The sequence below is a fragment of the Canis lupus genome, chromosome 37, assembly GCF_048164855.1.
Source record: "Canis lupus baileyi chromosome 37, mCanLup2.hap1, whole genome shotgun sequence".
Taxonomy (NCBI): domain Eukaryota; kingdom Metazoa; phylum Chordata; class Mammalia; order Carnivora; family Canidae; genus Canis; species Canis lupus.
In genome coordinates this window covers 12,382-84,470 of record NC_132874.1, presented here as the reverse complement: position 1 = coordinate 84,470, position 72,089 = coordinate 12,382, and the positions used below count along the sequence as shown (strand labels likewise).

Here is a 72,089-nt window from a genome sequence, read left to right as displayed (position 1 = left end):
GCATAGTAATTCTCACAGGCTGTAGAATGACCTTTCCATAAAAACTAATCTCATATTCTCATCAAACAAATCACAAAATGAATGGTGAATGATGTATCGATGGGAACAGGATGATAATTTAACCCAAAGGACCTAAACTTTCACTTTTACTTTCTTTCTATCAAATAATCCTGCACATTTGTACTATGGATATGATTAGTTATAAATAAATCAATGACTAAAGGATTTTAATGGCCTTGGGAAGCTAACTTGCACAATAAAAACAGAATTTAAATCTTTTGTTCTATCCAACTCTGTGCTATTGTCATCAACTAATTGACCCTCCCTGACAACTCCCACATGAAAATTACTTGAGTCAATTACACAAGAACAGAAAACTAATATTATACAAATGGAATATATGTGATCTCTTCTCTCAGTAACCGCCTCTTACGATAGCAAGACCATTAGGTATAACTCAATAAGGACTATTTAATATAACCAGAATAAAGTAGGAATGCTAATAGAATGATCCTTGGTTGAGGTGCCTTGTTTAACATCTAGTATATTCAGGCTTAATCTAATCGCTGAATAAAATTTGGAAAAGCAGAATACAATGATATAATGAAAATCATTAATAACCTCAAGCTCACAGATATCCTAATTTTCATTTTTGTAGTGTGTCTTTCAATGTTTTTGTATGCATGTAGTGACATATACTTTGGCAATATTTGGGAAATATTCCGTATTTTATATTATGCCTTGCTCATATACTAAGATATTATAACTTCACTAATGGATATTGCATGTTTAAAATTAATGTTATTCACCATGTAATAATCTAATCAACAGATAAATGCTATTCCACATTTCTCTATTCTGAGAAATAGAATTCTATTCATTTCTCTATTGAATTTCTCATTTCTCTAATGAAAATTCTCTATTCATTTCTCTATACATTAAGGTTATTTTTTCTAATTTAAGTATAATGCAGATATACCAATGATGCCTATCCTAGCATGTAAATATTTATATACATCTAATTATGCATATAAAATGTTTCAAGGAGAAATTGCTATATAAGTGATATTATCATTTAAAAACAGAATTCTATCATTCTTTTAAATTCTTGTAGATGTATCAAAATTTTTAATAAGAAAATATTACATTTTTATTTCTGTAGTAATCTTTTGAAATTGTGCTTTATTTAGTAACTTTTCACATTGTGGACTTGATTTTAACAGGATTTTTAAATAATTGGATCTCAAGATAGCAATTATGTGTAAATTATGTCAAAATGGTTTATTTTTCCTAGTATTTTAACTTCTTTTTAAAAATATTCTTTAAATTCAATTTAGTTAACATATACTGTATTATTAGTTACTGGAGTAGAATTTAGTGATTCAGCAGCTACATATAACACCCAGCTGTCCTCCTTAATGCCTGTCACCCAGTGACCCCATATGACACCCCCCCCCCCACCTACCTTCTAGCAGCCCTCAGCTTGTTTCCTAACATTCAGTGTCTCTTACAGTTTGGTTCTTTTAAGATTTTTTTTGAGAGAGAAATCAGTGAGAAAGTGCAAGCATGAGTGGAGTGAAGGGCAAAGGGAGAAGCAGACTTCCCACTGAGCAGGGAGCCTGATGTGGAATTTGATTCCAGAAACTTGGGATCATTCTTAAATTCCACATGTGAGTGAAATAATATGGTATTTGTCTTTCTTTAGCATAATATCCTCTAGTTCTATCTATGTCATTGCAAATGGCGAGATTTCATTCTTTTTCATGGCTGAGTAATTGTCCATTGTCTATATATACCACATCATCTTTGTCCATTCATCTACTGATTATATTTTGACTCTTTCTACAGTTTGGCTATTGTGGGCATTGCTGCTATGAACACTGGGGGGAGGCGAATGTATCCTATGGATCGCTATGCTTGTATCCTCTCTATTTTCAACTTTTGAGGAACCTCCACAGTTTTCCAGAGTGGCTGCACCAGCTTGCATTCCCACCAACAGTGCTTGAAGGTTCCCTTTTCTTCACATCTTCACCAATCTATCTTTTCCTGAATTGTTATTTTTGAATTGTTATTTTTACTTCTTAATTTTATTATTTCTTTGTGCTAGCTAGAAAACCAATTCACTGTTCTTTCCAGAGCACAATCCTGTTTTACCTAATATGCGTTACCATCTTTTTTTTTATTCATTTATGGTAGTCAGAGAGAGAGAGAGAGGCAGAGACACAGGCAGAGGGAGAAGCAGGCTCCATACACCGGGAGCCCGATGTGGCACTCGATCCTGGGTCTTCAGGATCGCGCCCTGGGCCAAATGCAGGCGCCAAACCGCTGGGCCACCCAGGGATCCCTATGCCTTACCATCTTTAAGTTCAGACAAAAGTGTGATTTTGAAGTCAAACATGTGGACATTGGAGATGATAGATTTTGTACCTTTACTACCTAATATCTAATGTCATAAAATATGTTAGTAAGTGAATGTTTAACTATTATTCTTTGTGCTATATACAATAGTGTTAAGCTCAGGGTTTTCTCTGAAGCAGAAACCAGGCATATGATGCCTGCACTGCTGTTTACTACCTATGTAATCACAAGCAAGTGATTTGGCTTCTTGGATACCTACTGTAAAGCACTTGTGAAAACCCTATGCTCATGCAATCATTTAATGAATGACTATTATTATTATTTTTATTGGTCTTTTCAAAGTACAGTTTCTTTTTTTAATAATAAATTTATTTTTTATTGGTGTTCAATTTGCCAACATACAGAATAACATCCAGTGCTCATCCCGTCAAGTGCCCACCTCAGTACCCGCCACCTAGTCACCCCCACCCCCTGCCCTCCTCCCCTTCCACCACCCCCAGTTCGTTTCCCAGAGTTAGGAGTTTCTCATGTTCTGTCTCCCTTTCTGAGATTTCCCACTCATTTTTTCTCCTTTCCCCTTTATTCCCTTTCACTATTTTTTATATTCCCCAAATGAATGAGACCATATGTTTGTCCTTCTCCGATTGACTTATTTCACTCAGCATAATACCCTCCAGTGCTATCCTCAAAGCAAATGGAGGGTATTTGTCATTTCTAATGGCTGAGTAATATTCCATTGTATATATAAACCACATCTTCTTTATCCTTTCATCTCGATGGACATCGAGGTTCCTTCCACAGTTTGGCTATTGTGGACATTGCTGCTATAAACATCGGGGTGCAGGTGTCCTGGCGTTTCATTGCATCTGTATCTTATAAAAACATTTGTATTGCCTTCATATTGGTTGTGATCTCTCCTCTTTCATCCATGATTTTATTAATTTGAGTCTTTTCTCTTTTGTTTTTAATAAGGCTGTCTAATGGTTTATCTATCTTATTAATTCTTTCAAAGAACCAACTCCTGGTTTTGTTGATCTGGTCTCTATTTCATTGAGTTCTGCTTGAATCTTTATTAACTCTCTTCTTCTGTTTGGTGTAGGTTTTACTTGCTGTTCTTTCTCCAGTTCCTTTAGCTGCAAGGTTAGCTTGTGTATTTGAGTTTTTTCCAATTTTCTGAGGAAGGGTTGTATTGCAGTGTATTTCCCTCTTAAGGACTGCTTTTGCCATATCCCAAAGATTTCAAACAGTTGTATCTTCATTTTCATCATTTTCCATGAATCTTTTTAATTCTTCTCTAATTTCATGGTTGCACCATTCATCTTTTAGTAGGATGCTCTTTCACCTCCACATGTTTGAGTTTCTTCCAAATTTCTTCTTGTTATTGAGTTCAAGTTTCAAAGAATTATGGTATGAAAATATGCAGGGAAAAACCCCTATTTTGGTACTGGTTGAGATCTGATTTATGACACAGTACGTGGTCTATTGTGGAGAAAGTTCCATGTGTACTTGGAAGAATGTGTATTCAGTTGCGTTCAGATGTAAAGTTCTGTATATGTCTGTGAAATTCATCTGGTACAGTGTATCATTTAAAGACCTTGTTTCTTTGGTGATGTTGTACTTAGAATATCTGTCATTTTCAGAAAGTGACATGTTGTAGTCTACTACTATTAGTGTATTATTATCTAAGTATGTCTTTGCTTATTAATTGATATGCTTGGCAGCTCTCACATTAGGGGCGTAAATATTCATGACTGTTAGGTCCTCTTTTTGGATAGAGCATTTAAGTATGATATAGTGTTTCTCTTCATCTACAACTACAGTTGTTGGGATAAACTCTAATTTATCTGATATGAAGTTTGCTACCCCAGCTTTCTTTTGAGGATCGTTTGAATGGTAAATGCTTCTCCAACCTTTCATTTTCAGACTGAAGGTGTCCTTAGGTCTCAAATAAGTCTCTTGTAGACAGCAAATAGATGAGTCTTGCTTTTTTATCCAGTCTGAAACCCTGCATGTATTGATGGGATCATTTGGCCCAATCACTTTCAGAGTAACTATGGAAAGATATGAATTTAGTGTCATCATATTACCTCTTCAGTACCTGTTTTTGTGGATTATTTCTTTGGGCTTCCTCTTTCTTTTACAAGGTCCTCCTTAATATTTCTGCACAACCAGTTTGGTTGTCACATATTCTTTCACTTTCTGCCTGTCTTGGGAGCTCTTTATCTTTTCTATTCCAAATGAGAGCCTTGCTATAAAGTATTCTTGGCTGCATGTTCTTCTCATTTTGTACCCTGAATATATATCCTGCCAGCCCTTTCTGACCTGCAAGGTCTCTGTGGAGAGGTCTGCCATTAATCTAGTATTTCTCTCCATAGAAGTTAAGAATCTTTTATCTCTTTATCTTTGGAAATTGCAAGTTTCAATATTAAATGTTGAGGTGTTGAACAGTTTTTATTGATTGGGGGGGTGACCTCTCTACCTCCTGGATGTGAATGCCTGTTTGCCTCCCCAAATTAGGGAAGTTCTCAGCTATGATTTGTTAAAATATGCTTTCTGGCCCTCTGGCCCTCTAAGCTTTTTCTGTAACCCCAATTATACATAGATTCTTCACCCTGAGGCTATTTATTTCCCTTAAACTTTCCTCATGGTCTCTTAATTGTTTTTTCTCTTTTTTCCTCAGCTTCCTTCCTTGCCATCAATTTGTCTTCTATGTCACTCACTTGTTCTTCTACCTCATTAGCCCTTGTCATTAAGACCTCCAGTTTGGATTGCATCTCATTTAATTGATTTTTAGTTTTGGCCTGAGTAGATCTCAATTCTGCAGACATGAATCCTTTATGCTTTTTTTCCAGAGCCACCAGTAGCTTTATAATTGTGCTTCTGAATTGGCTTTCTGACATCAAATTGTAATCCATATTCTGCAACTCTGTGACAGAAGGTACTGTTTCTGCTTCTTTCTTTTGTGGTGAATTTTTCCTTCTAGTCATTTTGCTCGGTGCTGAGTGGCTGTATGAGTGGGCTGTGTCAAGAATATCAACCATGACCTAAGTAAATTTCACCCTAGGTGATCCTGACAAGTTCAGAAACCAGGAAATGAAAACAAAGATCAGAAAAAAATAAAACAATGGAATATTACTCAGCCATTAGAAATGACAAACACCCACCATTTACTTCGACGTGGAGGAACCTGAAGGGTATTATGCTGAGTGAAATAAGTCAATTGGAAAAGGACAAACGTTATATGGTCTCATTCATTTGGGGAATATAAAAATTAGTGAAAGCGAATAAAGGGAAAGGAGAAAAAATGAGTGAAAATATCAGTGAGGGTGACAAAACATGAGAGACATGAAACTCTGGGAAATGAACAAGGGCTGATGGAAAGGAAGGTGGGTGGGGGGATGGGGTGACTGGGTGACTGGCACTGAGGGGGGCACTGATGGGATGAGCACTGGGTGTTATGCTATATGTTGGCAAGTGGAACTCCAATAAAAATATACAAAAAATTAATTAGGTAATTAAAAGATAAAAGGAAAAGGATGGAAAAACTCTGGTGGAGGGGAAAATAGTATATAGACCTCAAGTATTTTTCGTATGATTTGTTTATCTTTTGGTTTAAAATTTTCCCATTTCAACTAGTTTATTATTTTAACAACTATTTAAGTATTTTTTTAACTTTTATATTTTAGAATTACATGTTTTATATATGTACTTTTTCATTTTTGGCTTCCTTTCATTGTATTCAATTTTATTTTTGTATATACATAAGTTTTGATTTCTTTATAATTTTGGAATTTAGTATCATCTAACATACAGGCCAAAATACACTCAGGACCAAGTGGATCATCCTGTTTTGTCAACTCTGTGAGATTATATAATCTCTCTCCCTCCAATTTCTCCCCCATTTTTCTTTTTTGTTGTTGTTTTATTTTGTTGTTTTTTTTTTAATTTCTGGGTTCCTGATCTCTTTGGATTTTCCTAGTGTGTATTTTTCTTGGGTCATCTTTGATATTTTTTATTCTGTTCACTCATACAGTCATTCTTCACTGGATAAAATAATTAGAAGGAAGAATTCAACACAAAAGAAAAAAAACAGAGGTAATACTCTCAGCAATAGACCTAATGGATGTGGATTTAAGTTAAATGTCAGAGATGAAATTTAGGGTAAAATTATAAAGTTACTAGTTGGGTTTGATAAAAGCATAAAAGACTCTTGAGAATATCTTAGTGTAGAAATGAGACCTAATCAGGCCTAAATTAAAAATACTCTAATATGCAGTGTAAACTGGATACTCTAACAACTAGGTAAATGAGGCAAAGAAAAGAGTATGTGACATAGAACAAGTTGAAGGAAAGGAAGGAAACTAAGGAAAAGAGAGGAAAACAGCTAATAACCCATGAAAAGAGGCTCTAAGAGATAAGTGATAATAAAGTTTAATAATAAAGTGATAAGAAAGTTTAATCACTTTTTGGTTCTAATTTTCTCTATTTTGTTTTTCTAATTAAAGATGGTGGATGAAAGCAGTAAGATACCTGGGAGACACTACAAATAGCAACATATCTACCTAAATTAATAAAATGGAGCAAGATACTAACCCAAAGAGGGCTCTTATATGTAATAGAATCTATGAACAAGGCCCCTTGGCAAATTCTTTTCAAAATGAATATGTCCCTTTTGGAGATTAAAACTTTTTATTTCGCTTTTTTTAAGGTTGTACATGACTTCATTTAATTAAAAAAATCACATTGTAATTCCTGAAAAATATTTATGACTGTGTAAGAGATGAAACATTCTCCTAATACCCTCATCATCTATGGTATAGAGTGGATATGTTGACCACTCGATAAGCCTTGACACATTGTTAAAAAAATACAAAGCTTTTAATATGAAAGGGAATCTGATGAAACGGTAATATACCAGTTGCCAGGAAGCACATATTTGATGTTAGGTCAAAGAATATAAGTTGAACTTTTAGCTATCAAGTGGCAAGATGATTTATTATCTACAAACTGAATATCCAAGTTGATGGAAAATTTTAATACATATAGTTTGCCTTGCCTAAAAGCAAGAACAACAAAAAAAAATCAAGTTTGGTATAATTCTGTGACTAAGTAAAACTGCTTTTTCTGAAAATTTACAGGTATCAAAATTTAAATAAATGAATAAAATACAGCAACAGCAACAATGAAAAAAAAGAATTTTCCTAATCTGGGGACGGAAACATGCATTCAGATCTAAGAGGTAGGGAGGACCCATAAAAAAATCAATAAAATCAACACCCCCAACATATAATACTGAAGATTGCAATTTCAGAGATAAAGAGAAAATCCTGACAGCATCTGAAGATAAGATATTCCTAACATATATAGGGAGAAATATTAGATTGACAGCAGACTTATCCACAGACACCTGGCAGGCCAGAAAGGGCATGCAAGAGAAACAAAAGCAAAAATGACCTATTGGGACTTCATCAAGATAAGAAGCTTTTGCACAGCAAAAGATACAGTAAACAAAACTCAAAGACAACCTACGGAATGGGAGAAGATATTTGAAAATGACGTATCAGATAAAGGGCTAGTTTCCAAGATCTATTAAAACTTCTTAAACTCAACACCAAAAAAAACAAACAAACAATCCAATCATGAAATGGGCAAAAGGCATGAACAGAAATCTCACAGAGGAAGACATAGACATGGCCAACATGCACATGAGAAAATGCTCTGCATCACTTGCCATCAGGGAAATACAAATCAAAACCACAATGAGATACCGCCTCACACCAGTGAGAATGGGGAAATTAACATGGCCGGAAACCACAAATGTTGGAGAGGATGCGGAGAAAAGGGAACCCTCCTGCACTGTTGGTAGGAATGTGAACTGGTGCAGCCACTCTGGAAAACTGTGTGGAGGTTCCTCAAAGAGTTAAAAATAGACCTGCCCTATGGCCCAGCAATTGCACTGCTGGGGATTTACCCCAAAGATACAGATTCAATGAAACACCGGGACACCTGCACCCCGATGTTTCTAGAAGCAATGTCCACAATAGCCAAACTGTGGAAGGAGCCTCAGTGTCCATCGAAAGATGAATGGATAAAGAAGATGTGGTGTATGTATGAATGGAATATTCCTCAGCCATTAGAAACGACAAATACCACCATTTGCTTCGATGTGGATGATACTGGAGGGTATTATGCTGAGTGAAATAAGTCAATCGGAGAAGGACAAACATTATATGGTCATTCATTTGGGGAATATAAAAAATAGTGAAAGGGAATAAAGGGGAAAGGAGAAAAAATGAGTGGGAAATATCAGAAAGGAAGACAGAACACGAGACTCCTAACTCTGGGAAACGAACTAGGGGTGGTGGAAGGTATGGGGGGTGGGGGTGACTAGGTGATGGGCACTGAGGGGGTACTTGATGGGATGAGCACTCTGTGTTATTCTATATGTTGGCAAATTGAACACCAATAAAAATTAAAATAAATAAATAAATAAATAAATAAATAAATAAACTATAGATAGCTTAAACTTGTAAAAAAAAAATAAAGGACTGAGATGATATCTTCAAGGCAGTAAATGGAGAAACATCCAGCCAAGATTACTTTATCAGGCAAGGCTGTCATTCAGAATGGAAGGAGAGATAAAGAGCTTCCTGGACAGACAGACACAGAAAGAATATGTGACCATCAAAGCAGCCTTGCAAGAAATATTAAGGGGGATCCTGTAAGAGAAGAGAGAGGCAAAGAATAACAGATGAGAAAGAAACAGAGTCAATCTGCAGGAACAAGGACTTTACAGGTAATACAATGACAGTAAATTCATATCTTTCAATACTGACTCTGAATGGGAATGGGGTAAATGCTCTAATCAAAAGACACAGGGTATCAGATTGGATAAAACAAACAAGACCCACCTATATGCCATCTACAAAGACTCATTTTAAACCTAAAGACACTTTCAGATGAAAATGAGGGAGTGAGGAATGGGACGTAAGGATAGTTCAACATTTTCAAATCAATCAACATGATAGATCACATTAATAAGACAAGAACCATAAGATCATCTCAGTTGATGCAGAAAAAGCATCAATTGAGATTAAACTGATTAAAACTTCCTTCATTAAAACTCTTCAGAGTATAGGAATGGGGGAACATAGCTCAATATCATAAAATCCATCTACAAAAAGCCCACAGCAAATATTCTCAATGGGGGAAAACTGAGATTCTTTCCCCTAAGATCAGGATCATGACAGGGATGCCCACTCTCACCACTGTTGTTCAACATAGTCCTAGCCTCAGCAATCAGACTGATATATATTTTATGAGGGAAACCCCAAAGACTCCACCCCAAGATTGCTAGAACTCATACAGCAATTCAACAATGTGGCAGGATACAAAAATCAATGCACAGAAATCAGCAGCATTCTATACACTAATAAGGAGGCTGAAGAAAGAGAAATTAAGGAATCTATTTCAATTACAGTGGAACTAAAAACTATAAGATTCTTAGGAATAAACCTAACGAAAGAGGAAAAGGATATATACTCTAAAAACTACAGAACACTCGTGAAAGAAATTGAGGAAGACACAAAGAGACAGAAAAACATTCTATGCTCATTGATTGGAAGAATAAATATTGTGAAAATATAATGCTACCCTGAGCAATCTACACATTCAACACAATCTCTATCAAAATAGCATTGACACTTTTCACAGAATTGGAACAAGAAAAGATCTTAAGATCTGTATGGAAACAGAAAAGACCCTGAATAGCCAAATAAATGTTGGAAAAGAAAAACAAAGCTGGAAGCAATACAATGTCTGAATTCAAGCCCTATTAGAAATCTGGGATCATCAAGGCAGTATGGCACTGATACAAAAACAGACACACAGATCATGGAACAGAATAGAGAACCCAGAAATGGACCCTCAACTCTTTGATCCACTCATCTTTGACAAAACAGGGAAGAATATCCACTGGAAAAAGTATTCTCTTTTCAACAAATGATGCTGGGAAAATTGGACAGCCACGCACAGAAGAATGAAACTAGACCATTCTCTGACACCAGACACAAAGATAGGCAAGAATCTTTTTGACCTTGGCCACAGGAATTTCTAGCAAGACACCTCTCTAAAAGCACGGGAAACAAGTACAACAATGAATTATTGGGATTTTTTTTCTTAATTTTTTATTGGTGTTCAATTTACCAACATACAGAATAACACCCAGTACTCATCCCGTCAAGTGCCCCCCTCAGTGCCCGTCACCCACTCACCCCCACCCCCCGCCCTCCTCCCCTTCCACCACCCCTAGTTCGTTTCCCAGAGTTAGGAGTCTTTATGTTCTGTCTCCCTTTCTGATATTTCCCACACATTTCTTCTCCCTTCCCTTATATTCCCTTTCACTATTATTTATATTCCCCAAATGAATGAGAACATACACTGTCCTCGGATTGACTTACTTCACTCAGCATAATACCCTCCAGTTCCATCCATGTTGAAGCAAATGGTGGGTATTTGTCGTTTCTAATGGCTGAGTAATATTCCATTGTATACATAAACCACATCTTCTTTATCCATTCATCTTTCGATGGACACCGAGGCTCCTTCCACAGTTTGGCTATTGTGGACATTGCTGCTAGAAACATCGGGGTGCAGGTGTCCCAGCATTTCATTGCATCTGAATCCCCAGATTCGGGTAAATCCCCAACAGTGCAATTGCTGGGTCGTAGGGCAGGTCTATTATTAACTCTTTGAGGAACCTCCACACAGTTTTCCAGAGTGGCCGCACCAGTTCACATTCCCACCAACAGTGTAAAAGGGTTCCCTTTTCTCCGCATCCTCTCCAACATTTGTGGTTTCCTGCCTTGTTAATGTTCCCCATTCTCACTGGTGTGAGGTGGTATCTCATTGTGGTTTTGATTTGTATTTCCCTGATGGCAAGTGATGCAGAGCATTTTCTCATGTGCATGTTGGCCATGTCTATGTCTTCCTCTGTGAGATTTCTCTTCATGTCTTTTGCCCATTTCATGATTGGATTGTTTGTTTCTTTGGTGTTGAGTTTAAGAAGTTCTTTATAGATCTTGGAAACTACCCTTTATCTGATACATCATTTGCAAATATCTTCTCCCATTCTGTAGGTTGTCTTTTAGTTTTGTTGACTGTATCCTTTGCTGTGCAAAGGCTTCTTATCTTGATGAAGTCCCAATAGTTCATTTTTGCTTTTGTTTCTTTTGCCTTCGTGGATGTATCTTGCAAGAAGTTAGTGTGGCCAAGTTCAAAAAGGGTGTTACCTGTGTTCTCCTGTAGGATTTTGATGGAATCTTGTCTCACATTTAGATCTTTCATCCATTTTGAGTTTATCTTTGTGTATAGTGAAAGAGAGTGCTCTAGTTTCATTCTTCTGCATGTGGATGTCCAATTTTCCCAGCACCATTTATTGAAGAGACTGTCTTTCTTCCAAAGGATAGTCTTTCCTCCTTTATCGAATACTAGTTGACCATAAAGTTCAGGATCCACTTCTGGGTTCTCTATTGTGTTCCATTGATCTATGAGTCTGTTTTTGTGCCAGTACCACACTGTCTTGATGACCACAGCTTTGTAGTACAACCTGAAATCTGGCATTGTGATGCCCCCAGCTATAGTTTCCTTATTAAAATTCCCCTGGATAAATATCAGAAAGGGAGATAGAACATAAAGACTCCTAAGTCTGTGCAACGAACTAGGGGTGGTGTAAGGGGAGGAGGGTGCGGGTGGGGGGGAGTGGGTGACGGGCATTGAGGGGGATACTTGATGGGATGAGCACTGGGTGTTATTCTGTATGTTGGTAAATTGAACACCAATAAAAATTTTTTATTAAAAAAAATTCCCCTGGCTATTCGGGGTCTTTTCTGATTCCACACAAATCTTAAAATAATTTGTTCTAACTCTCTGAAGAAAGTCCATGGTATTTTGATGGGGATTGCATTAAACGTGTATATTGCCCTGGGTAACATTGACATTTTCACAATATTAATTCTGCCAATCCATGAGCATGGAATATTTTTCCATCTCTTTGTGTCTTCCTCAATTTCTTTCAGAAGTGTTCTAGACGGGATCCCTGGGTGGCGCAGCGGTTTGGCACCTGCCTTTGGCCCAGGGCGCGATCCTGGAGACCCAGGATCGAATCCCACATCGGGCTCCCAGTGCATGGAGCCTGCTTCTCCCTCTGCCTGTGTCTCTGCCTCTCTCTCTCTCTCTCTGTGACTATCATAAATAAATAAATAAATTAAAAAAAAAAGAAGTGTTCTAGAGTTTTTAGGGTATAGGTCCTTTACCTCTTTGGTTAGGTTTATTCCTAGGTATCTTATGCTTTTGGGTGTGATTGTAAATGGGATTGACTCCTTAATTTCTCTATCTTCAGTCTCATTGTTAGTGTACAGAAATGCCATTGATTTCTGGGCATTGATTTACTATCCTGCCACGCTACCAAATTGCTGTATGAGTTCTAGCAATCTTGGGGTGAAGGCTTTTGGGTTTTCTATGTAGAGTATCATGTCATCGGCGAAGAGGGAGAGTTTGACTTCTTCTTTGCCAATTTGAATGCCTTTAATGTCTTTTTGTTGCCTGATTGCTGAGGCTAGGACTTCCAATACTATGTTGAATAGCAGTGGTGAGAGTGGACATCCCTGTCTTGTTCCTGATCTTAGGGGAAAGGCTCCCAGTGCTTCCCCATTGAGAATGATATTTGCTGTGGGCTTTTCGTAGATGGCTTTTAAGATGTTGAGGAATGTTTCCTCTATCCCTACACTCTGAAGAGTTTTGATCAGGAATGGATGACTTATTTTGTCAAATGCTTTCTCTGCATCTAATGAGAGGATCATATGGTTCTTGGTTTTTCTCTTGCTGATATGGTGAATCACATTGATTGTTTTACGGGTGTTGAACCAGCCTTGTGTCCCAGGGATAAATCCTACTTGGTCATGGTGAATAATTTTCTTAATGTGTTGTTGGATCCTATTGGCTAGTATCTTGTTGAGAATTTTTGCATCCATGTTCATCAGGGATATTGGTCTGTAATTCGCCTTTTTGGTGGGGTCTTTGTCTGGTTTTGGAATTAAGGTGATGCTGGCCTCATAGAACGAATTTGGAAGTACTCCATCTCTTTCTATCTTTCCAAACAGCTTTAGTAGAATAGGAATGATTTCTTCTTTAAACGTTTGATAGAATTCCCCTGGGAAGCCATCTGACCCTGGACTCTTGTGTCTTGGGAGGCTTTTGATGACTGCTTCAATTTCCTCCCTGGTTATTGGCCTGTTCCAGTTTTCTATTTCTTCCTGTTCCAGTTTTGGTAGTTTGTGGCTTTCTGGGAATGCGTCCATTTCTTCTAGATTGCCTGATTTATTGGCGTATAGCTGTTCATAATATGTTTTTAAAATCATTTGTATTTCCTTGGTGTTGGTAGTGATCTCTCCTTTCTCATTCATGATTTTATTAATTTGAGTGTTCTCTCTCTTCTTTTTCTAAGGTTGGCTAATGGTTTATCTGTCTTATTAATTCTTTCAAAGAACCAACTCCTGGTTCTGTTCATCTGTTCCACAGCTCTTCTGGTCTCAATTTTGTTGAGTTCTGCTCGAATTTTAAATAACTCTCTTCTTGTGCTGGGCGTAGGGTCCATCTGCTGCTTTTTCTCCGGCTCCTTTAGGTGCAAGGTTAGCTTTTGTATTTGAGTTCTTTCCAGCTTTTGAATGGATGCTTGTATGGCGATGTATTTCCCCCTTAGGAATGCTTTTGCTGCATCCCAAAGATTTTGAATGGTTTTATCTTCATTCTCATTAGTTTCCATGAATCTTTTTAGTTCTTCCTTAATTTCCTGATTGACCCTTTCATCTTTTAGCAGGATGGTCCTTAACCTCCACGTGTTTGAGGTCCTTCCAAACTTCTTGTTGTGATTTAGTTCTAATTTCAAGGCATTATGGTCTGAGAATATGCAGGGGACGATCCCAATCTTTTGGTATCGGTTCAGACCCGATTTGTGACCCAGTATGTGGTCTGTTCTGGAGAAAGTTCCATGTGCACTTGAGAGGAATGTGTATTCTGTTGAGTTTGGATGTAAAGTTCTGTAGATAACTGTGAAATCCATCTGGTCTAGTGTATCATTTAAAGCTCTCGTTTCTTTGGAGGTGTTGTGCTTAGAAGACCTATCGAGGGTAGAAAGAGCTAGATTGAAGTCACCAAGTATAAGTGTATTATTATCTAAGTATTTCTTCACTTTGGTTATTAATTGGTTTAAATATTTGGCAGCTCCCACATTCGGGGCATATATATTGAGGATTGTTAAGTCCTCTTGTTGGATAGATCCTTTAAGTATGAGATAGTGTCTCTCTTCATCTCTCACTACAGTCTTCGGGGTAAATTTTAGTTTATCTGATATAAGGATGGCTACCCCTGCTTTCTTTTGAGGACCATTGGAATGGTAAACGGTTCTCCAACCTTTTATTTTCAGGTTGTAGGTGTCCTTCTGTCTAAAATGAGTCTCTTGTAGACAGCAAATAGATGGGTCCTGCTTTTTTATCCAGTCTGAAACCCTGCGCCTTTTGATGGGGTCATTAAGTCTGTTCACGTTCAGAGTTACTATGGAGAGTTCTGAGTTTAGTGTCATCATGATATCTATTCAGTCCTTGTTTTTGTGGATTGTTCCACTGGACTTCTTCTTAAAGGGGAATTTTAAGAGTCCCCCTTAAAATTTCTTGCACAGCTGGTTTGGAGGTCACATATTCTTTCAGTTCCTGCCTGTCTTGGAAGCTCTTTATCTCTCCTTCCATTTTGAATGAGAACCTTGCTGGATAAAGTATTCTTGGTTGCATGTTCTTCTCATTTAGGACCCTGAATATATCCTGCCAGCCCTTTCTGGCTTGCCAGGTCTCTGTGGAGAGGTCTGCTGTTACCCTAATATTCCTCCACATAAAAGTCATGGCTTTCTTGTCTCTTGCTGCTTTAAGGATCTTCTCTTTATCTTTGGAATTTGCAAGCTTCACTATTAAATGTCGAGGTGTTGAACGGTTTTTATGATTTTAGGGGGTGGTGTCTCTCTATTTCCTGGATCTGAATGCCTGTTTCCCTTCCCAGATTGGGAAAGTCTTCAGCTAGGATTTGTTCAAATACATATTCTGGCCCTCTGGCCCTTTCAGTGCCCTCGGGGACCCCAATTAAACGTATATTTTTCTTCCTCAGGCTGTCGTTTATTTCCCTTAATCTAACCTCATGGTCTTTTAATTATCTGTGTCTTTTTTCCTCAGTTTCCCTCTTTGGCATCAACTTGTCTTTTATGTCACTCACTCGTTCTTCCACCTCGTTAACCCTCGTCGTTAGGACTTCTAGTTTGGATTGCATCTCATTCAATTGATTTTTAATTTCTGCCTGATTGGATCTAAATTCTGCAGTCATGAAGTCTCTTGAGTCCTTTATGCTTTTTTCTGGAGCCACTAGTAGCTGTATAATAGTGCTTCTGAATTGGCTTTCTGACATTGAATTGTAATCCAGATTTTGTAACTCTGTGGGAGAGAGGACTGTTTCTGATTCTTTTGTGGTGAGGTTTTCCTTCTAGTCATTTTGCTCAGTGCAGAGTGGCCAAAAACAAGTTGTACTGGGAAAAGGATAAAAAGAGAGGAGAGAAAGAAGGAAAGAAAAGAGAAAAAGAAAAAAGGAAGAAAAAAAAGAAGAAAAAGAGAAGATAAAGAGAAAGAAAAAGAAAGGAAGGAAAACAGGGGTGGGGGAAGCAATCAGAAATCAAAAAGAAAATACGGGGGAGTATCTTCTGATTCTGTATACTTTAAGTCCCTTGACTTCCCCTGGAACTGGTCCGTCTCACTGGTCTTCTGGGGGAGGGGCCTGTTGTGCTGATTTTCAGGTGTTAGCACTTGCGGGAGCTGCTCTGCCCCCTGCCTGGTGCAGGGCTCAGTGGGGGTTGTTTACCCCGTGAGGCCCCAGGAGGAACAACCCCAGTGGCTGGGGGGTGGAACCTGGATTCAGCCCCCGCAGTAACTTGGAGCAGTCCATCTGCAGGGCCTGGAGGTTCCGGGGTGGGGCCGCTGATCTGCTCAGCTCTGGGCAGGAGCGCCCTCGCTGTCCTGGGCCCTCCCGGCCTCTGCCTGTCTCGGGGGGAGGCTGGATCCTGGGTTGTGTCCCGGCTCCCTGTGCTCCCGGGCCTGCGCCGTTGGATTCGCACTCCCAGCCGCGCAGCCACCTCCGTGGAGCCCCTGCCGAAGCCCCTCCGAGCTGAAGCCGCGCCGCCCCCTCTGCACGGAGCCTCTTCCTCTACCAGAGCCGCCGCCGCCGAGCTGCTCCCGGATCCGCGCTGCCCCCTCCGGGGAGCCGGCTCCCAAGCCGCCCCCCCCCAGCTGCTCCCGCCCTGCAGCCCCCTCCGAGGAGCCGCCCCCCGAGCCCCTCCAGAGCTGCTCCGGGTCCCGCCGCACTTAGGGAGCTCTGCGAACTCTCCTGGGGTGCAGGTGTCTGTTAGTGTCCCAGGGAGCCTGAGTGCATCCCCGCCCTCCTCGGGTCCTGCTCTAACTCCCTGCGAGGCCTTTCCGCCCGGGAAGGTTGGTGCAGCTCCTGCGTCTCCGGGACGGGGCTCTCCTGTCCTGGGGACACTCGCCCCGGCCTCAGCCCGGCTCCTCGCGGGGCCCCTCCCCCTTGGATGCCTTTTGTTTCTTTATTTCTCCCCCCCCACCTCGTCTTCCTACCTTGATAGAAGCGTGAACTCTTCTCACTGTAGTGTTCCAGCTGGTCTCTCCTTAAATCTCAGGCCGAATTCGTAGATTTTCAGGATGATTTGAAAGTTATCTAGGTAATTTGGTGGGGTCAGGTGATTTGGGGACCCTACTCTTCCACCAGCTTGCCCCTCCTCTTGAACGATTGTGACTTAAGATAAAAAGCTTCTGCACAGCAAGAGAAACAGTCAAAAAATAAAAACTAAAAGAAAACTTATGGAATCGGAGAAGATGTTTGTCAATAACATATCATGTAAAGTATCACCCAAAATCTATAAAGAACTTATCAAACGCAATGCTCAATAACCAAAGAATTCAGTCAAGGAAATTGGCAGAAGACCTGAAGAGACATTTCTCCAAAGAAGAAATACAAATGACCAGCAAACATATAAAAAAATGTTCCACATCCCACTTGCCCTCAAGGAAATATAAATCAAATCCACAATGAAATACTATCTCAGACCAATGAGAATGGCTAAAATTAACAAGGCAGGAAATCTTGGAGAGGATGTGGAGGAAGGGGAAACCTCATACCTCATTGGTGGGAATGGAAGGTGGTACAGCCACTCTGGAAAACAGTGTGGAGGGCCCTCAAGAATATTTAAGTTTTTTATGAGTAATATTTTTATTTATTTTTACATTTTAAAAATTTATTTATTTTTAATTTGTTTTTATACTTCTATTAGCTAACATATGAGCACCCAGTGTTCATCTCATCAAGTGCCCTCCTCATTTCCCATTACCCAGTTACCCCATCCCCCTACCCCCTCCCCTTCTGCAACTCTTTGCTCATTTCCTAGTTAGGAGTCTCTCATGGTTTGTCTCCCTCTCTAATTTTTCCCACCCACTTCCCCTCCTTTCCCTTATCATCCCTTTTACTATTTCTTATATTCCACGTATGAGTGAAACCATATGATGATTGTCATTCTCTGATTGACTTACTTCACTCAGCATGATACCCTCCAGTTCCATCCATGTTGAAGAAAATGGTGGGTATTCATCCTTTCTGGTGGCTGAGTAATATTCCATTGTATAGATAACCACATCTTTATCCATTCATCTGTCGATGGACATCGTGGCTTCTTCCACAGTATGGCTATTGTGGACCTTGGTGCTATGAACATTGAGGTGCAGGTGTCCTGGAGTTTCACTACACCTGTATCTTTGGAGTAAATACCCAATAGTGCAATTGCTGGATCAAAGAGTAGCTGTATTTTTAACTTCTTGAGGAACCTCCACAATGTTTTCTAGAGTGGCTGCACCAGTTTGCATTCCCACCAACAGTGCAAGAGGATTCCCCCTTCTCCACATCCTCTCCAACAGTTGTTGTTTCCTGTCTTGTTAATTTTCCCCATTCTCACTGGTAGGAGGTGGTATCTCATTGTGGTTTTGATTGGTATTTCCCTGAGATAAGTGATGCAGAGCACTTTATCACGTGCCTGTTGGCTATGTGTATGTGTTCTTTGGTGAAATTTCTGTTCATGTCATCTGCCCATTTCATGATTGGATTGTTTGTTTCTTTGCTGTTGAGCTTAATAAGTTTACACGTCTTGGATACTAGACCTTTATCTGATATGTCCTTTGCAAATATCTTCTCTCATTCTGTAGGTTGTCTTTTAGTTTTGTTGACTGTTTCTTTGGCTGTGCAGAAGATTTTTATCTTTATTAAATCCCAATAGTTCACTTAAGCTTTTGTTCCCCTTGCCTTCATAGATGTATCTTGCAAGAAGTTGCTGTGGCCAAGTTCAAAAAGGGTGTTGCTGGTGTTCTCCTCTAGGATTTTGATGGATTCTTGTCTCACATTCAGATCTTTCAACCATTGTGAGTTTATCTTTGTGTATGGCATAAGAGAATGCATTCTTCTGCTTGTGGCTGTCCAATTTTCCTAGCACCATTTGTTGAAGAGTCTGTCATTTTTCCAGTGGATATTCTTTCCTGCCCTGTCAAATATTAGTTGACCATAGAGTTGAGTGCCCATTTCTGGGTTCTCTATTCTGTTCCATTGATCTATGTGTCTGTTTTTGTGCCATGTGTCCTCAAGAATTTAAAAATGGAGCTACCCTTTGATCCAGCAATTGCACTACTGCGTATTTACCCCAAAGATACAGATGTAGTGAAATGAAGGGACACCTGCACCCCAATGTTAATAGCAGCAATGTCCACAATAGCCAAATCATGGAAAGAGCTGAGATCTCCTTCAACAGATGAATGGATTAAGAAGATGTGGTATGGGGATCCCTGGGTGGCGCAGCGGTTTAGTGCCTGCCTTTGGCCCAGGGCGCGATCCTGGAGCCCCGGGATCAAATCCCACATCGGGCTCCCGGTGCATGGAGCCTGCTTCTCCCACTGCCTGTGTCTCTGCCTCTCTCTCTCTCTCTCTCTGTGACTATCATAAATTAAAAAAAATTAAAGAAGATGTGGTATGCTTGGAGGGCTGAGCACTGGGTGTTATGCTGTATGTTGGCAAATTGAACTCCAATTAAAAAATTTTTTTTAAAGACAAAAAAATTTAAAAATTTTAAAAATTAAAAAGAAAGATGTGGTGTGAATATACAATGGAATATTAGCTATCAGAAAGGATGGATACCTACCATTTACATTGACATAGATGGAACTAGAGGGTATTATGCTGATCGAAATAAGTCATTCAGAAAAAGACAATTATATGGTTTTACTCATATGTGGAGTGTAAGAAATAGTGCCAATGACCATAAGGGAAGGAGGAGAATATGAATGGGGAAAAATCAGAGAGGGAGACAAAACAGCAGAACTCCTAACTCCAGGAAAGAAACTAAGGGCTGCTCTAGTGTAGGTGGTGGGGTCATGGGGTAACTGGATGATGGACATTAAGGAGGGCAAGTGAGGTTATGAGCACTGAGTGCTATATATTGGCAAATTGAATTAAAAAATTTAATGTATGAATACACCAAACAGGAATAACAGAAACAATGTAATTACTCATGTGCATTACTTTTTAAAGAATATTATGTTTTTTATTTGAAATGTATATTACTTAACACACTTTAACAACTTGAATGCATTATCAAATTTAATACATGATAGTGACCTCCACTGCCACATAAAGCTCTTACTTGTATTTATCAACGCATATACAAAGGTATTTTAGGGTAACAAGGCCATAAGAGGGCTTCTCACAGCCAGCTGTCTTCATCAGGCTGCACTTTGCCATGTTCTCTTCACAAGCCCCTTCTGCAACTCTGAACTTCAGCCTTGATTTTCTTCTCTCATCCCCCAATTCCAGTCCTGTCTGTTCTAGAAAACTCTGCCTTTTCACTGAACTTGTTACTGACAGTTTTCCTTAGTATTCTTTCAGTGCTAGGGTCAGTCATTTAATGATAATGAAATTAATGTCTTTGGTTTAGAAAGCCCTAACTAACCATGTGCTCCTTAGTGCTAACAATTATGGAGAATAGTTCCTGTTTCCAGGATGGAGGGTGTGCAGAAACCCAGCTGCTTTCCCCAATGCAATGCAACCACCTGCTTGAGAGGCTACTACCGACTCTGCAAGGGTTACGTCCTGGGACATATGATGAGAAACCCCCAAACACCAATGCCCTTTTAGAAAGACAAGTCTATATGTCTCACACAAAAAGTCCAGTTTCTCCAGAATACAGCATCCTTCTAGCCTTCTCTTCCAAAGCCCTTCAACTTTGGTGGTTTTTCATATTGTACAAGCTGTAAACCAGGCAGAAGCAGACATAACACTGAGTTCTTGGGCCATTAGACAGAGAGTGTCAAAGCAACGCATTCTCCTTCCCTTAAGGAAAACTCCTGGGCATACAAACCTACTTCTGTGTGCATCTTGTAGGCCAGAATTAGCTGTGGGACACACCTAGCTGCAAGAGAAGCTGAGAAATGTTCTTCAGCTAAGTGATCTGCTACACTAAATAAATTCAGGACTCTGTTTCTGTGGTAGTGAATGTTGGAGAAGGTAAGTGTCTTGTTCAGTACTCATAAACCTAATAAGTATCCCTTTGGCTCTATGTTTGAATTAGGGAGTAATAACTGTAAGAGAACTATGTTTGCATCATACTCAAGCAGTCAGGTGCTAATTCAGGAGAACTAAAACAAAAAAGTATAAACTAGAATGTATGAGGTTGGAACAATAAGTTCTTTATGTGGGATTCCAAAGACCTTTTTGTTCATATTTCATTTGAGGAGGCAGCAATAAGAATTTTATACCCACATGACATTTTCTTCTCCTCTATTCTCTCTCCTTCAACTTTGTAACATGACAATAATAAGTATATGGCACTTTACCCACTTTTTTGTATCATTTAAATAATAAGTATTCAGTATCTAACAGTTTTTTCCACTACCCTAATATATACCCTAAGGGTATATATGTGATTATATATATTTATATATATATATACATATATATATAAATATATATATATCCTTTGACTTTTCACCATTTTATTATTACATTTGATAGAAAAAAGTAGATATCAAACTCCTATGTAACTAAAGGATTATGATTTATTAATTTGTATTTTATAATAATTAGAATAAATAATAATTGCATCAACATAACATGACATGAAAGTTACTGATATAGTTTTCATAACTGTGTTTCATGACCTTTGTTTTATTAGACAAAATATTAAAATATTAAAATATAAATATTTCATATAAATAGCTTAGAGCCACCAAGATTTGGTTGCAATAGTACATTTCATTGTACTATCATACTCTGACATTTTATTGTCATATTATACTCTATACACAGACTGTGATAACAGTAATATAGGCTACTCATTATATTTTAGTATTGAGTTTTCTGTGCTTACATTGACTTCTCTTGCCCTAAATGTTGGCATCTACCAACAGAGAGAAACAGACCTACTCATGACAATTCCTGAGAGACAGAATCAAACTGCTTCTTGACACTCTCCAGTGAGAAGAACATGTGCCTCCTGGGGCAGGGAGGAAGGGCAAGGATCCAGAACAAGGAAAATTGAAATAGAGTGTGTTCTTATTCCACTGTTTTCCAGGAATGAAGAAGGCTCAACTATATCACCCTGTGATTGGCACAGCCTTGCACGCTTCTGTGTGGGGGAGTGGGGAGCACTGGGGCATGGCTGGAGGGATGCAATGCTCTCCCATGAGACACATAGGCTTAAGACCAGACTCCAACAAAAGCTTCTGGGTGCAAAGTCTTAGAAGACTGGCAGACATACATCCTCCAGGTTGTGAGAGGCTGTAATGTGAGGGTGCAGAGGAAATCAAGGACTGGCTCATCAGAAGCAGTAGCCATCTAGTTTTTCCTCAAACGTTATGATTACAGACAGGTACGTGGAATACAATGTCTTAAGAAAATAGGGTTGTAGAAGATGGTGGACTACCGTGTGAAATGCAGTGCCAAACCTGAAGCACTTTTCAGTGCTGACCACAATTTTAATCAGCTGCTTTCTCCTTCTCCGAAGAGTATAACTTAGTCAGTTTACCAGTATTCCTGTCACAAAATTCCTGTAAGTTGTTCTAAGTCAATTATTACACAGGGAATAGAATATCTTATTGTTGGGAAAGGAAATATTTCAATTATTCTACACACTTTATCCAGTCAAATGATAAAATAGTTTCTTCTGTATCATGTTAAGGCATCACCTTATCATCAGGTTCTTGGTACAGCGACTGCGGGGAAATTGTGGAAAGCAATGGGTAACCATCTCTATAATCTGTAATGAGCCACTTATGTAAATTGTGTCTACTAGTCAGATATTTCAGGAATGAAATTTCATAATAATGAAGATTAGTATTCACTGAGTGTTTCTTGTATACCAGGCCCCGTGCTAAGTGTTTCAGATACAATGTCTAATAACCTGTAACATATTTTCCTTTGGTTGATAGGAAAAGAAAGATTTTGCTATGAAAACAGGCTGAGTCAGCCAAGGAACATTTCTAATTATTGGAGATGACCCAAAAATGAATCACTTGTGCTGGGTTATTTCCAAGGCAGAACAACATAGAGAGTGCTTGTCTTGGCTGTAAAGGCTGGGTAAGGCAGTATGTGAAGCCAAGCCATTAAAATTGCCTTATTGAGACAGAACATGAAAGACTCCTAACTCTGGGAAACGAACTAAGGGTGGTGGAAGGGGAGGTGGGCAGGGGGTGGGGGTGACTGGGTGACGGGCACTGAGGTGGGCACTTGATGGGATGAGCACTGGGTGCTATTCTATATGTTGGCAAATTGAACACCAATAAAAATAAATTTATAAAAAATAAATAAAATTGCCTTATTTCCCTCCTGTTTCTCCCATATATCCAAGAATCACTAAGAGTCTATCTCAATATGTAAATTTTCAGAATCTCACCAGTGTTCAAGGGTTACTTCATCTTTATTACGCTGAATAGGAATCTATAAATAGAATTTCTCATTGGGCATGAAACTTCTTTATCTTAAAATTATAGGACAGTGCCATTTGCTTGGTCATAGACTGTTAATAGCATACTTTTATAGACTGATAATAATATATTTATATATGATAAGATATATATTTATTTTGTGTATAACATAATAATGGAGAGTCAATATAATTCATTACTGTGATGTTTTAAAAGACAAGAAGTTTTGATGCTGATAAGTTGCATCTTAATGGCTATTTCTTCCTTTTTATTCATGGCTTGCCTCTACAGTGTTTGCATTTTTAACTCAAAATAGCACAGCAAGAAAGATAGGAAGGCCTCCATCATCCTTCCTTTACAGAGAAATGATGAATCAGAACTTTAAGTCAAGAAAATGTGTCAGGTGAGAGACAGAAGCAATGTTCAAACACAGTTGTTCTACTGCTTGATGCTCTTTCTGCAGTTGTCTGGCAACTGCTTTGAGTATCTCACTCTTTCCATAGAACTGATTAAAATAAAATGTCTTTGGTATGTACATATAGCTGGTCTCTACTACATGTACCTCAGGTCCCCATACTAAAGTCAGTGGAGAGTAAATTCTAAAAACAATAGGAAGTATAATTTTAAAAATCAGATTTTACCTGTTTCAGTATCAGGCCAAGTAGAGATAGGGAGGGAGAAGAGAATCTGGCCACATTTGTTTGTATGCTCATCTCCTATGAGTTTAGTATTTATTTCTAGGCAGAGTACCACTCTTTGTCAGGTTAAATATTTAGAAGCACTCACAGACCTTCACTGCCTCTGACATCCTATTTTTCAACTGTCCCTGAACTTCATGAGGTTTTAAAATGTACTTATTGTGATGTGACTCTTTGGTTCATCCTGTGAGTACAACTATATCAACTGACACACACATTAGGCTTTGTGACCAGCCCCACTGTGTGCATCCACAGTAGGTTCCCCTGTTTCCCAGGGTTTTCTGATCCCCATCCCCAAAACTGACTTTGGCATTTACCATCTGCAGTATAAATGGGATGGGACATTTGTGAAAGGAGATTTTCACCTATCACTGCTTGAGAAGGACTCAGACATTCTCATTTTCTGGGTGGGATTTCCCCCTTGGCTTCTCTATTGGCATCACCAAAGAAACAGCAATTCCTCCTAAATTCAGGAAGATATAAGGGGGAAGTCTATGTTTATGTATTTAACTGAAAGGTGGATTGAAAACTTCTCCACATCCAGAGTTTCTGTGCAACTACGAGACTTTTATTAAAAAGTCAGGATGCTTAAGAAAATATTTTGAGTCAGAAAAAAAGATAAGTAACTAAGGTCTGTTTTCTTTGCTTCAGCCTTAACTGAATTATGTTACTTTGTGGGAATTATATATATTAAAATTAATTACAATGCAACAAAAATGCTTACAAACGTTTTAATATACACATAAATACTGCTGAGCCACCCAAGCTGCCTGAGGGCTGGATTCTTATATCTGCTTGTACATTCAATCTCCTCTGCTGTTTTGACTGAAATAAATGAAGAAAATTTAGCCTTAGACTTTTATAAGTGTATATGTATCTAAGAACCATTTGAGATAACTGTGGATATTCTTTGTACTACACAAAAACTCAAGTAATCAGCTGTGATGTACACTTTAATATTAATAAACTTTTAATACTCCACTAAAAAAATATATATATACACATAAATACAGTATAATAGACTACCTGATGTGTGACCAAATTTTCCAATAGTCATTGGGAATCTCATTATGCAGAGTTGTTATTTCATATTTCCCAGTTTTTATTTGGTCCACTTGTTTCATCCTTAACTTTGGGCACTTTTGCATAGCTCAGTAGACACCCAAAGCAGTAGATTAAAATGATCCATAACATAACTATTTTTCCCCAGGATGTAATGTTCAGGTGGCATGTTTATGTGTGTATGTATGCATGTATTTTCTGCTGTTCTCTCCATCATGGCAGATACATAGCAAAACATGAAGTGGGGATGAAGATAATGAATCAGAAGGAATGATCCTAATCATTGTGATAAAAAATTCCACAAGAGGATGTATGTGAGGTAAATCTATGGTGACATACACATGACACAGGCAGTACTATGGCCAATACTTATTAAGTATTAAAACACTTTTCTAAGTGATTTTATGAGAATTAACTCACTTAATCCTCATAGCAACCCCAGTAGGAACATACCACTATCACCTACTTTTATACATGGGAAAATTGATGAAACAGTTTAAGTAAATGTTAACTTTGACTCAGCATTAGATGGCTATAATATTTGAACCCAGAGAGAACGTCTGCAAAATTCTCTTAATTCGTATGCTACTCAGTATGGATTTGAATGTGTGTGTTTCTGCGTGAGGGTGTATGTGTATAAGCAAAAATATATATTTTTGTACATATGTTTTTGTGAATGCACTTAATATATTTGTCTATTGATAATAACTTGGAACCTCAGAAAGCATACTTTTGTGTTAAATATACTAGCATAAAATGTTACTGTGGGATAAACAGTGATGTGTTCTAAACAAATGTAGTGTAAACATAGTCTCAAGTTGTGCTAATGAACAGATAGAATCCAGAGCAATAGATTTGCACCCTCCTTGTGCTTCTGCTCTTTTCATGGCAAACATTGTTTTTAATCTTGCTTGATGACATTTCAAAAGAATAATCCAAACTGGGGTACATCCACACAAAGAACCAGGAATATTTTGTCAGGAATTGATAGATATTAGATTGAGAGACAAAAAAACTATCACATTTGGGACATTTGAGGGATCTGAGCTTTATCATGTTAACTTCAGAAAATAGACTGGGCACCCATGGGGAGAATGTACGGGGAGCCAGTGTAAAGCTTAGCATTCCAGCTTTTCCTCATTACAGGAGAACTTATTCACTGGTAAGTGTGTTAGGTATAATGGTAAGCAAAGGTAGAGAAATACCATTCTCTGTGTCTGTGTCGAGCCTATGTTCAGGAAGAAATAAGCAATTGATTGTCCTTGGAGTGGTGTGAGCTCTCATGGTGGTTACTGGTGGTGGGAACACATGTAGGGATGTATTCATGCCTAGTATGGGGGCAAGACAGAGCAGGAGTGGAGAAGAAGTTTCCAGAGAGGAGAAGATGCCTTCCTACAATCTGAGCATACTGGGCAGTTCACTGAGTAGACAGTCAGGGAGGCAGATGTCAAGCCCCTACAAGAAAATGAGCTCAAAGAGAAAGAAATCTATGCAAGCTAGGCACTCATTAAAGGATGCAAGTGTGCAAGCAGTTGGATATACTGTAATGTGTGGTACTTTGGTTAAGTGGTAAGGTAAAAGTTTCTATCAATAGTCAGTGAACCAATCCATAAATTTTCATGAATTACATGAAGATATTTGAATTTTAACTTGAAAACAGTAGTAGTTCTCATTTAGCAAAGAACCTATGATGGGGAATGGATGGCAGATGAGAAGTGTTAAAGACAAAGAAGTTTGTTACCTTGAGCAGTGAACTATGGTGTAGATGTGGTGTGAGTGGTTGTGGCAGGTCTCACTTCTGGGCCCGCTGCTCTGTGCCCAGAGCTGCCTTCCAACACCCAGTCCCCAGGACACATCCTGGCTTTAGTGCTCTGCATTATAGCAATTATTTATTCATTGAATACCCACTTAATTTCTGATTTTTAAAAAAGATTTTAAAAAAGATTTTATGTATTTATTCATGAGAGACACAGAGAGAAAGAAAGACAGAGAGACAGAGAGGCAGAGACACAGGCAGAGGGAGAAGCAGGCTTCCTGTTGGGAGCCCAATGTGGGACTCAATCCCAGGACTCCAGGATCACACCCTGATCCAAAGGCAGATGCTCAATCACTGAACCATCCAGGCATCCCTTTTTTAAAAAAGATATTATTTATTTATTCATCTCACACACACACACACACACACACACACACACACACACACAGGCAGGGACATAGTTAAAGAGAGAAGCAGACTCCCTGCAGGGAGCCCTATGTGGGACTGAATCCCAGAACTCCGGGATCATGCCCTGAGCCGAAGGCAGATGCGCAACTGCTGAGCCACCCAGGCGTCCCATAATTTCTGCTTCCTTTTTTTTAAAGATTTTATTTATTTAATCATGAGAGGCACAAAAAGAGAGAGGCAGAGACACAGGCAGAGGGAGAAGCAGGCTCCACGCAGGGGAGCCCAATGCAGGACTCGATCCTGGGACTCCAGGATCACACCCTGGGCCAAAAGCAGACCCTAAACTGCTGAGCCACTATAATTTCTGTTTCTTTCACTAAATAAGTTCGACTTGGGGAAAAATGGTAGGTTTTTTTTTTTTCATTGTTAAATCTCAGTACCTGTAGCAGTAAGTACAGAACACTGTGTTCAGTGAACACTTGCTAAATGAATGTGTGAAGAATTCAGTGAAAACAGAAATAGAAAGGTGTGAGAGGAGCTTTGTCTGGCAGAGTATTTGATGACTGATTCATGGAAGAAATGAGAGAATTGAGCCGAAGTTAATTTTTTTCAATTTTATACTTGGTGACTAGGTGCATTTTTGAACGGATCAACTGGCATTGTGAACACAATGTGAACAGGATTTGGTTTTTAAAGGCATGAGGGCAAATGCAATTCCCAAAATTTTTAAATTTTAGAATTGCAGGTAAGAAATGTATCTCTCTGAGTTACTAGAGCACATTAGAAGCAATATAGAGATTTGCATTTATAGCTGAATGAAACTTTCCTTGCTGTCCTCTTCCCCAGATCATGAATGCCAGCTGTTCCCTGTGGCAGGACAACAGCCTGTCTGTCAAGCACTTCTCATTCGCCAAGTTCTCTGAGGTCACTGAACAGTGTTTCCTTTTATTCACCCTCATCCTACTCATGTTTTTAGCATCCCTGACGGGCAACGCCCTCATAGCCCTTGCCATCTGGACCAACCCGGTCCTCTACACGCCCATGTACTTCTTCCTGGCCAACCTATCTGTCTTAGAGATTGGCTACACTTGCTCGGTCATACCCAAGATGCTGCAGAGCCTTGTGAGTGAGGCTCGGGGCATCTCCAGGGAGGGCTGTGCTACACAGATGTTTTTCTTCACATTATTTGCTATCAGCGAATGCTGTCTTTTGGCAGCCATGGCTTTTGACCGCTACACTGCCATATGCTCCCCACTCCACTATGCAACTCGAATGAGTCGTGGTGTGTGTTCCCAGTTGGCTGTGGTTTCATGGGGAGTGGGTTGCATTGTAGGTTTGGGCCAGACCAACTATATTTTCTCCTTGAACTTCTGTGGCCCCTGTGAAATAGATCACTTCTTTTGTGACCTCCCACCTATCTTGGCTCTTGCCTGTGGCGATACATCCCATAATGAAGTTGCAGTCTTTGTCGTGGCCATTCTTTGCATTTCCAGCCCGTTTTTACTAATCGTTGCTTCCTATGGCAGAATCCTAGCTGCTGTTCTGATCATGCCCTCTCCCGAAGGCCGCCGTAAAGCTCTTTCCACCTGTTCTTCCCACCTCCTTGTAGTGACACTCTTCTATGGCTCTGGGTCTGTCACCTACTTGAGACCCAAGGCCAGCCATTCACCAGGAACAGATAAACTCCTAGCTCTGTTCTACACAGTGGTGACATCCATGCTCAATCCTATCATCTACAGTTTACGGAACAAGGAGGTCAAGGCAGCTCTCTGGAGAACCCTGGGTAGAAAAAATGTTTTGACTCGTGGGTAGATCCCAAAGGACCATGCAAATCTTCTCTTTAAAAAGATGCACACATGACCTGAGAGTAAAGAAAGAAATAAAAACTAAGCTCTCTGCAACCTATTTTGTAAGAACCCTTTTTTTTTATAATAGTAGATATAATTTGGGAGATACCTCTGTACTCACAGTCAAGTTCTGATTGTCCAAAGTCTGGAAGAAAGTTGGCTACCAAGAATTTTAATAGATTGTCCAATATTAGACAGGTTATCCAAAATATGTTAGCCCCTGTGCTTAGTGTATAAATTCCCAGGTTATATCTCAGAAGTCTGGCAAATTCTCATTCTGTTCTTTTAGGCACTTTTTAGCCTCTGAGGGTTCCATCTGACTCTGCTCTGGTCTCAGGGGGAAGTATTCACATGTATGCCTGTCCCACCTGACTCTCAATCCCCTAATAACTCCACGAAGCACATTATTTCCTTCCATAGAAATGTTTTAAACACTTCAGCCTTAATTATTGTTACACGATATAGAATTAATTCTGTGAGTTGCATGCACTGTAAAATAAACATGCAAAAAAAGTAAACACATTTCAGAGGTATTTGTGGTATAATATTAAAAGAAAAAAATGGAAAACTTTTATCAAGAGTCTCCATGGTGAAATGTTTTTAAAAAGAAAATCATTTAAATTCAAGGATAGAAGGGGAAAAATAAATTAATAATAATTAACATAAATAATTTAAGAGGTTTTGTGTAATTTATAAAATTTGCATATGTGCAAATGAGTTCTGATTCCATATGTTTAGAAATGATCCACACACTTGCTCTGGAGAGAAATAAACATGTCACAACACAGTGGCTGTAGCCATCTGGAGAGACATTGCCTGGTTTTCAGGGAGGTGCTGTGATCTATATGAGGTGTTGGAAACTACTTATGCAGTAGCTGTAATAGCACAGAGCAGAAGTCTCTTAATTACCAGGTATGATGAATAGTCCTGGTATGATGTACAGCATTGTCTAGTTAGCAACACTGTGCTGTACCCTTGACATGTGCTGGGAGAGTAGATCATGCACACAGGATTGCTCTGAGGTGAGGGATGTGTTAATAATAATAACTTGATGGTGCTAATCACTTCACAATGCATATGTGTTTCAAATCATCACCAGTGTAAAGACACAAAGTTTTACCTGATATATAAATCTCAATTAACTGGAAAAGATCAAAGGATGTGATGATTCTATCAGGAAATAATAGTGATATTCACTAATGACCAAGATGTGTGTTTTGCCAGATATTCCTATTTTACCAAAAGCTGTCCATTCAAACATGTAACTTATGTATAATACAAATATTAAAATATGTAATTGTAGGCCCTTTTATTAAAACAAAATAATATATGCTTTTCAGAGTAAATTTATAAAATATATAAAAATACAAAACATAGAATTTAATTCACTTTTATTCCTTCCATGCAGGAGTAACTAATGTAAATATTTCATTTATTTAATTTTACCCTTTTGCTTTCTGCTAACCACACATACACTCAAGTCCCATCTCATGACAGAGTATGTTATCAAAACATATATACTATTTTGAAAGCTGTTGAAAATATTAAAAGTACCAAAAATGCATCTTCTAAAACATTTAATGTTTGTTTTGAATCTCTAGATTGTAATGAATTAACTTACCCTCCATATTTTTTCCATTAAATACTACTGAACATTAATAGTGAGAAATTCTTTGCTAACTTTGATCCTCAAACACTGTGCCATTTTGTTTCCAAGAGACTCTGTAGCACCAGAGCTCTGACAGCAGCACCAACCATTGAGTCACCACCATTTACTGGATTCTGAATATATAAAAGTCAGTTAAAGCTCCTTAAATGTTTCTCTAATGTTTGACCTTAAAAACCACTAGTGTACTACTGTTCTTGTTCTCCACATATGGAGACCAAGGAACAGAGGCTGGAGCCACTCATCCCCAGGAGTCAGCAAGGACAGGCATCTGGTGTAGGATCCCATAGCTCTCATCCATGATTTCAAGTAGGTTTATTCCATTAATTCTGATCCCCTGCATTCTCTGCCCCCAAGATAAATAAGAATGAAAAGACCAGATAATGCCTTTGCTGGGAAGGGACAGCCTTGGTGATGTAGTTTTAGAATATAGGTGTGGTTTGGTGGGATGAATCCAGAGCTGATGACCAAGAAATAATTTTTTTAAAAGATTTTATTTATTCATTCATGAGATATACAGAGAGGGAGGCAGAGACATAGGCAGAGGGAGAAGCAAGCTCTATGCAGGAAGCCCAATGTGGGATTTGATCCCAGGACTCCAGAGTCATGCCCTGAGCTAAAGGGAGATGCTCAACTGCTGAGCCAACCAGGCGTCCCCCAAGAAATAATTCTTGAGACATGTTGCAAAATGGTGATTTTATTAAAGCACAGAGACAGGACCCACCCAGAAGAAAAGCTGCATCCCTGGGACAGTGAAGGGTGGCTGATTTTATTTTATTTTATTTTATTTTATTTTTTTTTTTTTGTGGCTGATTTTATACCTGGGACCTAGGGGGTGAGGAAATGGGAGATTTCCAGGAAAAACCTTCATATGCTGAAGAGGACCTACAGATACTGGAGGCCTTGCCCTTGTCAAGTTAAGGTCGTTTTTTCCCTCTAGACATGCATTTACATGGAGACAGTTGGGAGCTCCCTGGAGGAATGTAACGCCTATCCCAACCAGGAGTTGGGGGGGTGGCACAGGGTGTGAGCTTGTGCTTTCTTCTCAGCTGGCTTTCTGCTCCCTCATCATTTCACTCCTGACAATTTTGACCCTTAAATCTTCAAGGTTGTTGAAGGTAGAAGGTCTCACCATCTTCTGTAACTTATTTCTGCTGGGTTAGGGGGTGAAGATATCCTTCCCTGTGGGTCAATATTGGTCATTGGGGGAATATATAGGGGAGTTACAAAAAGAGGGAAGCCACTGAATCCAATGAGAAAAACAGAGATGAAACTCCTTGAGTAGAAGATAGATCATCTGTGAGCTGGAAGTTATGGCTGTATAGGAGTCTTGGGATGAGGCAGGGAGACACCAGAAATGACAAAAGATAGTATTATAATGAGAAAGTGAAGTCTGAACAAAAGACCTTAAATAATTGATCTTGGATATTTTTCCTCCATTTGAGGAGTTTAAAGCAATCACTAAAGAAAGATCATTAAAGCATCAAACTTGAGTTGTAGGGGCAAGATGGCCAAAGAATAGGATCCCCAAGTCACCTGTCCCCACCAAATTACCTAGATAACCTTCAAACCATCCTGAAAACCTACGAATTCGGGTTGAGAATTAAAGAGAGAACAGCTGGAATGCTACAGTGAAAAGAGTTCACGCATCTATCAAGGTAAGAAGACGGGGGGAAAAAGAAATAAAGAAAGAAAAGGCATGCAAGGGGGAGAGGCCCCATGGGGAGCCTAGCTAAGGCACTGCGGCCAGTGCCCCCAGGGCAGGAAAGCCCCATCCCGGAGAAGCAGGGGCTTCACCAATCTTCCTGGAAGGAAAGACGCTCACAGGGAGATGGAGCAGGATCCCAGGAGGGGCGGGGATGCCCTCAGGCTCTCTGGAACACTAACAGAGCACCTGTGTCCCAGGGAGAGCGCGCCACAACCTGCGGCTGAGCTCCCTAAAGGGCTGCAGCGCCGCGCCCCGCCCCGTGGGGCCAGGAGCAGCAGGGAAGCAGCTGGGGCAGCGGATCCGCGTGGAGGGGGCTGCCCAACCCAAGTAACTGGCACAAAAACAGACACATAGATCAATGGAACACAATAAAGAATCCAGAAGTGGACCCTCAACTTTATGGTCAACTAATATTCGACAAAGGAGGAACGACTATTCACTGGAAAAAAGTCTCTTCAATAAATGGTGCTGGGCATTTGAACGACAAATACCCACCATATCCTTCGGCGTGGATGGACTGGAGGGTATTATGCTGAGTGAAAGAAGTCAATCAGAGAAGGACAAATATTATATGGTCCATTCATTTGGGGAATATAAATAATAGTGAAAGGAAATGAAGGGGAAAGGAGAAAAAAAGTGGGAAATATCAGAAAGAGAGACAGAACATGGAAGACTGTTAACTCTGGGAAACTAACTAGGGGTGATGGAAGGGGAGGAGGGCGGGGGTGGGGGTGACTGGGTGGCGGGCACTGAGGTGGGCACTTGACGGGATGAGCACTGGGTGTTATTCTGTATGTTGGCAAAATGAACACCAATAAAAAATTAATTAATTATTAAAAACAACCAAAAAAAAAAAGAAAAAAGAAATAAATGGTGCTAGGAAAATTGGACATCCACATGCACAAGAATGAAACTAGACCACTCTCTTGCACCATACACAAAGATAAACTCAAAATGGATGAAAGATCTAAATGTGAGACAATCCCCAAGGAGATTCACAGTGGCCTAACAGGATAAACAGGTTAAACAAGTTTAACTGAGCCCTGCACCACGCTGGGGGCTGAGCAGCTCCCTCAAGTGCTAATGGCTGAAAATCAGAACAACAGGCCCCTCCCCCAGAAGACAAGGAAGACAGACAGGGGAAAAACAAATTATTGACCAAGCAGCGTTGGAAAGTTCCAGGGGAAGTCGAGGGATTTACAGTATACAGAGTCAAAGGATACTCACTCTTTTTTTTTTTTTTTTAGGATTTTATTTATTTTTTCATAGACACAGAGAGAGAGGCAGAGACACAGGCAAAGGGAGAAGCAGGCTCCATGCAGGGAGCCTGATGTGGGACTCGATCCCGGGTCTCAGGATCACACCCCAGGCTGCAGGCAGTGCCAAACCGCTGCGCCACCAGGGCTGCCCTGTTTTTTGTTTTTGATTTCTGTTTGCTTCCCCCGCTTTTCTTTTTTTTCATCCATGAAAGCAAGAGAAACAAAAGCAAAAATGAACTATTAGAACTTCAGCAAGATAAGAAGCTTTTGCACAGCAAAAGATACCGTCAACAAAACTAAAAGACAACCTACAGAATGGGAGAAGATATTTGCAAATGACATAACAGATAAAGGGCTGGTTTCCAAGATCTATAAAGAACTTCTTAAACTCAACACCAAAGAAACAAACAATCCAATCATGAAATGGGCAAAAGACATGAACAGAAATCTCTCAGAGGAAGACATAGACATGGCCAACAAGCACATGAGGTAATGCTCCGCATCACTCGCCATCAGGGAAATACAAATCAAAACCACAATAAGATACCACCTCACACCTGTGAGAATGGGGAAAATTAACAAGGCAGGAAACCACAAATGTTGGAGAGGATGTGGAGAAAGGGGAACCCTCCTGCGCTGTTGGTAGGAATGTGAACTGGTGCAGCCACTCTGGAAAACTGTGTGGAAGTTCCTCAAAGAGTTAAAAATAGACCTGCCCTACGACCCAGCAATTGCACTGTTGGGGATTTACCCCAAAGACGTAGATGCAATGAAACGCCAGGACACCTGCACCCCGATGTGTCTAGCAGCAATGTCCATAATAGCCAAATGGTGGAAGGAGCCTCGGTGTCCATCAAAAGATGAATGGATAAAGAAGATGTGGTTTATGTACACAATGGAATATTCCTCAGCCATTAGAAACGACAAATACCCACCATTTGCTTCGATGTGGATGGGACTGGAGGGTATTATGCTGAGTGAAATAAGTCAGTCGGAGAAGGACAAAAATTATATGGTCTTACTCATTTGGGGAATATAAAAAAATAGTGAAATGGAATAAAGGGGAAAGGAGAAAAAATGAGTGGGAAATATCAGGAAGGTAGACAGAACATGAGAGACTCCTAACTCTGGGAAACAAACTAGGGGTGGGGGAAGGGGAGGTGGGCGGGGCTTGGGGGGTGACTGGGTGAGGGGCACTGAGGTGGGCACTTGACAGGATGAGCAGTGGGTGTTATTCTCTATGTTGGCAAATTGAACACCAATAAAAAAGAAATTTATAAAAAAGAAAGGAAAAATCTACGTTTAATTGTGGTTCCCGAGGACGCTGAAAGGGCCAGAGGGCCAGAATATGTATTTGAACAAATCATAACTGAAAACTTTCCTAATCTGGGAAAGGAAACAGGCATTCAGATCCAGGAAATACAGAGATGTCCCCCTACAGTCAATAAATACTGCTCAACACCTCGACATTTAATACTGAAGCTTGCAAATTCCAAAGATAAAGAGAAGATCCTTAAAGCAGCAGGAGACAAGAAATCTCTAACTTTTATGGGGAGAAATATTAGATTAACAGCAGACCTCTCCACAGTGACCTGGCAGGCCAGAAAGGGCTGGCAGGATATATTCAGGGTCCTAAATGAGAAGAACATGCAGCCAAGAACACTTTATACAGCAAGACTCTCATTCACAATAGGAGAAATAAAGAGCTTCGAAGATAGGCAGGAACTGAAAGAATATGTGACCACCAATCCGACCCTGCAAGAAATATTAAGGTGGGCTCTTAAAATTCCTCTGTAAGAGGAAGTTCAATGGAACAATCCACAAAAACAGGGACTGAATAGGTATCATGATGACACTAAACGCATATCTTTCAATAGTAATTCTGAACGTGAATGGGCTTAATGACCCCATCAAAAGGTGCAGGGTTTCAGATTGGATAAAAAAGCAGGACCCATCTATTTGCTGTCTACAAGAGACTCATTGCAGACATAAGGACACCTACAGCCTGAAAATAAAAGGTTGGAGATCCATTTACCATTCAAATGGTCCTCAAGTGACAGCAAAGGTAGCCATCCTTATATTAGATAAATTAAAGTTTATCCCGAAGACTGTAGTGAGAGATGAAGAGGGACAGTATATCATACTTAAAGGATCTATCCAACAAGAGGACTTAACAATCATCAATATATATGCCCCGAATGTGGGAGCTGCCAAATATATCAATTAATAACCAAAGTTAAGACATACTTAGGGAATAAAGGGGAAAGAAGAAAAAATGAGTGGGAAATATCAGGGAGGGAGACAGAACATGGGAGACTCCTAACTCTGGGAGACGGGCGGGGATGGTGGAGGGGGAGGTGAGCCAGGGGTGGCGGTGTCTGGGTGACAGACACTGGGGTAGGGCTTGATGGGATGAGCACTGGGTGTTATTCTATATGTTGGCAAATTGAACACCAATAAAAATAAATTTATATTAAAAAAGAGGAAGAACTGTTATAGGTTAAAATATATTTAAGAGCCACAATGAACCCTTATTGATACTGATTCAAACAAAACTTGCTATAAAAACACATCCTTTAGGGGTTTCAGGGGTTAGCTAAGTCAGTTAAGTGTCTGCCTTTGGCTCAGGTCATGATCCCAGAATCCTGGAATCAATCTCTTCATCGAGTTCCTGCGGAGGGAGCCTGCTTCTCCCTCTGCCCTGGCACCTGCTGGTACTCTCTCCCACTCTCTCAAAGAAATCTGTAAAATCTTTAAAACATAATAATAATAAAAACATATTTTTTAGGTAAAAAAAGACATGTGGGAGAGGAGGGGCAAGATGTCTGAAGAGTAGGGTCCCCAAATCACCTGTCTCCACCAAATTACCTAGATAACCTTCAAATCATCCTGAAAATCTACGAATTCGGTCTGAGATTTAAAGAGAGACCAGCTGGAACGCTACAGTGAGAAGAGTTCGCGCTTCTATCAAGGTAGGAAGACGGGGGAAAAAGAAAAAAAGAAACAAAAGGCATCCAAGGGGGAGGGGCCCCGCGAGGAGCCAGGCTAAGGCCTGGGCGAGTACACCCAGGACAGGAGAGCTCCGTCCGGGAGAAGTAGGAGCTGCACCAACCTTCCCGGGCGGAAAGGCCTCGCAGGGAGTTGGAGCAGGACCCCAGGAGGGCGGGGATGCCCTCGGGCTCCCTGGGACACGAACAGGCACCTGAGCCCCGGGAGAGTGCGCCGAGCTCCCTAAGGGCTGCAGCGTGCACGGCGGGACCTGGAGCAGCTCGGAGGGGCTCGGGGGTGGCTCCGCGGAGGGCGCTGCGGGGCGGGAGCAGCTGGGGGGGCTCGGGGGCGGCTCCGCGGAGGGCGCTGCGGGGCGGGAGCAGCTGGGGGGTGCTCGGGGGCGGCTCCCCGGAGGGGGCTGCGGGGCGGGAGCGCGAATCCAACAGCACAGAACCCGGGAGCACAGGGCGCCGGGACACAGTCCAGGATCCGGCCTTCCCCCGGGACAGGCAGAGGCCGGGAACCCACAGGACCACAAGGATGCTCCTGAGCCGAGCTGAGCAGAGCAGTGGCCCCGCCCGCTGGAGCCTCCAGGCCCTGCAGGCGGAGAGCTCCGGAGTTCCTGTGGGGGCTGAATCCAGGTTTCCAGAGCTGCCGCCGCCACTGGGGTGTTCCTCCTGGGGCCTCACGGGGTAAACAACCCCCACTGAGCCCTGCACCAGGCAGGGCCAGAGCAGCTCCCCCAAGTGCTAACACCTGAAAATCAGCACAACAGGCCCCTCCCCCAGAAGACCAGCTAGAAGGACAAGTTCCAGGGGAAGTCAAGGGACTTCAAGTATACAGAAAAAGAGATACTCCCCCGTGGTTTTTGTTTTTTTTTTGTTTTTTGTTTTTATTTCTGTTGTGCTTCCCCCACCCTTTTTTCCCTTTCATTCTTTTTCTTTCTCTTTCTCTTTTTCTTCTTTTTCTTTTTTCTTCCTTTTTTCTTTTTTCTTTTTCTCTTTTCTTTCCTTCTTTCTCTTTTTCTCCTTTTCGCAATACAACTTGTTTTTGGCCACTCTGCACTGAGCAAAATGACTAGAAGGAAAACCTCACCTCAAAAGAAAGAATCAGAAACAGTCCCCTCTCCCATACAGTTACAAAATCTGGATTACAATTCAATGTCAGAAAGCCAATTCAGAAACACTATCATACAGCTACTGGTGGCTCTGGAAAAAAGCATAAAGGACTCAAGAGACTTCATGACTGCAGAATTTAGATCCACAGAATTTAGATCCAATCAGGAAGATATTAAAAATCAATTGAATGAGATGCAATCCAAACTAGAAGTCCTAACGACGAGGCTTAACGAGGTGGAAGAAAGAGTGAGTGACATAGAAGACAAGTGGATGGCAAAGAGGGAAACTGAGGAAAAAGACAGATAATTAAAAGACAATGAGGTTAGACTAAGGGAAATAATCGACAGCCGGAGGAAGAAAAACCTACGTGTAATTGGGGTTCCCGAGGGCGCCGAAAGGGACAGAGGGCCAGAATATGTATTTGAACAAAACCTAGCTGAAGACTTTCCCAATCTGGGAAGGGAAACAGGCATTCAGATCCAGGAAATAGAGAGATCCCCCCCCCCTAAAATCATAAAAACCGTTCAACACCTCGACATCTAATAGTGAAGCTTGCAAATTCCAAAGATAAAGAGAAGATCCTTAAAGCAGCAAGAGACAAGAAACCCCTGACTTTTATAGGGAGGAGTATTAGGGTAACAGCAGACCTCTCCACAGAGACCTGGCAAGCCAGAAAGGGCTGGCAGGATATATTCAGGGTCCTAAATGAGAAGAACATGCAACCAAGAATACTTTATCCAGCAAGTCTCTCATTCAGAATGGAAGGAGAGATAAAGAGCTTCCAAGACAGGCAGGAACTGAAAGAATATGTGACCTCCAAACCAGCTGTGCAAGAAATTTTAAGGGGGACTCTTAAAATTCCCCTTTAAGAAGAAGTTCAGTGGAACAATCCACAAAAACAAGGACTGAATAGATATGATGACACTAAACTCAGATATCTCCATAGTAACTCTGAACGTGAACAGGCTTAATGACCCCATCAAAAGGCGCATGGTTTCAGACTGGATAAAAAAGCAGGACCCATCTATTTGCTGTCTACAAGAGACTCATTTTAGAAAGAAGAACACCTACAACCTGAAAATAAAAGGTTGGAGAACCGTTTACCATTCCAATGGTCCTCAAAAGAAAGCAGGGGTAGCCATCCTTATATCAGGTAAACTAAAATTTACCCCGAAGACTGTAGTGAGAGATGAAGAGAGACATTATCTCATACTTAAAGGATCTATCCAACAAGAGGACTTAACAATCCTCAATATATATGCCCCGAATGTGGGAGCTGCCAAATATTTAAACCAATTAATAACCAAAGTGAAGAAATACTTAGATAATAATACACTTATACTTGGTGACTTCAATCTAGCTCTTTCTACCCTCGATAGGTCTTCTAAGCATAACATCTCCAAAGAAACGAGAGATTTAAATGATACACTGGACCAGATGGATTTCACAGATATCTACAGAACTTTATATCCAAACTCAACCGAATACACATTCTTCTCAAGTGCACATGGAACTTTCTCCAGAATAGACCACATACTGGGTCACAAATCGGGTCTGAACTGATACCAAAAGATTGGGATTGTCCCCTGCATATTTTCAGACCATAATGCCTTGAAATTAGAACTAAATCACAACAAGAAGTTTGGAAGGACCTCAAACACGTGGAGGTTAAGGACCATCCTGCTAAAAGATGAAAGGGTCAATCAGGAAATTAAGGAAGAATTAAAAAGTTTCATGGAAACTAATGAGAATGAAGATGAAATCATTCAAAATCTTTGGGATGCAGCAAAAGGAGTCCTAAGGGGGAAATACATCGCAATACAAGCATCCATTCAAAAACTGGAAAGAACTCAAATACAAAAGCTAACCTTACGCCTAAAGGAGCTAGAGAAAAAACAGCAGGTGGACCCTACGCCCAGCACAAGAAGAGAAAAAACTGGAAAGCCACAAACTACCAAAACTGGAACAGGAAGAAATAGAAAACCTGAACAGGCCAATAACTAGGGAGGAAATTGAAGCAGTTATCAAAAACTTCCCAAGACACAAGACTCCAGGGCCAGATGGCTTCCCAGGGGAATTCTATCAAACGTTTAAAGAAGAAATCATACCTATTCCACTAAAGCTGTTTTGAAAGATAGAAAGAGATGGAATACTTCCAAATTCATCCTATGAGGCCAGCATCACCTTAATTCCAAAACTAGACAAAGGCCCCACCAAAAAGGAGAATTACAGACCAATATCCCTGATGAACATGGATGCAAAAATTCTCAACAAGATACTAGCCAATAGGATCCAACAGCACATTAAGAAAATTATTCACCATGACCAAGTAGGATTTATCCCCGGGACACAAGCCTGGTTCAACACTCGTAAAACAATAATGTGATTCATCATATCAGCAAGAGAAAAACCAAGAACCATATGATCCTCTCATTAGATGCAGAGAAAGCATTTGACAAAATACAGCATCCATTCCTGATCAAAACTCTTCAGAGCCTAGGGATAGAGGGAACATTCCTCAACATCTTAAAAGCCATCTACGAAAAGCCCACAGCAAATATCATTCTCAATGGGGAAGCACTGGGAGCCTTTCCCCTAAGATCAGGAACAATACAGGGATGTCCACTCTCACCACTGCTATTCAGCATAGTATTGGAAGTCCTAGCCTCAGCAATCAGGCAACAAAAAGACATTAAAGGCATTCAAATTGGCAAAGAAGAAGTCAAACTCTCCCTCTTCGCCGATGACATGATACTCTACATAGTAAACACAAAAGCCTCCACCCCAAGATTGCTAGAACTCATACAGCAATTTGGTAGCGTGGCAGGATACAAAATCAATGCTCAGAAATTAATGGCATTTGTATACACTAACAATGAGACTGAAGAAAGAGAAATTAAGGAGTCAATCCCATTTACAATTGCACTCAAAAGCCTAAGATACCTAGGAATAAACCTAACCAAAGAGGTAAAGGATCTATACCCTAAGAACTATAGAACTCTTCTGAAAGAAATTGAGGAAGACACAAACAGATGGAAAAATATTCCATGCTCATGGATTGGCAGAATTAATATTGTGAAAGTGTCGATGTTACCCAGGGCAATTTACACGTTTAATGCAATCCCTATCAAAATACCATGGACTTTCTTCAGAGAGTTAGAACAAATTATTTTAAGATTTGTGTGGAATCAGAAAAGACCCCGAATAGCCAGGGGAATTTTAAAAAAGAAAACCATATCTGGGGACATCACAATGCCAGATTTCAGGTTGTACTACAAAGCTGTGGTCATCAAGACAGTGTGGTACTGGCACAAAAACAGACTCATAGATCAGTGGAACAGAATAGAGAACCCAGAAGTGGACCCTCAACTTTATGGTCAACTAATATTCGATAAAGGAGGAAAGACTATCCATTGGAAGAAAGACAGTCTCTTCAATAAATGGTGCTGGGAAAATTGGACATCCACATGCAGATGAATGAAACTGGACCACTCTCTTTCACCATACACAAAGTTAAACTCAAAATAGATGAAAGATCTAAATGTGAGACAAGATGCCATAAAAATCCTAGAGGAAAACACAGGCAACACCCTTTTTGAACTTGGCCACAGTAACTTCTTGCAAGATACATCCACGAAGTAAAAGAAACAAAAGCAAAAATGAACTATTGGGACTTCATCAAGATAAGAAGCTTTTGCACAGCAAAGGATACAGTCAACAAAACTAAAAGACAACCTACAGAATGGGAGAAGATATTTGCAAATGACGTATCCGATAAAGGGCTAGTTTCCAAGATCTATAAAGAACTTCTTAAACTGAACACCAAAGAAACAAACAATCCAATCATGAAATGGGCAAAAGACATGAAAAGAAATCTCACAGAGGAAGACATAGACATGGCGAACATGCACATGAGAAAATGCTCTGCATCACTTGCCATCAGGGAAATACAAATCAAAACCACAATGAGATACTGCCTCACACCACTGAGAATGGGGAAAATTAATAAGGCAGGAAACCACAAATGTTGGAGAGGATGTGGACAAAAGGGAACCCTCTTGCGCTGTTGGTGGGAATATGAACTGGTGCAGCCACTCTGGAAAACTGTGTGGAGGTTCCTCAAAGAATTAAAAATAGACCTGCCCTATGACCCAGAAATTGCACTGTTGGGGATTTATCCCAAAGATTCAGATGCAGTGAAACGCCGGGACACCTGCTCCCCCATGTTTCTAGCAGCAATGTCCACAATAGCCAAACTGTGGAAGGAGCCTCGGTGTCCATCGAAAGATGAATGGATAAAGAAGATGTGGTTTATGTATACAATGGAATATTCCTCAGCCATTGGAAACGACAAATACCCACCATTTGCTTCAATGTGGATGGAACTGGAGGGTATTATGCTGAGTGAAGTAAGTCAATCGGAGAAGGACAAACAGTGTATGTTCTCATTCATTTGGGGAATATAAATAATAGTGAAAGGGAATATAAGGGAAGGGAGAAGAAATGTGTCAGAAATATCAGAAAGGGAGACAGAATATAAAGACTCCTAACTCTGGGAAATGAACTAGGGGTAGTGGAAGGGGAGGAGGGCGGGGGGTGTGGTGAGTGGGTGACGGGCACTGAGGGGGACACTTGACGGGATGAGCACTGGGTGTTATTCTGTATGTTGGTAAATTGAACACCAATAAATATTAATTTATTTTAAAAAATGCCTTTATGTGACATGGTGGTGAATAACTGCACTCAAGTTACTCTTGTTTGTCTCGCTTAACTAGGACGCATTTCCATGGCACCTATACCCCTGTGGAGAGAATTTCTACTACCATATGAAAGAGCCTTGTTGAATGCTGCAGTGCCAGAATGCTTGTTGCTCAAGTACAGCACATTTGCATTGCACCTCCTCAACTATACATGTACTAGGCTCTAACCCCCATAGGTGAGAGGCTAGTTGAAATCTGAATTCAATGAATGCTTCTTTCTGAGACTTAAACTCAGGGACTTTTCCAGGGCCTATCCACCTACTCTGGGAAGGGCTTTTATATTCCTCATGTTTAGAGGCTTGTCTGAAGCTACCTGTAAGGAACACTTGTTTATCAACCTCATTTGGCCACATAGCACTCAAGCCTCCACAGGTATTTTTGATATACGTTCTAATGGTGGTTGGGAGGGGGTAGTGGAAAGTTTCTCTCCAGGAAACCTGGTTGCTCACAGTTCACCCTGTAGAATTTCTTTTTTTTTTTATTAAAGATTTTTTATTTATTTATTCATGATAGTCACAGAGAGAGAGAGAGAGAGAGAGGCAGAGACACAGGCAGAGGGAGAAGCAGGCTCCATGCACCGGGGCCCGATGTGGGACTCGATCCCGGGTCTCCAGGATCGCGCCCTGGGCCAAAGGCAGGCGCCAAACCGCTGCGCCACCCAGGGATCCCCACCCTGTAGAATTTCCACGGGCCCTCCATTCCTGAGGAGATTGCTTCAACATGATGTTGGTGGGAGGCTGTTAGAAAGCTACCGAGCCGGGATGTTTGCATTCTTCCCAGAGTTCAGTTTAGGGCCTTTCCATGGCACCTGCTTACCTATTAGGGAGCTAGCTCCTAACTCCTATAGGTGAGAGTCTAGTTAAAACCTGCATTCAAGGAATGCTTCTTTCTGAGGGTCGAGGATACGACCTTTCCATTGTGCCCTCACACTACTACTACTGTGGACATAGTTTCTAACTCCTTTATGTTAGAGTCTGTCTGCAAAGAATGCTTGTTTCTCAGGGTTAAGTGGGTCAAATTGCCCTGAAGGCTCCACAGGTGCTTTGATCTAGGTTCTAATGGTGCTGGGGAAGAGGGTAGTGGAAATCTACTTTCCAGGAATGCTCATTGCTCACAGTTCACTACCTAGCTTCTCCATGGGCTCTCCAGTCCTGTGGAGATAGCTTCTACCTGCCACACGTGAGAGGCTAGTGGAGACCTGCAGGCAGGAAATGCTTATTTCTCAGAGTTCGGTACAGTGCCTTTCCAAGACATCTCCTCACCTAGAGTGGAGCTAGCTTTTAACACCCTTCAGTGGGAAATTATTTGAATGCTGCCTTCAACGAATGTTTCTTTCTGAGTCTTGAGCATAGTGCCTTTCCATCGTGCCTCCACAACTACTGTGGACATAGGTTCTCAATGCCTTCTGTTAGAGATGTGCGAGAATCTGACTGCAAGTAACGATGTTTTCTCACATTCAGTTGACGTAATTCCCTCTTATCCTGCACAAGCTCTTTTGATATTGATTTTAATGCCAGTATGTGAAAGTGTACAGGAAATCTGCATTCAAAGACTCTAGTTGCTCACTTCACTACAAGGCATTTCCATGGCACCTTACTGCTGTCGGGATAGCATACCCTTCCTCGGGGGAGAGGCTACTGGGAGACTGCAGGGTAGGAAGGCTTGTGCCAGAGTTCAGTAGAATGAGTGTCCAGGTCACAATCTCACCTACAGTGGAGCTAGTTGTAACTCTCATATGTGACAGTCTAATTAAAACCTGCTTTCAGGAATGCATCTTTCTGACTCTTTAGTTCAGGGCCTTTCCTTTTGGCCTCCACACCTACTGTGTACATTTCTTGTAACTGCCTTATTTTAGAGGCTTGTCAGAAGCTGCCTGTCAGTAATGCTTCTTTACCAGTGTTCAGTAGGCTTCATTTACTTCCCAATTCAACAGGTTTTTTTTTGGATATATTTTCTGTTGAGAATGTAGTGGATAGCTATTCTCCAGGAATGCTTTTGGTTCACAGTTTAATCCATAGCATTTCTGTGACCTCTCCAAAGGAGATGAGAGTCTAGCTGAGAGTTCCGTTGAAGGAATTCTTTTCACTGAGAGTGAAGCACAGTGTCTTTCCTGTGATTCTCCACACCTAGTGTGCAGAATGGCTCTAACTACATTATGTCAGAAGCTTGTCAGAGGAAGCCTTAAATGAAAGCTTTTTTTCTCATTGTTCAATAAGCCACATTTCCCTCAAGCTGCCAGAAACTCTTTTGATGTAAATTTTAATGCTGGTAGGTCAGAGGGTATGGACATCTGCGCTCAAGAAAAGTGGGTTGCTCACAGCTACCTACAGAGCATTTCCATGGACCCTTCACTACTGTGTGGATAGTTTCTAACTCTCTTATGTGAGAGGCTAGTTGAAAGCTGCAGGGGAGAAATGCTGGCTACTTAGATTTCAGTACAGCACGTTTCCCTGGCATCTCGTTACCTGCAGTGGAGTTAGGTTTGAACTCCATTGACAAGAACCTTACTGAAAGCCACGTTCTGAAGAATGTTGTTTTCAATGCTGTTTTCTGAGAGTTGGTCCCAGGGCCTTTCAACAGGCCTCACACCGACTGTGGACTAGGATCCAACTTCCTTATGAGAGATGATTTTCAGAAGCTGCCTACGGTTAATGCTTGTTTCTCAGAGTTCAGTAGACTGCATTTCCCTGAATCTCCACAGCTTATTTTGATATAGGTTCTAATGCTGTCAGGTGAGAAGGTAGGGCATAGCAGCACTGAAGGTTTTCTGATTGATCGCAGTTCAATCCAGAGCATTCCCATGGCCTCTCCACTCCTGTGTCCAAAGCTTCTACCTCCCTTATATGAGAGAGTAGTCAAAAGTTCTGTTCAAGGAATGTTTCTTTCTGAACGCTGAGCACAGGGCCTTTCCATGGACCGCCACACATACTAGAACATAGCTTCCAGCTCCTTTATGTTAGACACTTTTAAGAAGCTGCCTTCTAGAAACACTTGTTTCTCAGAATTCAGTATAGTGCATGTTGATAAGAGGCTCCACACGTACTTTTGATATACATTCTTTTGCCGCTAGATAGAATCGTAGTGGAGAGCTGCACTCAATGAATGATTGTTTCCCAGAGTTAAATATACACTACTTCCATGGCCCCTCCACTCCTGTGGAGATTGCTTCTACATCCCATTGATCAGAGGCTAGTGGAACGCTGCTATGAAGGAATGCTTGCTTCTCAGATTTCAGTTCAGCTCCTTTCCATGGCACTTCCTCACCGACTTTGGAGCTAGGCTCTAACTCACCATAAGTGAAACACTATTTGAAATTTGCATTCAAGGGATGTTTCTTTCTGAGTGTTCAGGACGGTGCATTTCCATTGGGTCTCCACATCTACTGTTGTTATAGATTCTTGCTCTGTCATGTTGGGAGGTTTCTCAGATGCTGCCTCTAGAGAACGCTTGTTTTTCAGTGTTAGGCATAGCGCATTTCCCTCAAGACTCCACACTTACTTTTGTTATATGTTCTAATGCCTTTATGTGAGACTGTAGTCAATAGCTGCACTCATGGAACCACTGTTTGTCACAGTTCACTATTAGTATTTCCACAGAACTCGAATGATATGTGGAGATAGCTTCCAGCTCCCTTATGTGAGAGGTAGGTGAAAGGTGCAGTGTAGGAATGACAGTTTTGCAAAGTTAAGTACAACTCATTTCTATGGCACCTCATCACCTACTGTTGACTTAGTCCTAGCTCCCATATTTAAGAGGCTTATTGAGAGCTGCAGTGCAGGAATGCTGTTTCTTCTGTGTTAATTCCAGTGAATCTCCATGCCACCTCTTTCCCTATAGTTGAGCTAGGTATAAATCCCATATGGGGAGGCCAGTTTAAACGTTCATTTTAGGAATGCTTGTCTCTGAGAGTTGAGCAGAGTTCGTTTCCTTTGGGCCCCCACCGGTACTGTTGACCTAGGTTATAATGCCCTTATGTGAGAGGCTTGTCCGAAGCTTCCTTTTAGGAATGCTTGTTTTTCAGTGTTATGTATCTCGCATTTCCGTCATGCCTCTACACTACTTTGGATCTATGTTCCAACGGCTTTATGTAGCAGGTAGTAGAAATGTGCACTCATGGAACACTGGTTGCTTAGAGTTTACTACAGAGCATTTCCATGGTTCTCCATTCCTGTATAGATAGCTTCTACCTTCCTTATTTGAGAGTATAGTAGAAAGCTGCAGTGCAGGAATTCTTTTTTTCTAAGATTTTATTTATTTATTCATATGAGAGAGAGAGAGAGGCAGAGACACAGGCAGAGGGAGAAGCAGGCTCCATGCAGGGAGCCCGACGTGAGACTCGATCCCGGGTCTCCAGGATCACGCCCTGGGCTGAAGGCGGCGCTAAACTGCTGAGACACCTGGACTGCCCGCAGGAATTCTTTTTCTTTTTTTAAAAGATTCTTTATTTTAAATTTTTATTTATTTATGATAGTCACACAGAGAGAGAGGCAGAGACACAGGCAGAGGGAGAAGCAGGCTCCATGCACCAGGAGCCCGACGTGGGATTCGATCCCGGGTCTCCAGGATCGCGCCCTGGGCCAAAGGCAGGCGCTAAACTGCTGCGCCACCCAGGGATCCCCAGGAATTCTTTTTTAAGAGTTAAGTACAGCGCATTTCCATGGCACCTCCTCACTTATAGTTGAGCTCAGTTCTAACCTATGTATGTTAGAGGCTAGTTGAAATTTGAATTCAAGGAATCCTTGTTTCTCAGTGTTAAGCGCAGTGCATTTCCATTGTGTCCTCTCATGTGCCTTTCAGGTAGGTTCTTAACCTGTATGTGAGACAATAGTGGAAATCGCACACAAGGAAGTATTGATTCTAAGAGATAAAAAGAAGCCTTCCATTGCACCTCCTGTTGAGATTGTTTCTGTCTTATGTAACAGGCTAGAAGAAAGGTGCATTCAGAGAAGGCTTCTTTTTCAGAGTATCTACAGCTTATTTCTAGTGTTCCTCAGCTTACATAGACTGTTGACATAGAGTTAATCTCCGTTTTCTTACAGGCAAGTTCTAAGCTGCATTCAAGGAATGCTTGTTTCATGGAATTATGTACAATCATTTCCATTGAGCCCCCACACCTACTGTTGGCATAGGTTCTAACTCCCTTGTGTTAGAGGCTTGTCAGATGCTGCCTTCAAGGATGCTTGTTTCTCAGATTTAGGTATATCACATTTCCCCTGAGCCTCCACAATAACTTGATATATTTTCTACCTCCCTTATATTAGACACTAGCTGAAAGCTTTAGTCAAGGACTTTTTGAGTTAGAGGAAGTAGAGGCATTTCCACTGTACCTTTCCCCCAATTCCTAACCCCCTAACCCTAAACCTACAATTACACCTACCCCAGCACCTACACATATGTCTAACCATACCCCTAACCCTAATCCTAACCGTGCAACTACACCTAGCCCAACATTTCCTCCCACCTGTTTGACTACCCCCAACCTCTTCCACTAAATCTATTCCTATGTATCCACCTAACCTTGCTCCTTCTGCTACCCTACTCCTACCACTACTCCTGCCACTAAGGCTATCCTTACCTCTAACCCTACCACTATTCCTACCCCTAACCTTACACTTACACCTTGCACAACTACTACCACATCTATAATGCTACTCAATCCCTACCGCACCCATAAACCTACCCCAACAATGTCTCTAACCCCACCCATACCTATACCCATACCCCTTCTCCTACATCTACAAGGAACCCTAGCCTTATCGCTACACTTTAGCCTATCACTCCCTTACCTCTACCATTAACCCTGCCCCTACCCCATCCCTATCTGCAACCCTACCCCACTCTCCACTGTACATCTATCCATACCTATACCTGTACCTTTACCCCTAATTATACCCCTAACCCTAGCCCTACCCCTACATCTTAACATTTACCTACTCCTACCCCTAATGCTAATCACTACCATACTCCTACCCCTACCATACCATACCACCTGCACTGATGACCATCACCTAACCCCTACTATTACCCCTAACTATACCCTACAACTACACCTACTCATATCCCTACTACAACCCCTACAACTAACCCTTACCCTATCCCTAACTCCTCTACTACTCCTACACAGAACCATAATTCTACACACCCCTTTGCAGCACCTAATACTACTCTTTCATCTAACCCTACCTCTTCCTCTAATCCAACTCCTATCACTAACCCCACACTTCCTCCAATTCCTACCTGTACCTCTATCCCTACCTCTCCCCTTACCCGTAACACTACTCCTAACTCTACCACTACCAATAGCCCTATGTGAACCCCTAACCTTACAATTACTGCTATACCTACACTAATCCTTCCCCTACTCCTACCATACAATTATCCCTTCCACTAACTCTACTGCTACACTTACCCCTAACCCCTACCCCACACCTACACAACTCGGCCTCATAACCCTAGCCTTAAGCTAATACTAAACCTAACCTTACACCTACCTGTTCTCTTACCCATAGCCTCCCCTACATATACCCCTTCCACCACCTCTACTCCTACCCCTAAACCTACTGCAATGACCTACCGTACCCCTACTCCTTTCCTGACTTCTACCCTTACCCTCAATCCTAATCCAACCACTACCCCTACAAATGACACTAAACTATCACTGCTTCTAATCCTATCCCAATTCTACCCTACTCCTATGCTATCCATACCCCTAACTCTAACCGTAGTGCTATCCCTATCCCTACCACTAACTCCACTCCTTGGCTAATCCTAAGAGTGCCCCTAACCCTAATCCTAGATGTCATAAAACATCTCCTAATCCTACCTCTACACTTACCCATAACCATATCCCCAACTCCTACCCCTACTGGAACTGCTACCCCCATCCCTACTCCTATTCATAAGCCTATCACTAACCACATTCTTCTACACATATGGCTACTCCTACCCATTTCCCTTCAGCTAAACCAATCCTTAAACTTTCCCTTATCTCTAACCCTAACCATTTCCCTACAAGTACCCTTACCCTTAACCATACACTGCTCTTTCTTTAGCCCTAACCTACCCTAACCCTAACCCTACACAAGCACTTATCTGTAACCCTAACCCTACCCTAACTATAAAATTACCCCTACCACTACCCATACATATAGTCCTCACCCTATTCCTACTGGTACCCCACATCCTAGCCCTACCTCTACTCCTAATGCTATCCCTAAGTCTATATCTAACCCACCCCAAACCTACGCCAACACTAACACTACAACTTACAATTTCCCTACACCAACCCCTAACCCCACTCTTACTACTAAGCCTAACCTTAACCCTGACCCTCCCCTTAGCCTCCCCTACCCCAACAGCTACTCACAATCCTAGCCCTACCCTAACCTACACATACACTTATCCCTACAGCTATCCTTAAACATACTTTACTCCTAACCAACTTCTACAACTACACCATCATACTCCTACTCCTACCCCATCCCTAACTCTCTCCCTAACATTCCCCTACCACTAGCCATACCTTACACCTCACACTAACAAGAAACCTATTCCTGTGCCTAGCCCTGAACCTACGTTACCCATAAACCTACCCATCCCTACACCTAAACCTACCTCTACTCCTAATCCTACATTACTCCTACACCTAAACCTAACACAATCTCTACCCCTCCCCATACTCCTTAACATAACCATATCCCTACTAATCTTAGCACTACTACCACTACCACGAACCCTACTTCTATGTCTCCCCTTACCCTACCCAAACCCCTAACCCTATCTGTACCCTTACCACAATCCTACCATTTCATCTACTCCTAACTCTACACATATATTACAACTACATGTACCCGTACTGTAACACTATCTGACCCCTACCCCTACTCCTACTCTTACCCTTGCCCTACTCATACCTGTACTACACCATTCCCTCACCCCAACCCCTAAACCTACTCTACCCCTATATGTACCCCTACTCTAACAATACCCCTATCCCTAACACTGCCCCCACCACTAATCCTAATCTTACCCCTATCCCTACCCCCTAACCTTGACCCTACCATTACCCTTAAACTTACACCTATGCTTAAATTTAAAAGTACCCCTAACCGTAGCCCTACCATTACACCTAGACCTACTCCTAGCCATAACCCTATCGCTAACCCGACACTTCCCCTACAACCTAAATCTACCCTTAGCCATAACTCTAACCTTACCACTATCTTTACTCTTCATCCTGCTCCTACCCTTACCACTAAACCTAACCCTACTTCTTCCCCTAATGATACTCTGAACCCTACCCATAACTCTATAGCTAACTCTATACTTAACTTTACTCCTAGTCTTAAACCTACCCTTAACTTAACCCTATGTCTACCCTTACCCATAACCCTAACACTACCACGTCCCACAACCGTAGCTCTAACTCTACAAATACTTCTACCTGTAAACCTCCACTGCCCCATCCCTTACACCAAAACCTAGCCATATCCCTACCTATAAAAATAACTCTACACCTAAACCAGCTCCTACCCCAACTACTAACCATCTCTACTCCTACCTCTACAAGTATCCCTACCACTATCCTTACCCCAACACCTAACCCTAACCCTACTCAGACACCAACCCCTAAACCTAACCCTCTGCCTACCCCTAATGGTACTCCAAACACTACCCCTAACTTTGTATCTAATTTACCCTTAGTCCTACACCTACCCCTATCTCTCCTCCTACCCTTACCCCTTTTCGATTTGAGTCTTTTCGATTTGATTCAATTCGTTTCGATTTGATTCGATTCGATTCGATTCTTTCGATTCAATTCTTTCTATTCGATCGATACGATTCAAATCTTTTCGATTCTATTGATTCTATTCTTTTCTATTTGATTTGATTCGATTCGATTCTTTTTTAATCGATTCGACGCTTTTCGATTCATTTCTTGTCGATTTTATTTGATTCGATTCGATTCTTTACGATTCGATCCGATTCTTTTCGATTCCATTCGATTTGAATCGATTCGATTCTTTTCGTTTCGATTCGATTCTTTTTGATTCAATTCGATTCAATTTTTTCGAATGGATTCGATTCTTTTCGATCGACTCTTTTCTATTCGTTTCAATTCTCTTCGATTCGATTCGATTTGATTCTTTTCGATTCGATTCGTTTCAATTTGATTCGATTCGATTCCTTTCGATTTGATTCTTTTCGACTCGTTTATTTTCGATTCGTCAATTCGATCCTTTTCAATTCGATTCTTTTCAATTTGATTCAATCCTTTTTGATTCGATTCTTTTCGATTCTATTTGATTCTTTTCATTCGATTCAATTCTTTTCGTTCGATTCGATTTAATTAGAATCTATTCGATTCAATTCTTTTCGATTGGATTCTTTTCGATTCGATTCGATTCTTTTTGATTCAATTTCGATTCAATTATTTTCGATTCGATTCTATTCGATTCGATTCGATTTTTTCGATAAGATTGGATTCTTCTTTATTTGATATGTCTATTCTTTTTGATTTGATTCGATTTGATTCTTCTCGATTTGATTCGAGTCTTTTCACTTCAATTCGATTCGATTTTTTCGTTTCGATTCGATAGTTTTTGATTCTCTTCATTTCGATTCTTTTTGATTCGATTCTTTTCTATTCGATTCGATTCGAATCTTTCTGTTAGTCTTTTCGATTTGAATTCCCTTCTTTTCAAAATGATTAGATTCAATTCGATTCTTTCGATTCGATTCGATTCTTTTCACTTCCATTCGATTCGATTCTTTTGATTTGGTGTGATTCGATTCGATTTTTTTCGATTTGAGACTTTTCGATTCGAATTTTTTTCTTTTCGAATCGATTCAATTCGATTATTTTTGATTCGATTCGTTTCGATGCAATTCGATTCGATTATTTTCGATTCGATTCGATTCGATTATTTTTGATTCGATTCGTTTCGATTCGATTCATTTGGATTCTATTAGATTCGATTATTTTCTATTCGATTCGATTCAATTCTTTTCAATTAGATTTGATTCGATTCGATTAATTTCGATTCGAATATTTTCGATTTGATTCATTTCGATTCGATTATTTTCGATTCGATTCGTTTCAATTCAATTATATTCGATTATTTTCTTTTTTTTAAATTTTTATTTATTTATGATAGTCACAGAGAGAGAGAGAGAGAGAGGCAGAGACACAGGCAGAGGGAGAAGCAGGCTCCATGCACCGGGAGCCCGACGTGGGATTCGATCCCGGGTCTCCAGGATCGCGCCCTGGGCCAAAGGCAGGCGCCAAACCGCTGCGCCACCCAGGGATCCCCAGATTCGATTATTTTCGATTAGATTCTTTTCGATTCGATTCGATTCTTTTTTTTTCTATTCAATTCGATTCGATTTGTTTCTTTTTGATTCAATAGTTTTCGATTCGTTTCTTTTCGATTAGATTCTTTTCGATTCGTTTCGATTTGATTCTTTTCGATTCAATTTTTTCGATTTGATTCGATTCTTTTCGATTTGATTCCATTCGATTCCTTTCAATTCGATTTTCGATTCAATTCGATTCTTTTAGATTCGATAATTTTCGATTCGTCAATTCGATCCTTTTCAATTCGATTATTTTCGATTCGATTCGATCCTTTTTGATTCGATTCCTTTCTATTCAATTTGATTCTTTTCGATTCTATTTGAATCCTTTTGATTTGATTTGATTCTTTTCATTCGATTCGATTCAATTCGAATCTATTCGATTCAATTCTTTTCGATTGGATTTTTTTTTATTGGTGTTCAATTTACTAACATACAGAATAACACCCAGTGCCCGTCACCCATTCACTCCCACCCCCCGCCCTCCTCCCCTTCTACCACCCCTAGTTCGTTTCCCAGAGTTAGCAGTCTTTACGTTCTGTCTCCCTTTCTGATATTTCCCACACATTTCTTCTCCCTTCCCTTATTTTCCCTTTCACTATTATTTATATTCCCCAAATGAATGAGAACATATAATGTTTGTCCTTCTCCGACTGACTTACTTCACTCAGCATATTACCCTCCAGTTCCATCCACGTTGAAGCAAATGGTGGGTATTTGTCATTTCTAATAGCTGAGTAATATTCCATTGTATACATAAACCACATCTTCTTTATCCATTCATCTTTCGTTGGACACCGAGGCTCCTTCCACAGTTTGGCTATAGTGGCCATTGCTGCTAGAAACATCGGGGTGCAGGTGTCCCGGCGTTTCATTGCATTTGTATCTTTGGGGTAAATCCCCAACAGTGCAATTGCTGGGTCGTAGGGCAGGTATATTTTTAACTGTTTGAGGAACCTCCACACAGTTTTCCAGAGTGGCTGCACCAGTTCACATTCCCACCAACAGTGTAGGAGGGTTCCCTTTTCTCCGCATCCTCTCCAACATTTGTTGTTTCCTGCCTTGTTAATTTTCCCCATTCTCACTGGTGTGAGGTGGTATCTCATTGTAGTTTTGATTTGTATTTCCCTGATGGCAAGTGATGCAGAGCATTTTCTCATATGCATGTTGGCCATGTCTGTCTTCCTCTGTGAGATTTCTGTTCATGTCTTTTGCCCATTTCATGATTGGATTGTTTGTTTCTTTGGTGTTGAGTTTAATAAGTTCTTTATAGATCTTGGAAACTAGCCCTTTATCTGATATGTCATTTGCAAATATCTTCTCCCATTCTGTAGGTTGTCTTTGAGTTTTGTTGACTGTATCCTTTGCTGTGCAAAAGCTTCTTATCTTGATGAAGTCCCAATAGTTCATTTTTGCTTTTGTTTCTTTTGCCTTTGTGGATGTATCTTGCAAGAAGTTACTATGGCCGAGTTCAAAAAGGGTGTTGCCTGTGTTCTTCTCTAGGATTTTGATGGAATCTTGTCTCACATTTAGATCTTTCATCCATTTTGAGTTTATCTTTGTGTATGGTGAAAGAGAGTGGTCTAGTTTCATTCTTCTGCATGTGGATGTCCAATTTTCCCAGCACCATTTATTGAAGAGACTGTCTTTCTTCCAATGGATAGTCTTTCCTCCTTTATCGAATATTAGTTGCCCATAAAGTTCAGGGTCCACTTCTGGATTCTCTATTCTGTTCCACTGATCTATGTCTCTGTTTTTGTGCCAGTACCACACTGTCTTGATGACCACAGCTTTGTAGTACAACCTGAAATCTGGCATTGTGATGCCCCCAGATATGGTTTTCTTTTTTAAAATTCCCCTGGCTATTCGGGGTCTTTTCTGATTCCACACAAATCTTAAAATAATTTGTTCTAACTCTCTGAAGAAAGTCCATGGTATTTTGATAGGGATTGCATTAAACGTGTATATTGCCCTGGGTAACATTGACATTTTCACAATATTAATTCTGCCAATCCATGAGCATGGAATATTTTTCCATCTCTTTGTGTCTTCCTCAATTTCTTTCAGAAGTGTTCTATAGTTTTGAGGGTATAGATCCTTTACATCTTTGGTGAGGTTTATTCCTAGGTATCTTATGCTTTTGGGTGCAATTGTAAATGGGATTGACTCCTTAATTTCTCTTTCTTCAGTCTCATTGTTAGTGTATAGAAATGCCACTGACTTCTGGGCATTGATTTTGTATCCTGCCACGCTACCGAATTGCTGTATGAGTTCTAGCAATCTTGGGGTGGAGACTTTTGGGTTTTCTATGTAGAGTATCATGTCATCGGCGAAGAGAGAGAGTTTGACTTCTTCTTTGCCAATTTGAATGCCTTTAATGTCTTTTTGTTGTCTGATTGCTGAGGCTAGGACTTCCAGTACTATGTTGAATAGCAGTGGTGAGAGTGGACATCCCTGTCTTGTTCCTGATCTTAGGGGAAAGGCTCCCAGTGCTTCCCCATTGAGAATGATATTTGCTGTGGGCTTTTCATAGATGGCTTTTAAGATGTCGAGGAATGTTCCCTCTATCCCTACACTCTGAAGAGTTTTAATCAGGAATGGATGCTGTATTTTGTCAAATGCTTTCTCTGCATCCAATGAGAGGATCATATGGTTCTTGGTTTTTCTCTTGCTGATATGATGAATCACATTGATTGTTTTTCGGGTGTTGAACCAGCCTTGTGTCCCAGGGATAAATCGTACTTGGTCATGGTGAATAATTTTCTTAATGTACTGTTGGATCCTATTGGCCAGTATCTTGTTGAGAATTTTTGCATCCATGTTCATCAGGGATATTGGTCTGTAATTCTCCTTTTTGGCGGGGTCTTTGTCTGGCTTTGGAATTAAGGTGATGCTGGCTTCATAGAACGAATTTGGAAGTACTCCATCTCTTTCTATCTTTCCAAACAGCTTTAGGAGAATAGGTATGATTTCTTCTTTAAACGTTTGATAAAATTCTCCTGGGAAGCCATCTGGCCCTGGACTCTTGTGTCTTGGGAGGTTTTTGATGACTGCTTCAATTTCCTCCCTGGTTATTGGCCTGTTCAGGTTTTCTATTTCTTCCTGTTCCAGTTTTGGGAGTTTGTGGCTTTCCAGGAATGCGTCCATTTCTTCTAGATTGCCTAATTTATTGGCGTATAGCTGTTCATAATATGTTTTTAAAATCGTTTGTATTTCCTTGGTGTTGGTAGTGATCTCTCCTTTCTCATTCATGATTTTATTAATTTGAGTCTTCTCTCTCTTCTTTTTAATAAGGCTGGCTAATGGTTTATCTATCTTATTAATTCTTTCAAAGAACCAACTCCTGGTTCTGTTGATCTGTTCCACAGTTCTTCTGGTCTCGATTTCGTTGAGTTCTGCTCGAATCTTTATTAACTCCCTTCTTCTCTTGGGTGTAGGATCTATTTGCTGTTTTTTCTCTAGCTCCTTTATGTGTAAGGTTAGCTTTTGTATTTGAGTTCTTTCCAGTTTTTGAATGGATGCTTGTATTGCGATGTATTTCCCCCTTAGGACTGCTTTTGCTGCATCCCAAAGATTTTGAACGGTTGTATCTTCATTCTCATTAGTTTCCATGAATCTTTTTAATTCTTCCTTAATTTCCTGGTTGACCCTTTTATCTTTTAGCAGGATGGTCCTTAACCTCCATGTGTTTGAGGTCCTTCCAAACTTCTTGTTGTGATTTAGTTCTAATTTCAAGGCATTATGGTCCGAGAATATGCAGGGGACAATCCCAATCTTTTGGTATCGGTTCAGACCCGATTTGTGACCCAATATGTGGTCTATTCTGGAGAAAGTTCCATGTGCGCTTGAGAAGAATGTGCATTCAGTTGAGTTTGGATGTAAAGTTCTGTAGATATCTGTGAAATCCATCTGGTCCAGTGTATCATTTAAAGCTCTCGTTTCTTTGGAGATGTTTTGCTTAGAAGACCTATCGAGTATAGAAAGAGCTAGATTGAAGTCACCAAGTATAAGTGTATTATTATCTAAGTATTTCTTCACTTTGGTTATTAATTGATTTATATATTTGGCAGCTCCCACATTCGGAGCATATATATTGAGGATTGTTAAGTCCTCTTGTTGAATAGATCCTTTAAGTATGATATAGTGTCCCTCTTCATCTCTCACTACAGTCTTTGGGGTAAATTTTAGTTTATCTGATATAAGGATGGCTACCCCTGCTTTCTTTTGAGGACCATTCGAATGGTAAATGGTTCTCCAACCTTTTATTTTCAGGCTGTAGGTGTCCTTCTGTCTAAAATGAGTCTCTTGTAGACAGCAAATAGATGGGTCCTGCTTTTTTATCCAGTCTGAAACCCTGCGCCTTTTGATGGGGTCATTAAGCCCGTTCACATTCAGAGTTACTATTGAGAGATATGAGTTTAGTGTCATCATGATATCTATTCAGTCTTTGTTTTTGTGGACTCTTCCACTGAACTTCTTCTTAAAGGGGAATTTTAAGAGGCCCCCTTAAAATTTCTTGCAGAGCTGGTTTGGAGGTCACATATTCTTTTAGTTGCTGCCTGTCTTGGAAGCTCTTTATCTCTCCTTCCATTTTGAATTAGAGCCTTGCTGGATAAAGTATTCTTGGTTGCATGTTCTTCTCATTTAGGACCCTGAATATATCCTGCCAGCCCTTTCTGGCCTGCCAGGTCTCTGTGGAGAGGTCTGCTGTTACCCTAATACTCCTCCCCATAAAAGTCAGGGATTTCTTGTCTCTTGCTGCTTTAAGGATCTTCTCCTTATCTTTGGAATTTGCAAGCTTCACAATTAAATGTCGAGGTGTTGAACGGTTTTTATTGATTTTAGGGGGGGATCTCTCTATTTCCTGGATCTGAATGCCTGTTTCCCTTCCCAGATTAGGAAAGTTTTCAGCTAGAATTTGTTCAAATACATATTCTGGCCCTCTGTCCCTTTCAGCGCCCTCGGGAACCCCAATTAAACGTAGGTTTTTCTTCCTCAGGCTGTCGTTTATTTCCCTTAATCTATCTTCATGGTCTTTTAATTGTTTGTCTCTTTTTTCCTCAGTTTCCCTCTTTGCTATCCACTTGTCTTCTAGGTCACTCACTCGTTCTTCCACCTCGTTAACCCTCGTCGTTAGGACTTCTAGTTTGGATTGCATCTCATTCAATTGATTTTTAATTTCTGCCTGATTAGCTCTAAATTCTGCAGTCATGAAGTCTCTTGAGTCCTTTATACTTTTTTCTAGAGCCACCAGTAGCTGTATAATAGTGCTTCTGAATTGGCTTTCTGACATTGAATTGTAATCCAGATTTTGTAACTCTGTGGGAGAGAGGACTGTTTCTGATTCTTTCTTTTGAGGTGAGGTTTTCCTTCTAGTCATTTTGCTCAGTGCAGAGTGGCCAAAAGCAAGTTGTATTGGGAAAAAGAGAAAAAGAGAGGAGAGAAAGAAGGAAAGAAAAGAGAAAGAGAAAAAAAAAAGGGAAGAAAAAGAAAAAAAAAACGAAAAAAAAAAAAAGAAGAAAAAGAGAAAGAAAAAGAAAGGAGAAAAAAAGGGGGTGGGGGAAGGAAACAAATCAAAAAGCAAAACAAAATAAAAACAAAAACAAAAACAAAAACAAACAAAAAAAGAACCACCGGGGAGTATCTTCTGATTCTGTGTACTTTAAGTCCCTTGGCTTCTCCTGGAAGTTGTCCGTCTAGCTGGTGTTCTGGGGGAGGGGCCTGTTGTGCTGATTTTCAGGTGTTAGCAGTTGGGGGAGCTGCTGTGCCCCTGCCTGGTGCAGGGCTCGGTGGGGGTTGTTTACCCCGTGAGGCCGCAGGAGGAACAGCCCCAGTGGCGGGGCAGCACTGGAGCCCTGGATTCAGCTCCGGCAGGAACTCCGTCTGCAGGGCCTGGAGGCTCCGGGGCGGGGCCGCTGATCTGCTCAGCTGGGGCAGGAGCGTCCTTGGTGTCCTGGGCCCTCCCGGCCTCTGCCTGTCCCGGGGGAGGCGGGATCCTGGGCTGTGTCCCGGCGCCCTGTGCTCCGGAGCCTGCGCTGTTGGATTCGCGCTCCCGGGCCGCGCAGCCCCCTCCGCGGAGCCGCCGCCCGAGCCCCTCCGAGCTGCTCCTGGAACCGCGCAGCCCCCTCCGCACGGAGCCTCTTCCTCTGCCCGAGCCCCTCCGAGCTGCTCCCGGGGCCGCGCAGCCCCCTCCGCGGAGCCGCCGCCCGAGCCCCTTCAGCTGCTCCGGGTCCCGCCGGGTCCCGCCGGGTCCCGCCGTGCGCGCTGCAGCCCTTAGGGAGCTCGGCGCACTCTCCTGGGTGCGCAGTTGCTGTTACTGTCCCCGGGAGCCCGAGGGCACCCCCGCCCTCCTGGGTCCTGCTCCAACTCCCCGCGAGCCCCTTTCCGCCCGGGAAGGTCGGTGCAGCTCCTGCGTCTCCGGGACGGGGCTCTCCTGTCCTGGGGACACTCGCCCCGGCCTCAGCCCGGCTCCTCGCGGGGCCCCTCCCCCTTGGAGGCCTTTGTTTCTTTATTTCTTTTTCCCCGTCTTCCTACCTTGATAGAAGCGCGAACTCTTCTCACTGTAGCATTCCAGCTGGTCTCTCTTTAAATCTCAGGCCGAATTCATAGATTTTCAGGATAATTTGAAGGTTTTCTAGGTAGTTTGGTGGAGACAGGTGATTTGGAGACCCTACTCTTCCGCCATCTTGCTCCTCCCCCTCGATTGGATTTTTTTGATTCGATTCGATTATTTTCGATTCGTTGATTTGATCCTTTTCAATTCGATTCTTTTCGATTTGATTCTATTCTTTTCGATTCGATTCTTTTCAATTCAATTCGATTTGATTCGAGTTAATTTTTTCGATTCGATTCTTCTTTATTTGATTTGTTTCGACTGTTTTCGATTCGATTTGATTCGATGTTTTTCGAATCGGTTCGATCTTTTCGATTCAATTCGATTCGATCTTTTTCGATTTGATTTGATTCGATTTTTTCGTTACGATTTGATAGTTCTCAATTCGTTTCTTTTCGATTCTATTCAATTCGATTCTTTTCTATTCGATTCGATTTTATTTGATTCTTTTCGATTCTTTTCGATACAATTTCGATTCTATTCTTTTCAATTTGATTCGATTATTTTCGATTCGATTCGATTCAATTTTTTTCGATCCGATTCGATTCTTCTTTAATTGATTTGATTCTATTCTTTTCGATTCGATTCAATTTGATTCTTTTTGATTCGATTCGATTTTTTCAAGTCAATTCGACTCTTTTCTATTCAATTCGATTCTTATCGATTCGATTCGATTCTTTTCTATTTGATTCGATTCAATTTGATTCTTCTCTATTCTTTTCGATTCCTTTCAATTCTATTCGATTCTTTTCAATTCGATTCGATTCGATTCGTTTTTTCAAATTGATTCGATTCTTTTCGATCGACCCCTTCAATTCGAATTGATTCTTTTCGATTTGATTCGATTCGATTCTTTTCGATTTGAGTCTTTTCGATTCCATTCGATTTGTTTTGATTCGATTCCTTTTGATTAGATTCTTTTTGATTCGATCGATATGATTCGATTCTTTTCAATTCAATTCGATTAGATTCGATTTTTTTCAATTTGATTTGATTCGTTTCGATTGACTCATCAATTCCATTCTATTCTTTTCAATTTGATTCAATTCGATTATTTTCAATTTGAGTCTTTTTGATTTGATTCGATTCTTTTCGATCGACTCTTTTCTATTCGATTCGATTCGATTCTTTTCAATTCGATTCGTTTCGATTTGATTCGATTCTTTTCGATACCATTCGTTTCAATTTGATTCGATTCGAATCGATTCCTTTCGATTAGATTCTTTTCGATTCGATTCGATTTTTTTCGATTTGATTATTTTCGATTCGTCGATTCGATCCGTTTCAATTCGATTCTTTTTTTATTTGATTCTTTTCGATTCTATTTGATTCCCTTCAATTCGATTCGATTCTTTTCGTTCGATTCGATTCAATTCGAATCTATTCGATTCAATTCTTTTCGATTGGATCCTTTTTGATTCGATTCGATTCTTTTCTATTCAATTCTTTTCGATTCATTGATACGATCTTTTTCAATTCGATTCTTTTCGATTCGATTCGATTCTTTTCGATTTGTTTCTTTTCGATTCAATTCGATTCGATTCATTTCGATTAGATTCGATTTGATTTTTTCGATTTGATTTGATATTTTTCTATTCGATTATTCTTTATTTGCTTTGTTTTGATTCTTTTTGATTCGATTTGATTCGATTTTTTCAAATCGATTCGATTTGATTTGATTATTTTCGATTCGATTCGATTCGAATCAATATTTTTTGATTCGATTCAATTATTTTCATTCGATTCGATTCAATTCGAATCGATTCGATTCATTTCTTTTCGATTTGATTGATTTCGATTCGATTAGATTTGATTCGATTTTTGTCTATTTGATTCTTCTTTATTTGATTCGTTTTGATTCTTTTCCATTCAATTTGATTCAATTCATTGCGAATCGATTCGATTCTTTTCGATTCGATTCGATTCGATGTTTTTCAAATCGATTCGATTCTTTTCGATTCGATTCAATTCAATTCAAGTTTTTCGATTCAATTCGATTCGATTTTTTTCATTTTGATTCGATAGTTTTCGATTCGTATCTTTTTGATTCTATTCGATTCGATTCATTTTGATTCGATTCGATTTTTTCAATTCTTTTTGATTCAATTTCTATTCGATCCTTTTCGATTCGATTCGATTTGATTCGATTATTTTCGGTTTGATTCTATTCGATTCGATTCGATTTTTTCAATATGATTCAATTCTTTATTTGATTTGTTTCTATTCTTTTTGATTTGATTCTTTTTGATTCGATTCGATTCTTTTCGATTCAATTCGTTTCGATTAGATTCGTTTCGATTCAATTTGAATCGATTATTTTCGATTCGATTCGATTCGATTGTTTTCAATTCAATTCGTTTCGATTAGATTTGATTTGATTCGATTAATTTCGATTCAATTATTTTCGATTCGATTCATTTCGATTCGATTATTTTCGATTCGATTATTATAATTCGATTTGATTCGATTATTTTCGATTCGATTCTTTCGATTCGATACGATTCGATTCGTTTTTTCGATTCAATTCGATTCGATTTGTTTCATTTCGATTTGATAGTTTTCAATTCGTTTCTTTTCAATTCGATTCGATTCTTTTCAATTCGATTCGATTCCTTTAGATTCTTTTTGATTCAATTTCGATTCGATTCTTTACAATTCGATTTGATTCGATTCGATTAATTTCGATTCGATTAGATTCGATTTGATTTTTTTCGATTCGATAGTTTGGATTCGATTATTTTTGATTCGATTCGTTTCAATTCGATTCGATTCAATTATTTTCGTTTCGAATCATTTCGATTCAATTCGATTTGATTAATTACTATTCGATTCGATTCGATTCGATTGAATTATTTTCGATTCGATTCATTTCGATTCAATTATTTTCAATTCGATTCGATTCAATTATTTTCGATTCGATTCATTTCAATTCGATTATTTTCGATTCAGTTCGATTCGTTTAGATTCGATTCCATTTGATTATCTTTGATTCGATTAGATTCGATTCGATTATTTACGATTCGATTCGTTTCGATTCGAATATTTTCGATTCGATTCCTTTCGATTCCATTCAATTATTTTCGATTCGATTAGTTTCGATTCGTATATTTTCGATTCGATTCGATTCGATTCTATTAGTTTTGATTCCATTAGATTATTTTCGATTCGATTATTTTCGATTTGATTCGTTTTGATTAGATTAGATTAGATTCGGTTAATTTCGATTCGATTCGATTATTTTCGATTTCATTCATTTCGATTCGATTATTTTTAATTCCATTCGATTCTATTATTTTTGATTTGATTCGATTTGATTATTTTCGATTTGATTTGATTCAATTATATTCGATTCGATTCGTTTTGTTTCAATTTTTTCAATTCTATTCATTTCGATTCTATTCAATTCGATTCGATTCTATTTAATTCGTTTGATTCAATTCGATTCGATTAATTTTGAGTCAATTAGATTCGATTTTTTTCGGCTGATTTGTTTTGATTTGATTCGATTTGATTATTTTCTATTTGATTCGTTACGATTATTTCGATTAGATTATTTTCGATTCAATTCGATTCAATTATTTCGATTCGATTAGTTTTGATTTGATTCGATTATTTTCGATTCGATTCCTTTCGATTCGATTCTTTTCGATTCGATTCTTTTCGATTTGTCCATTCGATTCTTTTGTATTCAATTCCTTTCGATTCGATTCGATTCTTTTCAATTTGATTCGATTCTTTTCGATTCGATTCTTTTCGATTTGATTCGATTTTTTTCGATTCGATTCAATTCGCTTTTTTCAACTCAATTCGATTCTTTTCAATTCGATTTGATTCTTTTCGATTCGATTCGATTCGATTCTTTTCTATTTGATATGATTCGATTCGATTCTTCTGGATTCCATTCAATTCGATTCGATTCTTTTCGATTCTTTTCAATTCGATTCTATTCGATTCGTTTATTCAAATTAATTTGATTCTTTTTGATCGACCCCTTTGATTCGATTCGATTCTTTTCGATTCCATTCGTTTTGTTTTGATTCGATTCAATTCCTTTCGATTCGATTCTTTTCGATTCTTTTCAATTCAATTCGATTAGATTCGATTTTTTTCGATTCGATTCGTTTTTTTGATTCGATTCGATTCTTTTCGATCGACTCTTATCAATTCCTTTCGATTCTTTTCAATTTGATTCGTTTCGATTCTTTTCAATTTGAGTTTTTTCGATTTAAGTCGATTCTTTTCAATCGACTCTTTTCGATTCGATTTTATTCATGTCGATTCGATTCGATTCTTTCCATTCGATCGATACGATTCGATTCTTTTCGATTCTATCGCTTCGATTCTTTTCTATTTGATTCGATTCGATTCTTTTCAAATCGATTCAATGCTTTTTGATTCATTTCTTTTCGATTTCATTCGATTCGATTCGATATTTTCAATTCAATTCTATTCTTTACGATTCTATTCGATTCTTTTCGATTCGATTCAATTTGAGTCGATTCAATTCTTTTTGATTCGATTCGATTCGATTAGTTTCGATTAGTTTTGATTTGATTCGATTATTTTCGATTCGATTCATTTCGATTCAATTCGTTTCGATTAGATTCAATTCGATTCGGTTAATTTCGATTTGATTCGATTCGATTATTTTCAATTCGATTCATTTCAATTCGATTAATTTTTATTCGATTCGCTTCAATTCGATTCGATTCGATTATTTTTGATTCGATTTGATTCAATTCTTTTCGTTCGATTCGATTCAATTCGAATCTATTTGAATCGATTCTTTTCAATTCGATTCGATTCTTTTCGATTCGATTCTTTTCGATTCGTCGATTGGATCCTTTTCAATTTGATTCCTTCGATTCGATTCGGTTCTTTTTGATTCAATTCGATTCGACTCATTTCGATTCGATTCGATTTGATTTTTTCGATTTGAATCGATTTTTTTCGATTCGAATCTTCTTTATTTGAATTGTTTCGATTCTTTTCGATTCGATTTGATTCGATTTTTTTCTAATCGATTCGATTCTTTTCGATTCGATTTGATTCGAACTTTTTCTATTCGATTCGATTCGATATTTTTCATTTCAATTCGATATTTTTCGATTCGTTTCTTTTCGATTCTATTTGATTCGATTCTTTTCTATTCGATTCAATTAGATTCGATTCTTTTCGATTCGATTCTTTTCGATACGATTCGATTCTTCTTTATTTGATTTGATTCTATTCTTTTCGATTCGATTTGATTTTTTCAATTCGATTCGATTCTTTACGATTCGATTCGATTCGATTCTTTTAGATTCGATTCGATTCGATTATTTTCAATTCGATTCGATTCGATTTTTTCGAATGGATTCGATTCTTTTCGATCGACTCTGTTCTATTCGATTCGAATCTTTTCTATTCGATTCAATTTGATTCTTTTCGATTCGATTTGATTTGATTCTTTTCGATTCAAATTGAATCGAATTGGGATCCCTGGGTGGCGCAGCGGTTTGGCGCCTGCCTTTGGCCCAGGGCGCGATCCTGGAGACCCAGGATCGAATCCCACATCAGGCTCCCGGTGCATGGAGCCTGCTTCTCCCTCTGCCTGTGTCTCTGCCTCTCTCTCTCTCTCTGTGACTATCATAAATAAATAAAAATTAAAAAAAAAAAAACAAATTGAATCGAATTGAATCGAAAAGAATCGAATTGAATCAAGTAGAATGGAATCGAATCAAATCAAAAAATTCAAATCGAAAAAAAATTCAAATCGAATCGAATAAAAATAAACAAATCAAAACAAATCAAATCGAATTGAAAGTATTGAATCGAAAGGAATCCACTCGAAAAGAATTGAAATGAATAGAATCAAGTCGAATCGAAAATAAGCGAATGCAATCGAATTGAAAAGAATCAAATCGAAGAGAATTGAAAAGAATCAAATCGAATCGAAACAAAAAGAATCGAATCGTATTGATTGAAAAGAATCGAATCGAAAAAAATTGATTTTAATCGAATCGAATTGAAATGAATCGAACCTTATGGAATCAAATCCAATCGAAAAGAATCGAATAGAATCGAATCAAAAAGAATCGAATTGAATCAATTCGAACTGAAAAGAATCGAATCGAATCAAAAAAATCGAATTGAATCGAAAAGAACAGAATCGAATCGAAAAGAATCGAATCGAATCGAATTGAAAAGAATCTAATCGAATAGATTCAAATTGAATCGAATTGAATCAAAAAGAATCGAATCGAATCAAAAAGAATCGAATCGAAAAGAATCGAATAGATTTGAATTGAATCGAATCGAATGAAAAGAATCGAATCGAATTGAAAAGAATTGAATCGAATTGAAAAAAATCGAATTGAATCGAAAAGAATTGAATCGAAAAAAATCGAATTGAATCAAAAAGAATCGAATGGAAAAGGATCGAGTCGACGAATTGAAAGAATAGAACCGAATGGAATCGAATCAAAAACAATAGAATCGAATCAAAAAGAATCGAATAGAATCGAATCGAAACGAATCGAATCCAAATGAATCGAATCAAAAAGACTCGATCGAAAGAATTGAATCGATTCAAAAAAAGAATCGAATTGAATCAAATCGAATCGAAAATATTTGAATCGAATCAAATCAAATTGAATAGAATTGAAAAGAATCGAATCGAATCCGAAAGAATCAAATCAACTCGAATCGAAAAGAATCGAATCGAATTGAATCGAAAAGAATCGAATTGAATCAAGTAGAATGGAATCGAAAAGAATCGAATCAAATTGAAAAATCGAACGGAATTGAATCGAAAAGAATTGAATCAATAAGAATCGAATCGAATCGAATCGAAAAGAATCTAACTGAATCAGATAGAAAAGAATTGAATCGAATCAAAAAGATTCAAATCGAATTGAATCGAATAAAAATAATTGAATAGAAACAAATCGAATCTAATCGAAGAATCGAATCGAAAAGAATGCACTCGAAAAGAATTGAAACGAATAGAATCAAGTCGAATCGAAAAGAAGTGAATGTAAATGAATCGAAAAGAATCAAATCTAATCGAAACAAAACGATTGGAATCATATTGCTCGAAAAGAATCGAATAGAATCGAAAACAATTGATTTGAATCGAATCAATGGAAATGAATCGAACCAAAAGGAATCGAATCCAATCGAAAAGAATTGAATCGAATCGAATCAAAAAGAATCGAATCGAATCCAATCGAAAAGAATCGAATCGAATCCAATCAAAAAGAATTGAAACAAATCAAATCAAAGGAATCGAAACGAACCAAAAAAATTGAATCGAAAAGAATAGAATCGAACCAAATAGAATCGAATTGAATCGACTCGAAAAGAATCGAATTGAAAAGAATCTAATCGGGATCCCTGGGTGGCGCAGCTGTTTGGCGCCTGCCTTTGGCCCAGGGCGCGATCCTGGAGACCTGGGATCTAATCCCACGTGGGGCTCCCAGTGCATGGAGCCTGCTTCTCCCTCTGCCTGTGTCTCTGCCTCTCTCTCTCTGTGTGACTATCATAAATAGATAAAGAAAAAAATTTTTAAAAAAAGAAAAGAATCTAATCGAATAGATTCAAATCGAATCAAATCGAATCGAAAAGAATTGAAACAAATCGAATTGAATCGAAAAGAATAGAATCGAATTGAATCCAATCGAGTAGATTCGAATTGAATCAAATCGACTGAAAAGAATCGAATCAAAAAGAATTGAATTGAATCGAAAAGAATCGAACTGAATCTAAAAGAATCGAATTGAAAAACATTGAATCGAATCGAAAAGGATCGAATTGACGAATCAAAAAAAATGAATCGAAAAGAATCGAATGGAATCGAAACAAAAACAATCGAATAAAATCGAAAAGAATCGAATCGAAAGGAATCGAATCAAATCGAAACGAATCAAACCCAATGAATCAAATTGAAAAGAGTCGATTGGAAAGAATCGACTCGAATCCATAAAAAAGAATCAAATAGAATTGAATTGAATTGAAAATAATCGAACCGAATCGAATGGAAATGAAAAGAATCAAATTGAATTGAAAAGAATAGAATCGAATCAAAAGAATCGAATCGATTCAAATCTAAAAGAATCGAATAGAATGGAATCGAAAAGATTCGAATCGAAAAAATCAAATCGAATCTAATCGATTCTAAAAGAAAGGAATTTGAATCAAAAAGATTCGAATCGAAAGATTCGAATCAAATCGAATCTAAACAAAAAGAATCGAATCAAATATAATCGAAAAGAATCGAATTGAATACAAAAGGATCGAAATGAATCGAAAAGAATCGAATCGAATCGAATTAAAAAGAATTGAATCAAATCGAATCGAAAAGAATCGAATCAAATCAAATCGAAAATAATCGAATCACAAAGAATTGAATCAAAAAGTTTCGAATCGAATTGAATCGAAAAGAATCTAATCGAAGCAAAAAGAATCGAATCGAATCGAAAAGAATCAACTCGAAATAATCAAATAAAAAAGAATTTAATCGAATCGAATCAAAATGAATCCAATCATATCGAATTGAATCGAAAATAATCGAATCGAAATGAATCGTATCGATTCGAAAGAATCGATTTGAAAAGAATCCAAAAGAAAGGATTCGAATTGATCGATGAGAATTGAAACGAAGAGAATCTAGTCGTATCGAAAATAATCGAATGTAATGGAATCGAAAAAAATCGAATCGAAGACAATAGAAAAGAATCGAATGGAATTGAAACGAAAAGAATAGAATGGAATTGAATCGAAAAGAATCGAATCGAATAAAAAAAAATCGAAACGAATCGAATTGAAATGATTCGAATCGAATCGAAAAGAAACGAATCGAATCGAAAAGATTCGAATCGAATCAAATCGAAAAAATCGAATTGAAAAGAATCAAATCGAATAGATTTGAATTGAATCGAATCAAAAGGAATCAAATCGAATCAAATCGAATAGAAAAGAATCGAATCGAAACCAATCGAATTGAATATAAACGAATTGAAAAGAATTTAATCGAATAGTTTCGAATCGAATCGAATCAAAAAGAATCTCATCGAATCGAATCGAAAAGAATCAAATTGATCAAATAAAAAAGAATCGAATCGAATTGAAAAGAATCGAATCGAAAAGAATCGAATCAATCGAATCGAAAAGAATCGAATCGAATGGAAAAGACTCGAATCGAAAAGAATTGAATCGAATAGTTTTGAATCGAATTGAAACAAATACAAAAGAGTCGAATTGAATTGTATCAAATCGAATCGAAAAGAATCGAATCAAAAAGAATCAAATTGATTCGAATCAAATCGAAAAAAACGAATCGAAAAGAACTGAATCGAATCGAAAAGAATCAAATATAATTGAATCAAAAAGAATCGAATCGAACAAAATCGATTCGAATCGAATCAAATTGAAATGAATCGAACCGAATGGAATCGAATCCAAATGAAAAGAATCGAATCGAATCGAATAAAAAAGAATCGAATTGATTCGAATTGAAAAGAATCGAATTGAATAAAATCGAAAAGAATCGAATCGAATAAAAAAATCGAACTGAATTGAAAAGAATAGAATCAAATTGAACCGAATCGAAAAGAACTGAATCGAATCAAATCGAAAAGTATCAAATTGAAAAGAATCAAATCGAATAGATTCAAATGAAAAAAAATCTAATCGAAAAGAATCGTATCGAATCGAATCAAATTGAATTGAATCGAAAAGAACCGAATCGAATCGAAAAGAATCGAATAAAATCGAAAAGAATCGAATCAAAAAGAATCGAATAGAATTGAAAAGAATTGAATCAAATTGAAAACAATCGATTCGAATAGAAAAGAATCGAATCGAAAAGATCGAATCGAATCGAAAAGATCGAATCAAATCGAAAAAAGTTGAATTGAATTGAATCTAAAAGAATAGAATCGATTCGAAAGATTCAAATCCAAAATAATCAATCTGAACAGTCGAATCGGAAAGAAAGAAATCGATTCGAGTGAGGTGAGGCTGAGGTGAAGAACAGAGTAACCAGGTCCCAATGATGCCCAGGTGAGGACCAGAGTCACCAGATCTGCGTGAGGCCCAGATAGGATCAGAGTCACCTGTTCCAGGTGAGGCCAAGAAGGAGCCCACAGCAATCAGGTCCAGGTGGGGAACAAAGTCACCAGGACTGGGTGAGGCCCAGATGGGGACCAGATTCAACACGTCCAGGTGAGGCCCAGGTGGTGACCAGAGTCACCGGTTCTGGGTGAGGACCAAGTAAGGACCAGATTCACCAGGTCCAAGTGAGGCCCACATGGGGAACTGAGTCACCAGGTATGGGGGAGGCCCAGTTGGCAACCCCACTCACCAGGTCCAGGTGAGGCCAACCTGCTGGCCAGAGTCACCTGATCCAGGTGGGGACCGGAGTCACCAGGTAAATGTGAGGCTAGAAGGACTCCACAGTCACCAGGTCCAGCTGTAGTTCATGTGGGAATGAGAGTCACCAGGTCCAGGTGAGGCCCAAATACGGATCAGAGTTTTATTCTCCATGTGAGGCCAGAAGGACACCACAGGAATGAGGTCCAGGAGAGCCCCATATGGAACCAGAGCCAGCAGATCCAGGTGAGGTCCAGGTGGGGGGCCACAGTCAAAAGGTCCTTGTGAGGCCCAGGTGGCAACAAGATTCACCAAGTCCAGGTGAGACCCTGTTGGTGACCAGAGTCACCAGGTCCAGGTGAGGACCAGGTAAGGACCAGATTCACCAGGTCCAAGTGAATACCAAGGTGGGACCAGAGTCACCAGGTAAGGGTGAGGCCCCGAGGGGGAACCAGAGTAACCAGTTTAGTTGGAGGCCCAGAGTGGGACCAGAGCTCCCTGGTCAAAGTGAGGCTCAGCTGTGGAATAGAGTATCCAGGTCCCAATTATGCCTAGGTGAGGTCCAGAGTCACTAGGGCCATGCAAGGCCCAGATGGGGATCAGAATCACGAGGTCCTGGTGAGGCATAGAGGAGACCACAGTCACCAGTATCAGGTGAGCCCCATGTGGGAACCAGAGCCACTATATCCAGCTGAGTCCCAGGTCCATGTGAGGCCCACGTGAGGACCAGATTCATCAGGTCAAATTGAGACATAGCTGAGGACAAGAGGCACAAGGGCTGGGTGAGGCCTAGGTGGGGACAAGATTCACCAGGTCTGAGTTAGGTCAAAGTGGGGATGAGAGTCACCAGGTCCAGGTGAGGCCAAACTGAGGACCAGAGTCACCAGATCCAGGTGAGGTCCATGTTGGAAAGAGAGTCACCAGGTCCAGGAGAGGTTCAGGTGGGGACCAGAGTCACCAGATCCAGGTGAAGCCCAGGTGGGGAACAGAATCACCAGGTCCATATGAGGCTCAGGTGAGGACCAGAGTTACCAGGTACACGAGAGGCCCAGGTGGGGACCAGAGTCACCAGATCCACTTGAAGCCCAGGTCGGGACCAGACTCACCAGGTCCAAGTGAGGCCCACATGTGGACCAGAGTCCCCAGGAATGGGTGAGACCCATGTGGTGACAACAGTCACCACATCCAGGTGAGGCCCAGATGGGGACCAGATTCACCACGTCCAGGTGAGGCCCAGGTGGTGACCAGAGTCACCGGGTCCGGGTGAGAACCAGGTAAGGACCCGATTCACGAGGTCCAAGTAGGCCCACGTGGGGACCTGAGTCACCAGGTATGGGTGAGGCCCAGGTGGTAACCCCACTCACCAGGTCCAGGTGAGGCCAACCTGCAGGCCAGAGTCACCAGATCCAGGTGAGGCCCTCATAGGAACGGAGTCACCAGGTAAATGTGAAGCTAGAAGGACACCACAGTCACCAGATCCATGTGTGGTTCATGTGGGAACGAGAGTCACCAGGACCAGGTGAGACCCAGGTGGGGACCACAGTCACCATGTCCAGATTGAGGCCTAGGTGGGGGCCCAGTGTCATCATGGCCAGGTGAGGCCAAAGTGTGGAGCAAAGTTATCAGATCCGGTGAGTCCCAGGTGGGGAACAGAGTAACCATGTCCCATTGATGCCCAGGTGGGACCAGAGTCACCACATCAGGGTGAGGCCCAGAGGGGGACGAGAGTCACTAGGTCCAGGTGAGACCCCGATGTGGAACTGAGTAACCAGGTCCCATGATGCCCATGTGAGGAGCAGATTCACCAGGTCGGGTGAGGTCCCTGTGGGAACCAGTCACCTCTTGCAGGTGAGGCCCAGGTGGGACCACAGTCACCAGGTCAGGGTGAGGTCCAGCGAGCGACCAGAGTCATCAGGTCCAGGTGAGGCCCAGCTATAGAAGAGAGTTACCAGGTGCCAATGATGCCCAGGTAAGGACCAGATTCCCCAGGTCCAGGTGAGTCCCAAAAATGGATCAGAGTCATTTT

The 72,089-nt window shown here is 40.0% G+C and overlaps 1 protein-coding gene across 1 annotated transcript; it reads left to right on the top strand.

Moving 5' to 3' along the window:
- Positions 1-28,244: 28,244 nt before the first annotated feature.
- LOC140626302 (olfactory receptor 10C1-like) lies at positions 28,245-38,168 on the top strand. Its single transcript, XM_072814014.1, has 2 exons — positions 28,245-29,178; positions 38,137-38,168. Exons 1-2 carry the CDS (start codon positions 28,245-28,247, stop codon positions 38,166-38,168), a joined length of 966 nt encoding a protein of 321 aa, XP_072670115.1.
- The last annotated feature ends 33,921 nt before the right edge of the window (positions 38,169-72,089 follow it).

What these genes read in the sequence shown, in the direction of transcription:
- LOC140626302 (XM_072814014.1), top strand. Translation starts at nt 28,245, where the DNA reads ATGAATGCCAGCTGTTCCCTGTGGCAGGACAACAGCCTGTCTGTCAAG. An exon ending in AGCTCTCTGGAGAACCCTGG is followed by an intron (nt 29,179 to 38,136) that starts GTAGAAAAAATG and finishes CACAGAATTTAG; the next exon opens with ATCCAATCAGGAAGATATTA.